Source organism: Lolium rigidum, chromosome 7 (genome assembly GCF_022539505.1).
Source record: "Lolium rigidum isolate FL_2022 chromosome 7, APGP_CSIRO_Lrig_0.1, whole genome shotgun sequence".
Taxonomy (NCBI): domain Eukaryota; kingdom Viridiplantae; phylum Streptophyta; class Magnoliopsida; order Poales; family Poaceae; genus Lolium; species Lolium rigidum.
The window spans coordinates 222,056,471-222,125,996 of NC_061514.1; the positions used below are offsets into that span (position 1 = coordinate 222,056,471).

The 69,526-nt window shown below is 41.4% G+C and overlaps 2 protein-coding genes and 3 long non-coding RNA genes across 12 annotated transcripts; 3 read left to right on the forward strand and 2 right to left on the reverse strand.

Moving 5' to 3' along the window:
• Positions 1-41,477: 41,477 nt before the first annotated feature.
• Positions 41,478-42,272, reverse strand: LOC124672487. Its single transcript, XM_047208707.1, has 4 exons — positions 41,950-42,272; positions 41,802-41,861; positions 41,667-41,729; positions 41,478-41,579 (listed from the first exon to the last, which is right to left on the reverse strand). The coding sequence occupies exons 1-4, from the start codon at positions 42,157-42,159 to the stop codon at positions 41,478-41,480; spliced, it is 435 nt and encodes a 144-aa protein (XP_047064663.1). The 5' UTR covers positions 42,160-42,272.
• Positions 42,273-42,433: 161 nt separating this feature from the next.
• LOC124670560 lies at positions 42,434-43,101 on the reverse strand. The gene is made up of 3 exons (XR_006992566.1): positions 42,975-43,101; positions 42,804-42,896; positions 42,434-42,470 (listed from the first exon to the last, which is right to left on the reverse strand). It is a non-coding gene; the product is annotated as an uncharacterized LOC124670560 (long non-coding RNA).
• Positions 43,102-45,398: 2,297 nt separating this feature from the next.
• On the forward strand, positions 45,399-52,476 carry LOC124676393. 8 transcript variants are annotated; one of them, XR_006993608.1, is made up of 11 exons: positions 45,399-45,501; positions 45,828-46,577; positions 46,685-46,823; positions 47,742-47,783; positions 48,026-48,122; positions 48,303-48,410; positions 48,722-50,603; positions 51,421-51,506; positions 51,600-51,695; positions 51,783-52,073; positions 52,169-52,476. It is a non-coding gene; the product is annotated as an uncharacterized LOC124676393 (long non-coding RNA). The 8 variants fall into 8 exon arrangements; XR_006993604.1 differs by having other exon boundaries at positions 47,742-48,122; XR_006993605.1 differs by having other exon boundaries at positions 48,026-48,410.
• Positions 52,477-57,469: 4,993 nt separating this feature from the next.
• LOC124672488 lies at positions 57,470-58,444 on the forward strand. Its single transcript, XM_047208708.1, has 5 exons — positions 57,470-57,558; positions 57,650-57,970; positions 58,050-58,146; positions 58,214-58,330; positions 58,415-58,444. The coding sequence occupies exons 1-5, from the start codon at positions 57,476-57,478 to the stop codon at positions 58,442-58,444; spliced, it is 648 nt and encodes a 215-aa protein (XP_047064664.1). The 5' UTR covers positions 57,470-57,475.
• A 286-nt stretch (positions 58,445-58,730) lies between these two features.
• On the forward strand, positions 58,731-59,615 carry LOC124670041. Its single transcript, XR_006992375.1, has 2 exons — positions 58,731-58,907; positions 59,442-59,615. It is a non-coding gene; the product is annotated as an uncharacterized LOC124670041 (long non-coding RNA).
• Positions 59,616-69,526: the final 9,911 nt, after the last annotated feature.

Genomic DNA, 69,526 nt, shown 5'->3' on the forward strand with positions numbered 1-69,526 from the left:
AGGCCTCGCGATCCTCGTCATCCGGCTGCCTGCCGGAGCCGCTTCATCAACGCCGTCATCAACCGGACCGGATCATCCCCGCCGAACCTCGAAACCATATGCTCATCTAGCAGTCTACCGCAGTCGCTTCAGCTGCGGTATCGTCCACCCCACCGGAGCCGCTTCGCCGGATCCATCGTCCACCGCATCGGATCTTGCTCACCGACACCGTTGTGCATGAACCGGATCTGCTTCACCGGCGCCGTGCATGATCTAAACTCTTCTACTGTCGCTTTTCTATTGCTTGCCTGCAAGTTCTTGTTTAATCTTGCGGGAACCTGTTTGTGCTAACAACGCGTCGTTACGTTTTTGCAGATGAGATGAGTAACCATGAAGTGTAATGGCCGTCTCTCCAACCCCAAGTAGCACATGTAGCGTACTTCATCACCGGATCTATCAACCCCAGGAAGATCTGCTGTGACTCCCACAGAGTGCTTCTCCTAATGTAAGTCCCTTGTTTTAGCGCCATGTTCTGGGTTCAGATGCTTGTTTGTCTTAAGATATTTTAGTTCATCCCTAGCTATGACCGTAACACCTTTCTATTTTCTAGTTCATTTCTAACTTTAAGCGATTGAACATTTTGGTATGCATTCCCTGCTCTGTAGATGTAGCCATCATAACTTCTATCTTGCTCAGTCGTTGTTAAAAAAATTATAGGCTGCTACTATTTTGTTCATGCCAATATTGTTCTCCCTGAACATGTTGGTTTGCATTCCCTGTACTACAGGTGATGCCATTGTTATTTCTATCTAATTCGTCGTAAGCTAACAAAGTAACTGCTTGCTATTAGTTCCTACATGCTATCGCTCTGCCATCCTGCAGTACAAATTTATTTGAACTCGTCACGCAGCCTACTTCCGTCATAATTTTGTCTGCCATCTGATTCTTCGAAAGCTGCAATATTAACTTGTTTCTCTTAATTGGCATGGCGCTCACATATAGAATGGTGAACATATTGGTGTGCATTCCCTCTTCTACAAGTTCACAGGTGATCCCACTATATTCCGTTTCTGGTCCATCCTAAGCCGTAGCATTAACTATCGTCTATGTGTTGCTCATTACAACTTTATATCCCGAAACAAATTGATTTGTTTCCCTTATCTACAAGTTTATGAGTGATGCCATTATAACTCCTATCTGTTTTATTCCTAGCTATTATAGTAACATCCTGCTATTATTTAGTTCATGGCCAATTTTAAGTAATTGCACATGTTGGTTCGCATTCCTCGCTCTATAGCTTTTGGCATCGTAACTTCTATATTTGGTTTACATTCCCTCGCTCCGTAGATCTAGCCATCATAACTTTATCTTGCTCGGCCGTTGTTACAAAAATTATGGCCTCGCTACTATGTTGTTTGTGCCAATTTTTTACTCCATGAACATGTTGGCTTGCATTCCCCGTACTACAGTGTGATGCCATTGTTTTGTATCTAGTTCATTGTAAGCTAACAAAGTAAGGACTTAGTTTGGCATGTTATCACTCGCTTATCTAGCCTCGTAGTACAAATAAACTTGTCATACTACTAGATAATAATTTTGTGTGCCATCTTGTTCTTCAAAAGCTGCATTATTGACTTGTTTCTCTGACTTGGCATGACGCTCACATATGGAATGTTGAACATATTGGTTTGCATTCCCTCTTATACAAGTTCACAGGTGATCCCACTATATTCTGTATCTGGTCCATCATAAGCTCCAGCATTAACTATCCTCTATGTGTTGCTCATTACAAGTTTATATCCCGAAACATCGTGATTTGCATCCCCTTCACTATAAGTTCAGGAGTATTATTTAGTTCACGGCCAATATGAAGTAATTGCACTTGGCACATGTTGGTTCACATTCCCTCCTCTTTAGCTTTTGCCATCGTAACTTCTATTTTTGGTTTACATTCCCTGCTCTGTAGATGTAGCCATCATAACTTCATCTTGCTCAGTCGTTGTTACAAATTTTATAGCCTGCTACTATGTTGTTCATGCCAATTTTGTACTCCCTGAACATGTTGGTTTGCATGGGACTCGACAGTAGTAAGTCCGTTGTTTCATTCTAACATGCTCGTTATATTGGTCTGTTGGTATGCGGCATGCACTCTTTGTTTGCTTATTGTGCGCATTACAATGATCTTGTTATAACGACGAAATGATGAGTTCCAAATTCTTTGGCAAACAATATTGTAGTGTCTTTGCCTTTCCATTGTTGCTGTCTTAACTTGTAATGTCTTTATTTCAGATATAGGTGCTGCATGGACAACTTAAAAGATTGCCGGATCGCTTCATTGTATTGCTAGGTTTAATTACCATTCAATTTCTCTGGGTTTTGTAATATTTTTCAAAGCCTTGCAGCTGATGTAATATTTAGTTAGTTTTTATAGTTCTTTCGCGCATTTTTTCTATGGTGCTTGTGGTAAGTGAGGCTATCCGACAGAAATCATGTGCTACGTAAATATTCTCAGTATCTAAATCACAAATTCCCATCCCTTAAATGGCCCAATTAAGCGAAATCACATATGTGCCGGCCCGCAAAATCCTAAAGGGCCTATTATGTCGGCATATAAACAGCAACTAAACGGGCTGGCCCACTTACTTATTGGGCCAGCCCACTTGATTTACGGTGGACCCCACACTCTAATTGGGCCGGCCCACTTTCTTTAAGGTGGACCCCACACACTACTGGTCCGGCCCTGTAACAGAAAAGTGGGCCCCACAAGCTTATTGGGCCGGCCCGCTAACTCGTCGGGCCAGCCCACCTGATTTACCGTGGACCCCACATGCTAATTGGGCCGGCCCACTAACTTGGTGGGCCAGCCCAATTGCTTTTGTGGTGGACCCCACATACTAAATGGGCCGGCCCTTTAACAGGAAAGTGGGACCCACCTGTGTTTTTGGCCCGGCCCACTATCTTGTTGGGCCGGCCCACTAGCTATATGGTGGACCCCACATACTAAATGGGTCGGCCCTTTAATAGGAAAGTGGGACCCACCTTTGTTTTTGGCCCGGCCCACTTACTTGTTGGGCCAGCCCACTTGCTATATGATGGATGCATACTAAATGGGCCGGCCCTTTAACAGGAAAGTGGGACCCACCTGTGTTTTTGGCCCGGCCCACTATCTTGTTGGGCCGGCCCACTTGCTATATGGTGGACCCCACATACTAAATGGGCCGGCCCTTTAACAGAAAGTGGGACCCACCTGTGTTTTTGGCCCGGCCCACTGGCTTGTTGGGCCAGCCCATTTGATCTATTGTGGACCCCACGTACTAAATGGGCCGGCCCGATAGCAGGAAAGTGGGACCCACAGACTAATTGGGCCGGCCCAATAACTTCTTGGGCCGACCCACTTGCTTTAAGGTGGACCCCACTTGTTAAATGGGCCGGCCCGATAATAGGAAAGTGGGTCCCACATGTCTTGTGGGCCGGCCCTTTTACCTGTTGACCGGTCAAACGAGTGCATTCGGCTCGGCCCACATGCTTAATGGGCTGGCCCATTATAGTTTTGACAAGTCAAGCTTAGAGGTTAGGCCCGGCCCACGTAACTAATGGATCAGCCCAGCTATATAGTTGACCGGTCAAACTAAGTCAGCTGGCCCGGCCCGCAAACTTAATGGGCCGGCCCGCTTAAGATGTGGCAGGCCTCGTGTGGGCCTAACATCTACCACGGGGTTTTAGCTGGTTAACGCCGTTAACTGCCAGTTAACGGCGTCTGCCACGTGTCAGTTTGCATGACGTCAGCAGTCAACGGGCTCCCGGAAACACTTCTGCAACGGTCCGATTTTCCGTGGCGGAAGGGCGCCCAAGCGCGACTGACCGAAAAATAGTCGTAGGACTTTGCCTGACGCAGTTTCGACAACAGAACCCATATCGTCGGGTTAGGCCCATAGGCGACGAAAAATGGCCCTTAGCGGACGATTTTGGGACGTTGTCTATCAGAACTTTTCTTGTAGTGTTGGCCCTTGGCCAGAGGTTGAAGATGTACAGTACAAGTGTTGTTCTACACGCTACTCAATCGATCTCCCTCTGAACTCTATCTTTCTTTTTATCTGCCCGCGCATGGGTGTGCTCCCTCTCCTTATATAGGGGAGAGGGTGGCTTACAAGGGAAGAAACCCTAATGGAATATTGGATGAGCTAAGCTACTTTATAAAGCTACTTTGGCCCCACAGGCGCCGATTCTGTCTTTAATCAGGGAGCGATGATCTCGCCCGGTATCTTTTACGTCATCATCTGCTTTGGCGCCAGGGCTTCGATTAAAGCTGAAGTGCTTCGCTCATCCTTGTCCTCTAGTCCTTGGTAGAATCTTTGACCAAAGTGCCGACATGCTACAGTGACCCTGGTACCGGTTTCCGGGTACCTTTCATTCTGAACTCCGGTACCTTTGCACTTAGTGACACGAACCCTTAGAGCCACTACCTCGGTATGCCCCTCTTGGGATACCGGTTCGTACCAACTCCGGTTAGCTGAACTTAACTTTAGAATCCGGATCACTCTTTGATCCGGTTTACCACTACCATATCATGGCTTATTTTCCATAGCCTTGGCCTACCGGGGGCCATCCCCCCGACATTAGTCCCCGAAGCTGGTATAGTCCGGCGGATTCTATCTGACGGACCATGCCAGGTTCCTATTTCAAACGTACCGGATTAATCCTTCCGGTTTCCATTTAAACGCATCCGGCCTCTTGCCGGATCCACTTAGCCAACTGGCCCCCGTAGAATATCCCCGGCTTCTTTTGCCGGTTTCTTTGTCATCAAGGCTTACCTCGACGAGGTCAAGAATATCTCGAAGTCTGTGCTTGTCAGGGACATGCACACTGTGCCTGGCACGCCAGTGTCAAGCGTCAAATCCCTCGTCTCCCGCGCGCAGTTAAGGCGCCACACTGGATCCCTGTGGCCTTTCGTGTGGCAAACACCTGAAGCGCGTGTATTCCCGCGCCACGTGGCGGCCCACGAGGCGAAATGGTGCGCGCCGTGCGGCTTTCGGCCCACGAACCGCTCCTCTATTTAAGGAGGCAACGGTTCTTGTCCTCCTCACCTCGTCTTCCACCTTCCGCACTTCGCCAACCTCTCCGCGCCCTCTATCGCTCGAGCTCTCCGTGCCGCCGTTCGTCGCTCCACCCAAGCTCTCCGGCGAAGCTCCACGGAAGCACATCCAGCGGCGCTCGGGCCCTCTTCTTCGTCAAGATTGCGCTCCGCTGTTCTCCCTCTGCTCAGGGACGCACCATCTTTCTCGACTCTGCATCAGCGTTCGCTGCCGTCGACCTCCTCTTCGACGAACTCCGGCGAACCCTCGGTCTCGTCGGTCCAAAGGACTTCCGTCGCTGATCTCTGGTCAGTTCTCCTGATCTGACTCTCTCCCCTTCTTACTGTTCTTCTCAGGTGTGGTAGTGTATTTATTTCCTCTTTCTTTTCATTTTTTCTCTCTTGCGTAGACCTTCGCGAAGAGGTAGATTTGGGGAAATCTGTTTGTAGTTAGCTTCAACACTTAGGAAACGATGTCTTCCGAAGAAACCAACGGGCACCTTTCTGGCGGAACCCAGTTTAGCGAATCCCCCGAGATCTCCTTGGGGGAGGAGCAATCTCTGGCCCAAGAGTCCGACGGGCTCGAGGAAGAGCTTGCTCGGATGGATGAAGAATCCGGCGCCCCGGATGAAGATACCGAGCAGGGCCAAGAAGCCAGCAGCTCTGGCCAGGCTTCCGGCGTGAACCTAGCGGCTTACACCCGTGGGGCCTGGAAGGGCTCCGATGTTGCAAAACAGTTGCTATGTCTTAAAGCCATTCTGCATTCTTTTGCTGTTTCTACTGGACTCAAAGTAAACTACAAGAAATCAAGCTTGATGCCTATTAATATGTCTCCTGAAAGACTGGCACATTTTGCTGCAACTTTGAACTGTCAAATTGGATCTCTTCCATTTACATACTTGGGCCTTCCCCTTGGCATTACAAAACCTTCCCTTGAGTATTTCCTCCCAATGGTCCAAAGAGTACAATCAAGGCTTGGGGGTATTGCAGATTTCTTGAACTATGGAGGGAAATTACAGCTTGGTAAAATCTGTTTTGGCCTCCCTCCCAATTTTCTTTATGTGCTGCTTGGATGTACTGTCACAATCAAGAATCAGAGTTATTAAGTACATGAGACATTGCCTATGGAGAAAGAAAACTTTGGATGTGCAAGCAAAAGGGAGTGCTTTGGTTTCCCGGAAAAAAATCATGTCGACCAAAAGAGCAAGGAGGTTTGGGTGTGCTCAATCTGGATGTCCAAAATAAAACTCTGCTTCTAAAGAATCTTCATAAATTCTACAATAATATGGACATCCCTTGGGTAAACCTAATAAGAGATACTTACTATGATGAGAATGGACCACCAGGTATCAAAATGGAAGGCTCTTTCTGGTGGAAAGCACACTTAAAGCTTCTAGACTCCTACAAAGCTTTGGCAAGATGCAATGTGGGAAATGGAAAAACTGCTTTATTCTGGACTGATCTTTGGAGTGATAATTGTTTGCACTTGAAATTCCCACATCTTATTACTTTTGCTAAAAGGACTGACATATCTGTGAATAAAGTGATGCAAATGGAGTTTCTTCAGGATTTGTTTCATCTACCTCTTTCCCAACAAGCTTTTGCCGAGTTTGAACAGTTAGAAGATCTATGTGACCCTACTCAATTTCAAACTCTTTCTCATCAAGAAGATTCATGGAGTTACATTTGGGGATCTGATAAATTTTCTACCACCAAAGCCTACAAACTTTTGATTGGGGTGCAAGCAGGCACCTAAGTTCTTCACTTGGATTTGGGAATCCTCTTGTCGACCGAAGCATAAATTCTTTTTCTGGTTATTACTTCATGACGGACTAAACACAAGGAATTTGCTTCGGAGAAAAAAATTTCAATTACAAGCTTACAATTGTGCAACTCGCAATGCGATCAAGAAGAAACCTTAATGCACCCGTTTCCGAGCTGCCCTTTTGCACAACATGGTGTTGGTCATTCTTATGCCCTCAACTTCCAACCCAACACTCAATACTGGAGGCCTTTTATGGTATCAAAGAGATATTAAAACTGCCATTTGCGGTAGAAATAATCATGCTGGCATCTTGGTCCATTTGGATGGTTAGAAACAGAAAGATCTTTGAAGGGCAAGCACCCTCTTTTCTCGGCTTGGAAGACTTTGCTTAAGCAAGAGCTTCGATCATTATCTTATAGAATGAAGAAGAAATGGGAAGCACAGTTCAAAATTTGGCTCCAATCTTTCTTACTCTCTTAGTTTGCCTTTTAGTTCTCCTTTTCTTCTTTTTTAGTTTTGCACTTCTTGTGCTTTTGTAACTCTGTAACTCTTTTTATTTATTAATAAAAATTGCAGTGGGGATTTTCCCCACTGTTTCACCTTCAAAAAAAAAGGGCTCCGATGTAAACCAGGCTGAAATCAATTGGCTCTATCGGTCCAGGAGGATACCGGAAGAGGTGTCCTGCCGGATCCCCGAGGGAGAGCTGGAGCCAGTGCCTGAGCCGTGTGAATTTGTGGTCTTCGCCGCCCATTTTGAGCGCGGCTTCGGCCTTCCGGCGTCGGATTTTTCCGCCGGTTCCTTGACTTCTACAAGCTTCAACCGCACCATCTTCCCGGCAACGCTATTTTTTATCTTTCTTCTTACATTTCTTTTATGGAAGCCTTCGTCGGCCTCCTCCCTACTGTCGATACTTTTGCTCGCTTCTACAATCTTCGGATCAACTCAATCCAGGATAAGAAGCTTCCGAACCCCAAACCCATAGTTCAGTGCGGGGCGTGTATCCTTACGCCCCGCTAGGGGAGCCCCTTTTACAAATTCTCCGGCTTAGAATCTTGCCGTGCATGGCAACAAACTTTCTTCTATGTTAAGAACACCGGCTCCACCGACTTCATCAACCTATCGGCGTACGCCCCTAGTGCCCCTCCCGAACCAACTGGAAGTATAATCTGAGGGACACCCATGTGGAGACTAACCGGATTGTCCGGTTCATGAGGGAGCTTAACAAGACCACCCGCATCAGCTCTGACGACATAGTGCGCGCGTTCGTTTCGCGAAAATTGGGCCATGATTCAAAAGTTTGACATGGTTCTTGTGTAGTGGTACCAAGCTCACATGTGGGAGGAAATTGAGTTGGACGAAGTCCAACATGGTGCCAATCTACTGGAAGGGCTCTTCTCTAAAACACTGGTATGGCATGTCTGGTATTTTCCCTAGCTATATGTACAAAATGATGAACAACCCATGTTTTTGATTGCCTTTTTTGAATCACGTGTTCCTTGATTTAAAATCTAGGTCAAATCACTGGGGGAGGGGGACGAATGTGTTTCTTTTTGATGCATCGCTCGTATTTCCGAGTTTTTTCTGGGTCCCACAAATTCAGGGTAGCATCATCCCCACTCCCTCCCCGCAGAAAAAGTTTTAGGCGAGTAGTAGAATGGCATGACCAACTAGTTTCAAGTGAAAGTTTGAATATAACTAAAATATACAAATTGATAGATGAGTTAACTTGGCTTCATGGAAAAAATAATGTCATGTAAATGAGATAACTTGGCTTTCCTACCCTTTGATCCGTAGGAAACTATGGAGTACTAATACATTATAATAATCACCCGAGTACACCAACTGGTCTGTCACTTATGTGTGGTTCCCATGCGTGAGGTCTGATACGTCTCCGACGTATCGATAATTTCTTATGTTCCATGCCACATTATTGATGATATCTACATGTTTTATACATACTTTATGTCATATTTATGCGTTTTCCGGAACTAACCTATTAACGAGATGCCGAAGAGCCAGTTGCTATTTTCTGCTGTTTTTGGTTTCAGAAATCCTAGTAAGGAAATATTCTCGGAATTGGACAAAATCAACGCCCAGGGTCCTATTTTTCCACGAAGCTTCCAGAAGTCCGAAGGGGAAACGAAGTGGGGCCACGAGGTGGGGACACAGTAGGGCGGCGCGGCCCAAGCCCTGGCCGCGCCGGCCTAGTGTGTGGTCCCACTAGGACCCCTCCGAGGCTGCCCTTCCGCCTACTTAAGGTCTCCATCGCGAAAACCCTATTACGTTCGACGAAACCAGAGAAAACCTTCCAGAGCCGCCGCCATCGCGAAGCCAAGATCTGGGGGACAGGAGTCTCTGTTCCGGCACGCCGCCGGGACGGGGAAGTGCCCCCGGAAGGCTTCTCCATCGACACCACCGCCATCTTCATCAACGCTGCTGTCTCCCATGAGGAGGGAAGAGTTCTCCATCGAGGCTAAGGGCTGTACCGGTAGCTATGTGGTTCATCTCTCTCCTATGTACTTCAATACAATAATCTCATGAGCTGCCTTACATGATTGAGATTCATATGATGATGCTTGTAATCTGGATGTCATTATGCTAGTCAAGTGGGTTTTACTTATGTGATCTCCGGAGACTCCTTGTCCCACGTGTGTAAAGGTGACGAGTGTGTGCACCGTGTGGGTCTCTTAGGCTATATTTCACATAATACTTATTCACCGTTATGAATGGCATAGTGAAGTGCTTATTTATATCCCTTTATGATTGCAATGTGTTTTGTATCACAATTTATCTCGTGTGCTACTCTAGTGATGTTATTAAAGTAGTTTATTCCTCCCGCACGGTGTAATGGTGACAAGTGTGTGCATCGTGTAGTACTTGGCTTAGGCTATGATCGTGATCTCTTGTAGATTATGAAGTTAACTATTGCTATGATAGTATTGATGTGATCTATTCCTCCTTTCGTAGTGTGAAGGTGACAGTGTGCATGCTATGTTAGTACTTGGTTTGGTTATGTTGATCTGTCATGCACTCTAAGGTTATTTAAACATGAATATCGAATATTGTGGAGCTTGTTAACTCCGGCATTGAGGGTTCGTGTAATCCTACACAGTTAGTGGTGTTCATCATCCAACAAGAGGGTGTAGAGTCTAGCATCTATCTATTTATTCTGTTATGTGATCAATGTTGAATGTGTCCACTAGTGAAAGTATGATCCCTAGGCCTTGTTCCTAAATACTGCTATCGCTGCTTGTTTACTGTTTTACTGCATCTCTACTGTCCGCAATATTACCACCACCAACCACACGCTAGTCCTAGGCAAAGCACTTTTCTGGTGTCGTTGCTACTGCTTATATTTATTCATACCACTTGTATTTCACTATCTCTTCGCCGAACTAGTGCACCTTTTAGGTGTGTTGGGGACACAAGAGACTTCTTGCTTTGTGGTTGCAGTGGTTGCATGAGAGGGATATCTTTGACCTCTTCCTCCCCGAGTTCGATAAACCTTGGGTGATCCACTTAAGGGAAACTTGCTGCTGTTCTACAAACCTCTGCTCTTGGAGGCCCAACACTGTCTACAAGAATAGAAGCACCCGTAGACATCAAGTACTTTTCTGGCGCCGTTGCCGGGGAGGAAAGGTAAACGGCACTCACACACCGGACCCCGGCAACTAGCACTTTTCTGGCGCCGTTGCCGGGGAGGAAAGGTAAAAGGCTCTCATACTTCGGTCCCAGGTAAAAGTACTTTTCTGTTGCCGTTGTGTGTGTGCTCGAAGCTATTTCCTTTAGATCCTGCAATTGCATCTTTTTGTTTCTTGTTTACACTAGTTTGGCATAATGGACAACAATGAGCTTCTTATTCTATTTCCTGATTTAAGACATGGATGGTTTGATGCGAAAATTAAAAAACCCATGGAACATATTAGTATGAACACTTTGAATACCATTGTTGCTAATGATATAGAAAGTTCTAAGCTTGGGGAAGCTGGTTTTGATGAGCATGATCTTTTTAGTCCCCCAAGCATTGAGGAGAAAATTTACTTTGATGATACTTTGCCTCCTATTTATGATGATTATAATGATAGTAGTCTTTTAGTACCGCCTCGTTATGGAGGATAAATTTGATTATGATTACAATATGCCTCCTATATTTGATGATGAGAATAATAATGATAGCTACTTTGTCGAATTTGCTCCCACTATTACTAATAAAATTGACTATGCCTATGTGGAGAGTAATAATTTTATGCATGAGACTCATGATAAGAATGTTTTATGTGATACTTATATTGTTGAGTTTGTTCATGATGCTACTGGATATTATTATGAGAGAGGAAAATATGGTTGTAGAAATTTTCATGTTACTAAAACACCTCTCTTTTTGCTGAAAATTTTGAAGCTACACTTGTTCTATCTTCCTATGCTTGTTACTTTGCTCCTCATGAACTTGTTTATTTACAAGATTCCTTTTCATAGGAAGCATGTTAGACTTAAATGTGTTTTGAATTTGCCTCTTGATGCTCTCTTTTGCTTCAACTACTATTTCTTGCGAGTGCATCATAAAAACTGCTGAGCCCATCTTAATGGCTATAAAGAAAGAACTTCTTGGGAGATAACCCATGTGTTTATTTTGCTACAGTACTTTTATTTTGTATTTGAGTCTTGGAAGTTGTTACTACTGTAGAAACCTCTCCTTATCTTTATTTTATTGCATTGTTGTGCCAAGTAAAGTCTTTGATAGTAAAGTGAATACTAGATTTGGATTACTGCGCAGAAACAGATTTCTTGCTGTCACGAATCTGGGCCTAATTCTCTGTAGGTAACTCAGAAAATTATGCCAATTTACGTGAGTGATCCTCAGATATGTACGCAACTTTCATTCAATTTGAGCATTTTTATTTGAGCAAGTCTGGTGCCTCAATAAAATTCGTCTTTACGGACTGTTCTGTTTTGACAGATTCTGCCTTTTATTTCGCATTGCCTCTTTTGCTGAGTTGGATGGATTTCTTTGTTCCATTGACTTCCAGTAGCTTTGGGCAATGTCCAGAAGTGTTAAGAATGATTATGTCACCTCTGAACATGTGTAATTTTTATTATGCACTAACCCTCTAATGAGTTGTTTTGAGTTTGGTGTGGAGGAAGTTTTCAAGGATCAAGAGAGGAGGATGATATACTATGATCAAGAAGAGTGAAAGCTCTAAGCTTGGGGATGCCCCGGTGGTTCACCCCTGCATATTTTAAGAAGACTCAAGCGTCTAAGCTTGGGGATGCCCAAGGCATCCCCTTCTTCATCGACAACATTATCAGGTTCTTCTCTTGAAACTATATTTTTATTCGGTCACATCTTATGTACTTTACTTGGAGCGTCTGTGTGCTTTTATTTTCGTTTTGTTATTTATATTCTCTGAATAAATACATGCTTGTGTGGGAGAGAGACACGCTCCGCTGGTTCATATGAACACATGTGTTCTTAGCTTTTAATGTTCATGGCGAAGGTTGAAACTGCTTCGTTAATTGTTATATGGTTGGAAACGGGAAATGCTACATGTGGTAATTGATAAAAATGTCTTGGATAATTTGATACTTGGCAATTTTTGTGCTCATGTTTAAGCTCTTGCATCATATACTTTGCACCTATTAATGAAGAAATACATAGAGCTTGCTAAAATTTGGTTTGCATAATTGGTCTCTCTAAAGTCTAGATAATTCCTAGTATTGAGTTTTGAACAACAAGGAAGATGGTGTAGAGTCTTATAATGTTTACAATATGTCTTTTATGTGAGTTTTGCTGCACCGGTTCATCCTTGTGTTTGTTTCAAATAACCTTGCTAGCCTAAACCTTGTATCGAGAGGGAATACTTCTCATGCATCCAAAATCCTTGAGCAAACCACTATGCCATTTGTGTCCACCATACCTACCTACTACATGGTATTTCTCCGCCATTCCAAAGTAAATTGCTTGAGTGCTACCTTTAAATAATTCAAAATTTATCACATCTGATTTGTGTCAATATTTTATAGCTCATGAGGAAGTATGTGGTGTTTATCTTTCATTCTTGTTGGGCAACTTTCACCAATGGACTAGTGGCTTCATCCGCTTATCCAATAATTTTGCAAAAAGAGCTGGCAATGGGATTCCCAGTCCCAAATTAATTAACCTAAATAGACACTCCTCCATGGTATGTGATTGTTGGATGGCACCCGAAGGATTCGGTTAGCGATGGCTTGAGAAAGCAAAGGTGGGGAGGAGTGTCATCATAATAAAACTAAAATAAAAAGGCACTCCTTCATGGTATGAGATTGTTGGCAGGCACCCGAGGATTCGGTTAGCCATGGTTTGTGAAAGAAAGGCTGGAAGGGGTGCCACCCAAAAATAAAAATAATTCATGGGAGCCGCTCTTTGAAGGTTTGTCTGGCAAGGGGGTTAGAGTGCTCACTACCATTCGTTGACAACAATAAACACCTCTCAAAATTTTACTTTTATGCTCTCTTTATGTTTTCAAAACCAAAGCTCTAGCACAAATATAGCAATCAATGCTTCCCTCTGCGAAGGGCCATTCTTTTACTTTTATGTTGAGTCAGTTCACCTATCTCTCTCCACCTCAAGAAGCAAACACTTGTGTGAACTGTGCATTGATTCCTACATACTTGCATATTGCACTTGTTATATTGCTTTGCATTGACAATATCCATGAGATATACATGTTATAAGTTGAAAGCAACCGCTGAAACTTAATCTTCCTTTGTGTTGCTTCAATACCTTTACTTTGATTTATTGCTTTATGAGTTAACTCTTATGCAAGACTTATTGATGCTTGTCTTGAAAGTACTATTCATGAAAAGTCTTTGCTTTATGATTCATTTGTTTACTCATGTCATTTACCATTGTTTTGATCGCTGCATTCATTACATATGCTTACAATAGTATGATCAAGATTATGATGGCATGTCACTCCAGAAATTATCTTTGTTATCGTTTACTCGCTCGGGACGAGCGAAACTAAGCTTGGGGATGCTGATACGTCTCCGACGTATCGATAATTTCTTATGTTCCATGCCACATTATTGATGATATCTACATGTTTTATACATACTTTATGTCATATTTATGCGTTTTCCGGAACTAACCTATTAACGAGATGCCGAAGAGCCAGTTGTTGTTTTCTGCTGTTTTTGGTTTCAGAAATCCTAGTAAGGAAATATTCTCGGAATTGGACGAAATCAACGCCCAGGGTCCTATTTTTCCACGAAGCTTCCAGAAGTCCGAAGGGGAAACGAAGTGGGGCCACGAGGTGGGGACACGAGAGGGCGGCGCGGCCCAAGCCCTGGCCGCGCCGGCCTAGTGTGTGGTCCCACCAGGACCCCTCCGAGGCTGCCCTTCCGCCTACTTAAGGTCTCCATCGCGAAAACCCTATTACGTTCGACGAAACCAGAGAAAACCTTCCAGAGCCGCCGCCATCGCGAAGCCAAGATCTGGGGGACAGGAGTCTCTGTTCCGCACGCCGCCGGGACGGGGAAGTGCCCCCGAAGGCTTCTCCATCGACACCACCGCCATCTTCATCAACGCTGCTGTCTCCCATGAGGAGGGAGTAGTTCTCCATCGAGGCTAAGGGCTGTACCGGTAGCTATGTGGTTCATCTCTCTCCTATGTACTTCAATACAATAATCTCATGAGCTGCCTTACATGATTGAGATTCATATGATGATGCTTGTAATCTGGATGTCATTATGCTAGTCAAGTGAGTTTTACTTATGTGATCTCCGGAGACTCCTTGTCCCACGTGTGTAAAGGTGACAAGTGTGTGCACCGTGTGGGTCTCTTAGGCTATATTTCACAGAATACTTATTCACCGTTATGAATGGCATAGTGAAGTGCTTATTTATATCCCTTTATGATTGCAATGTGTTTTGTATCACAATTTATCTCGTGTGCTACTCTAGTGATGTTATTAAAGTAGTTTATTCCTCCTGCACGGTGTAATGGTGACAAGTGTGTGCATCGTGTAGTACTTGGCGTAGGCTATGATCGTGATCTCTTGTAGATTATGAAGTTAACTATTGCTATGATAGTATTGATGTGATCTATTCCTCCTTTCGTAGTGTGAAGGTGACAGGTGTGCATGCTATGTTAGTACTTGGTTTGGTTATGTTGATCTCGTCATGCACTCTAAGGTTATTTAAACATGAATATCGAATATTGTGGAGCTTGTTAACTCCGGCATTGAGGGTTCGTGTAATCCTACACAGTTAGTGGTGTTCATCATCCAACAAGAGGGTGTAGAGTCTAGCATCTATCTATTTATTCTGTTATGTGATCAATGTTGAGAGTGTCCACTAGTGAAAGTATGATCCCTAGGCCTTGTTCCTAAATATCGCTATCGCTGCTTGTTTACTGTTTTACTGCATCTCTACTGTCCACAATATTACCACCACCAACCACACGCCAGTCCTGGGCAAAGCACTTTTCTGGTGCCGTTGCTACTGCTTATATTTATTGATACCACTTGTATTTCACTATCTCTTCGCCGAACTAGTGCACCTATTAGGTGTGTTGGGGACACAAGAGACTTCTTGCTTTGTGGTTGCAGGGTTGCATGAGAGGGATATCTTTGACCTCTTCCTCCCTGAGTTCGATAAACCTTGGGTGATCCACTTAAGGGAAACTTGCTGCTGTTCTACAAACCTCTGCTCTTGGAGGCCCAACACTGTCTACAAGAATAGAAGCACCCGTAGACATCAAGGTCCCACACTTCAGTGAGCACAAGTCATGTGTCCACTAGTCTAGAGGCTCCAGTTAAAAGAAGAGCCCTCTATAAAGAAACATCAATCTCCCTAAACATCAATCTCCCTTCTCAGTTCTCACTGCTCCCCCTCGCTCGCGCCGCCGCCGCCACAACCCCCCGCGCCCCTTTCCGATCCCTCATCAGACCTTAGACTATGGAGTTTCATGTGCCGAAGAAGCAGCCTTTGAAGCCGACGATCCAGTGCATCAATGACTGGTGCGGGAGGGAGTTCCCTTACAACGAGGAAGACAAGCACATGATGGCGTGCCCGCACGGCTCTTGCTTCTGCATGCACCCCGGCTACGAATACGCTGATTCGCAGGTACCATTCATCCTACACCTCAGAGAAGCCCACTTGACCGTTGTGGATAGGTTCCCGTACGACGAGGACTTCGGATTGGTTCATCTGAAGGTGCCGGCACCGGGATGGCCAAAACGACAGTTCATCGGCTACGGGACGGATGGCGCAGTGTTCACCTTGCACATCCACCCTTGCGGCATGGACACCACAGTATCCTTCGTGTGCGTTAGGCCGGCGGCGTGCATCTTTCCCGGTATAGGGTGGCGGTGTGGGCAAATGGCCCGCCGATGCCAGGGCCGCGTAAGCTTACCGGGGAACACTTGTTTGACGTGGTGAAGGTGGTATTAGAGCCGACGAGCAGCTCGACTCCGGGCACAGTTTCTTTGGAAGATGTCACTTCGTTCCTCTCGGTGCCGCCGCGGTACCTGTGCGGCAATGAATCATCGAAGCATCTGACTATCTATTTGCGCATCGATAAGGAGTGAGTGAACATAACACTACACTCAATCTTATTGGGATGATGCTAATGCAGATTTAAGTAATGCTGAATTAATTTGTTTTTCCTGTGATAGGGCACCTTAGGAAGGGTGTGTCAGGGGCTTCTGGCTTCAAAGTACTCAGTACAAGGACTAAAAGAGACGTTTATTGAATGACTCTGAGAAAACATGTCACAGTCTTATGAAGTCAATGGCTCCTCACCCTCCCACCACCCCCGAGCCCTAGACACCTTCTTCGCCGGAGATCTCCTTGATCTCTGGTGATCTCTTCCTTCTGATCCATTCTTCTTCACCGGCGTCGTCTCCTCTTCAAGGTGATACTCAATGGCTCCTCCTCCTCTTGGCCGTTGGAAGGTTTCCTATGAAGTTCTCCTAGACTCTGGTAAGAGCAAGTCTTCCCCTGGTTTTCTTCTCCTTTGGCCGAGGAATTGGTTGGCTTTGGTTAATCACAAATATGCTCCCTTGGTTGGTGAACACCTCAATTATGGAGAAGTGTTTTATAGTGGATCCACAGTTAGATTTCAGTCCCATGTTGCTTTTGTTGAGGCTTGTCTGCTTTCACCACCTGGGTTTTCTTCGTTCCGTGAAGCGCTGCATGTTAGATGGAGAGTAACATATGCAGATTTGGCTCCTTCTTCTAATAACAATGATTCAAAGCCAGCTCTCACCAGATCTTCCTTCCTTATCCTAAAACCTCATGCTAAGAGGCTTGTTTTGTTAGATTCAAAAGAGCAAGTATTGGATGCTAGATTCTTGCTTCTTAATGAGAAAGTTCGGCCTGGGCAGCTCATAGATCTTATTGTGTTCACTGTCCTAGTAGGGGAACGTGTTGTCTCAGACTCTATCTTGCAAGCCTTGCAGATGAATAGGAATTCTTCTGCCACTAGATCTTTTGTGGATGTAGTGACCAATTCTTCTCCAAAGCAAGTTGTTAATTTTGTTCCGCAAGGTGATGTTTTTGTGGGATTAGATTTCAAGCAAGGGCAAGATTTTTCTATGGAGTGCTTAAGAAAGTTTGGCCATAAAGTGAATTTGGATAAATTATCTGCAAGGAAACCATTCTTTCTAGTTTGTTCTTTTGGTCGAGCATGCTTCAGATTGGATGTTCATACTGTGGCTCTAGCATTACAAGCTTGTTTTGGGGGTACTGCAGCTCTTTACAATGTCAAATATCTCAGAGATAGAAGTTTCAGGTTCTCAGTCTCCTCAAGCTCGGTTGGTTTTCAAATATACAATTTGGGTTCACAAGCTCAGTCTTCTTTCAAGGTCTTTTTTCATCTACAGGGTCAAGGTGGGCCTAATTGGATTGCTGAATAGAAGAAATTTTATAAAGAGCAAAAGGAAGAATGGACATAACTTAAGTCAAAACATTCAAAGGACATTTCAGTGTTCTCCAGGTTATCTTATTCCCAAAAGGTGGCAGAGCTTAATCCTAGGGTGTCGGTTTTTTGAAAGAATGACTCCTACAACGGCTGCTTCAACGGTCTTAATTTCTCAGTAGTTGAAGGGAGCAATCAAGGAAAATTATAATGGCCCTTTTAATGATAATTCTTCTATTGGTCAAAGGCGTGATCACTTGATTTCCAATCAACAGACATATCTTAATTTGGGCGCCAATTTGTCGGGCTTTCTTTCCTCTTTTAAATTCCCGAGCTTTCCTTCTTTGGTATGGCCCGACACGACTTATCTTTCTTGGTTTAAGGTCCATGGGCTGGCGCCCCAAATTCAGCTAGTTTCCTCTTTCGGTGACTTCTCCTTTTTCCAGCCACAGGTGGCAGAGCATCCCTTACACCTCGCCTCCTCGGCTTCTTTGTCACTCTCTCTTCACCGTAAAAATCCTCTGCCAAACTCTGCTCCAAGGTCATCGGGGTCCTCGCCGGCGGCAATGGCAAATATTCCCATCGATCCCCAGCCGTTTGTGCCGCATGTTTTTGAGATTCAACACATTGAAGGAAGGGTCGGAGTTAAGCGGGTCGTCATCGCGAGGAAACCTCGTCTGCATGAACAGTACGCCATCGCCACCATTGCTCCTTCCCCCAAGGCCAGGTACACTTTGGTAATGTTAGAGATGTGCTCGAAGAGTATTTGAATGAAGTGGCAGAAGTAGGTTTCCAAAGTATTCAAGAATGTCCGTTTGGAGCTGCTTATGTTCAATTGTCTAATATCAGTGGTAGAGAAAGGTTAATTCACTCTAGCCCTAATGCTTTTGGGGATGTGAACATCTCCTTCTGCAAGCATGATGAAAGTTTAAATTGGCGTGCCACTAATTTTAATAGAGATGCTTGGGTGCTGATGGTTGGTCCACCTTTGGATCATTTGAACACTGAGGATATTTCTGCTTGTTTTCATGACATTGGCACCTTACTTCTCTGGGAAAGAGATCCCAATAAAAAAGGAAGAGTTGTGGCTAATGTTAGAGTCACTAACCTAGAGGATATTCCAAAAAGCATCAGACTTACTGAAGGGAACAAGCCAGATGCAGAGTCTTGGACGTTTTTAGTTGAAGTGCTACAACAAAATTTACTTGGAGGGGGCCCACCTGATGAGGACCCACTTCCACCTGAGGGAGTTGACCCACATCCTTTACCCAACCATTTGGCTCCACCTGCTGCTCCTTTGCCTCCAGCTCTTCCTGCTATGGATGATGAGGAAGAAGAACAAGATGGATGGGGGCACTAGGCCATGGGAGATAATGTACAGCAACAAGAGAATAATGAGATGGAAGTTGAGCTGGCCCCCAATGCTGCCTTTCAAGGTTTACTAGATGCCATCCATGTTGTGGAAATGCACCTGGATAATCCTCCACCTGCTGATCAAATAGTGAGATCACTTTCTCCTCTCGCAGCTCCAGCTCTAACTCTTCAAATTCTGCTGCCAACATTCAGTTAATTGTACATGAAGGCCTTGCTCTCAATCTGTTGCCAGTTAATCAGATAGGGGAAGGGCTTCTGAATATTGCATAGGCTTATCTAGAAGAATAGGAAGATGAGCTGGTACAAAATGATGTACTTGGCAATAATGTTCAGCAGGTGCAGGAGAAGGAATAGTTTGGTGACAATAATATCAATGAGTTTCAGTTGATGGAAGATGTCAATATGGTCCCTCCACAAGAGGCTCACCTAGTTATAGGGAAAGTGGAGACACATTTCTTTGCTATACCTGAAGAACATGATCTGACAAAAAGATTCTCCAATCAAGGAATGCAGATTTTGGAAAATTTCTTCGCTCCTTGATGACCCACAAGTATAGGGGGTGTATCGTAGTATTTTCGATAAGTAAGAATGTCGATCCCAACGAGGAGGAGAAGGTGTTGACAAGCAGTTTCGATGAAGGATTCACTGTAAATGCTCACAGACAAGTATTCAGGGGATTTTGATGTAGCGGATGAATAAAGTACAAGTAAATAAAGTGCGAGAGAAATAATTGCAGCGAGTGGCCCAATCCTTTTTAGCACAAAGGACAAGCCGGTTTGTTTACTTATAATGACCAAACGTTCTTGAGGACACACGGGAATTTAGTCTAGTGCTTTCGCTTCATATAGCTGATTAATCTTCATTGTTTTGATAAGTGTTGTGTGGGTGAACCTATGCTAATGTACCGCCCTTCCTAGGACTAATACATACTTGTGATTATACCCCTTGCAAGCATCCGCAACTACAAGAAAGTAATTAAGATAAATCTAACCACAGCCTTAAACTCGAGATCCTCGCTATCCCTCCCGCATCGATATACCAACGGGGGTTTAGGTTTCTGTCACTCCGGCAACCCCGCAATTAGCAAACGAATACAAGATGCATTCCCCTAGGCCCATAAATGGTGAAGTGTCATGTAGTCGACGTTCACACGACACCACTAGAAGAATAACACCACAACTTAAATATCACAACATTGAATATTAACCAACATAATTCACTACTAACATTTAGACTTCACCCATGTCCTCAAGAACTAAACGAACTACTCACGAGACATCATATGGAACATGATCAGAGGTGATATGATGATGAATAACAATCTGAACATAAACCTTGGTTCAATAGTTTCACTCAATAGCATCAATAACAAGTAGAAATCAACACCGGGAGAGTTTCCCCTAGCAAACAATCAAGATCAAACCCACATTGTTACAGCGGTGACGAGGTGCAGCGGTGGAGATGGCGGTGATGATGATGATGATGATGGTGATGATGATGGAGATGATGTCCAGCTCGATGACGGTGACGATGGCGTCGATTTCCCCCTCCGGGAGGGAATTTCCCCGGCGGATTTCAGCCTGCCGGAGAGCTCTTTTCTCTCTGGTGTTTGATGTCTACGGGAGCTTCTATTCTTGTAGACAGTGTTGGGCCTCCAAGAGCAGAGGTTTGTAGAATAGCAGCAAGTTTCCCTTAAGTGGATTACCCAAGGTTTATCGATCTCAGGGAGGAAGAGGTCAAAGATATCCCTCTCATGCAACCCTGCAACCACAAAGCAAGAAGTCTCTTGTGTCCCCAACACACCTAATAGGTGCACTAGTTCGGCGAAGAGATAGTGAAATACAGGTGGTATGAATAAGTGGTAGCAACGGCACCAGAAAAGTGCTTTGCCCGTAACAGTAAACAAGCAGTAGTAACGCAGCAGTAGTAACGCAGTAAAACAGTAAACAAGCAGCGATAGCAGTATTTAGGAACAAGGCCTAGGGATAAGACTTTCACTAGTGGACACTCTCAACATTGATCACATAACAGAATAGATAAATGCATACTCTACACTTTTGTTGGATGATGAACACATTGCGTAGGATTACACGAACCCTCAATGCCGGAGTTAACAAGCTCCACAATAATGCTCATATTTTAGTAACCTTTAGTGTAAGATAGATCAAAAGACTAAACCAAGTACTAGCATAGCATGCACACTCGTCACCTTCATGCATATGTAGGAGGAATAGATCACATCAATATTGTCATAGCAATAGTTAACTTCATAATCTACAAGAGATCATAATCATAGCATAAACCAAGTACTAACACGGTGCACACACTCGTCACCTTTACACACGTGCAGGAGGAATAGAACTACTTTAATAACTTTGCTAGAGTAGCACATAGATAAATTGTGATACAAACACATTGCAATCATAAAGAGATATAAATAAGCACCTCACTATGCCATTCATCGGTGAATAAGTATTCCGTGAAATATAGCCTAAGAGACCCACACGGTGCACACACTCGTCACCTTTACACACGTGGGACAAGGAGTCTCCGGAGATCACATAAGTAAAACTCACTTGACTAGCATAGTGACATCTAGATTACAAGCATCATCATATGAATCTCAATCATGTAAGGCAGCTCATGAGATTATTGTATTGAAGTACATAGGAGAGAGATGAACCACATAGCTACCGGTACAGCCCCGAGCCTCGATGGAGAACTACTCCCTCCTCATGGGAGCAGCAGCGGTGATGAAGATGGCGATGGAGATGGCAGCGGTGTCGATGGAGAAGCCTTCCGGGGGCACTTCCCCGCTCCGGCAGGGTGCCGGAACAGAGACTCCTGTCCCCCAGATCTTGGCTTCGTGATGGCGGCGGCTCTGGAAGGTTTTCCGTATCGTGGTTTTTCGCATCAGGGTTTTCGCGACGGAGGCTTTATATAGGCGAAGAGGCGGCGCAGGAGGGCTGAAGGGGTGGCCACACCATATGGCGGCGCGGCCAGGGCCTGGCCGCGCCGGCCTATGGTCTGGGGGCCCAGTGCCCCCCCCCCTCTGGTCCTTCCCGGGTGTTCTGGATGCTTCCGGTGAAAATAGGAACCTGGGTCTTGATTTCGTCCGATTCCGAGAATATTTCGTTACTAGGATTTCTGAAACCAAAAACAGCAGAAAACAGGAAATGGCTCTTCGGCATCTTGTTAATAGGTTAGTTCCAGAAAATGCTCGAATATGACATAAAGTGTGCATAAAACATGTAGGTATCATCAATAATATGGCATAGAACATAAGAAATTATCGATACGTCGGAGACGTATCAAGCATCCCCAAGCTTAGTTCTGCTCGTCCCGAGCAGGTAAAACGATAACAAAGATAATTTCTGAAGTGACATGCCATCATAAACTTGATCATACTATTTGTAAACATATGTAGTGGATGCAGCGATCAAAACAATGGTAATGACATGAGTAAACAAGTGAATCATAAAGCAAATACTTTTCATGAATAGTACTTCAAGACAAGTATTAATAAGTCTTGCATAAGAGTTAACTCATAAAGCAATAAATCAAAGTAAAGGCATTGAAGCAACACAAAGGAAGATTAAGTTTCAACGGTTGCTTTCATCTTGTAACATGTATATCTCATGGATAATTGTCAACATAGAGTAATATAACAAGTACAATATGCAAGTATGTAGGAATCAATGCACGATTCACACAAGTGTTTGCTTCTTGAGGTGGAGAGAGATAGGTGAACTGACTCAACATAAAAGTAAAGAGAATGGTCCTTCAAAGAGGAAAGCATCGATTGCTATATTTGTGCTAGAGCTTTTATTTTGAAAACATGAAACAATTTTGTCAACGGTAGTAATAAAGCATATGAGTTATGTACATTATATCTTACAAGTTGCAAGTCTCATGCATAGTATACTAATAGTGCCCGCACCTTGTCCTAATTAACTTGGACTACCGGATCTTTGCAATGCACATGTTTTGACCAAGTGTCACAATGGGGTACCTCCATGCCGCCTGTACAAAGGTCTAAGGAGAAAGCCCGCATTTTGGATTTCTCGCTTTTGATTATTCTCAACTTAGACATCCATACCGGGACAGCATGGACAACAGATAATGGACTCCTCTTTAATGCATAAGCATGTGGCAACAATTATTATTCTCATATGAGATTGAGGATATATGTCCAAACTGAAACTTCCACCATGAATCATGGCTTTAGTTAGCGGCCCAAAGTTCTTCTCTAACAATATGCATGCTCCAACCATGAAGGTGGTAGATCTCTCTTGCTTCGGACAAGACGGACATGCATAGCAACTCACATGATATCCAACAAAGAATAGTTGATGGCGTCCCCGTAAACATGGTTATCGCACAACAAGCAACTTAATAAGAGATAAAGTGCATAAGTACATATTCAATACCACAATAGTTTTTAAGCTATTTGTCCCATGAGCTATATATTGCAAAGGTGAATGATGGAATTTTAAAGGTAGCACTCAAGCAATTTACTTTGGAATGGCGGATAAATACCATGTAGTAGGTAGGTATGGTGGACACAAATGGCATAGTGGTTGGCTCAAGTATTTTGGATGCATGAGAAGTATTCCCTCTCGATACAAGGTTTAGGCTAGCAAGGTTATTTGAAACAAACACAAGGATGAACGGTACAGAAAAACTCACATAAAATACATATGGTAAACATTATAAGACTCCATACCGTCTTCCTTGTTGTTCAAAACTCAATACTAGATATTATCTAGACTCTAGAGAAACCAAATATGCAAACCAAATTAGCAAGCTCTAAGTGTTTCTTCATTAATGGGTGCAAAGTATATGATGCAAGAGCTTAAACATGAGCACAACAATTGCCAAGTATCAAATTATCCAAGACATTTTAGAGTTACTACATGTATCATTTTCCAATTCCAACCATATAACAATTTAACGAAGAAGAAACTTCGCCATGAATACTATGAGTAGAGCCTAAGGACATATTTGTCCATATGCAACAGCGGAGCGTGTCTCTCTCCCATAAAGTGAATGCTAGGATCCATTTTATTCAAACAAAACAAAAACAAAAACAAACCGACGCTCCAAGCAAAGTACATAAGATGTGACGGAATAAAAATATAGTTTCGGGGAGGAACCCGATAATGTTGTCGATGAAGAAGGGGATGCCTTGGGCATCCCCAAGCTTAGACGCTTGAGTCTTCTTAGAATATGCAGGGGTGAACCACCGGGGCATCCCCAAGCTTAGAGCTTTCACTCTCCTTGATCATAGTATATCATCCTCCTCTCTTGACCCTTGAAAACTTCCTCCACACCAAACTCGAAACAAACTCATTAGAGGGTTAGTGCATAATCAAAAACTCACATGTTCAGAGGTGACACAATCATTCTTAACACTTATGTACATTGCTCAAAGCTACTGGAAGGTAATGGAACAAAGAAATCCACCCAACACAGCGAAAGAAGCAATGCGAAATAAAAGGCAGAATCTGTCAAAACAGAACAGTCCGTAAAGACGAATTTTAAAAGGGCACCAGACTTGCTCAAATGAAAATGCCCAAATTGAATGAAAGTTGCGTACATATCTGAGGATCACTCACGTAAATTGGCATAATTTTCTGAGTTACCTACATAGAATTAGACCCAGATTCGTGACAAGCAAAGAAATCTGGAACTCGCGCAGTAATCCAAATCTAGTATTTACTTTACTATCAAAGACTTTACTTGGCACAACAAAACATAAAACTAAGATAAGGAGAGGTTGCTACAGTAGTAAACAACTTCCAAGACACAAATATAAAACAAAGTACTCTAGCAAAATAACGCATGGGTTATCTCCCAAGAAGTTCTTTCTTTATAGCCATTAAGATGGGCTCAGCAGTTTTAATGATGCACTTGCAAGAAATAGTATTTGAAGCAAAAGAGAGCATCAAGAGGCAAATTCAAAACACATTTAAGTCTAACATGCTTCCTATGCATAGGAATCTTGTAAATAAACAAGTTCAAGAAGAGCAAAGTAACAAGCATAGGAAGATAAAACAAGAGTAACTTCAAGATTCTCAACATAAAGAGGGGAAACTTAATATTATTGAAATGCATATAACCATATTTCCCTCTCTCATAATAACTTTCAGTAGAATCATTGATGAAATCCACAATATACCCATCACTTAAAACATTCTTATCATGGTTCATATGCATAGAAGTATCATTAAATTTGGCATAAGAAGAGTTATTCTCATTAATAGTAATTGGAGTAAGATTATTATCAAGAATTTGAACATGGTAAACAAATTGCATATTAAGGGAATTGTTTTTAGTAATCCAATCATGACTATGACAAGTTTCATAAGGATATTTAGAACCTATATCATAGCATTCTTTATAATAATCATCGAGAGATCGGGGCACGGTGTCATCATAGGAAATAGAATAGTTATCTTCCACATTCGGTTTATCTGTGTCCACACCATCATTGTTATTAGAAGGAGATGTATCAAGAACATAATGACCAGTAGCTAAAGGAAACACCTCTTCCCCAAGCTTAGAGCTTTCTATATCATTATGGGAGGAAGCATGGATAGCACTGGACACTATGGCAATTATTATCATCATTTTCAGAATTAGTTTCCCAGAGATTTGTAATATCAAAAGTAGTGTGCTCATTCAAATCATGATCGCTAATGTATGTAAAGGGCATAGGAAGATCATCGTATTCAGATTCATTGTCACAATAATCATTAGGAGCAACATACTTACGGTTACCTAGCGTTATCTCATTCACGCGGGGATACGCCGTTACCTCTTTATTTTTATTCTCCTTCTTCTTCTTCTTCTTCGTTCCCTTCTTCTTCTTCTTCTCTTCCTTCTCCTCGTTCCCTTCTTTAGGAGGAAGAGGCTCGAAGGGTGGCTTGTCCGCATAACCTGATTTACTTTCAGAAACAATAGAAGAAACTTGGGAGGATCCCTCCTTTTCATTAATTAGTTGAAAACACACAGCGGTCCTATCATATTTTGGCAAGGTGTCATCTTCTAAAATATTTTGTATGTAAGTATTTGTATGGCTATTATCAATGCAATAAGAAAAACACCCATGCAGGACATCATCAATATCAAGATCACTCATATGTAACAAGGAGATTTTCCTCGACAGTTCTTCACACCCCAAAAATAAAGTAAGTTCATCATGCTGATTAGGAGTAATTTCATCATCACAATACAAATTTGCAGCACTTATTGGGTTCAAATTATCATTGGAGGAGCATTGAAAATTAAAATGACCCACTTCATGGCAAACTTCACAAATAAAAGGATAGAGGGAACAAACTTCTTTACCAAGATCATCTAGAGCCCTAAACCACTTTCTAGTTTTTTCATTAGCATGATGGATACAATATTCATCTTTGATTTGATTAATTCCACAAGGTCTATGTATTCCACAAAAATTAACATGCTTATAGGAAATAACATTCTTAGGAGTTTGAGCATGCTCATTACAATAATTAACAACAATTTCATTCTTCATGCAAGCCTCTTTAAAAGGTTCATGATACTTATCAAAATTCTTTTTAGGCAATTCAAAATGAGAAGCAAAGGCTTTATAAAGATTTGCAACAACTTGAGAGTCAAGACCATAAGTAGCACTAATATTTCGAAATTTATCGGTATCCATAAAAGTTTCAATGCATTCATAATCATAATTTATACCTGACTCTTTACCTTTGTCGTACTCCCAATCTTCAGCGTTCTCCTTAATCCGATCAAGAAGGTCCCTTTTAAACTCTTCTTTGTTGCGCGTGAATGATCCAGAACAAGTAGCATCCAAGCAAGGTCTTATCTTGAAAAGAAAGTCTTGCATAGAAATTATCAATGATGATATTACCTGGAAGCTCATGATTGGGGCATTTGAGCATTAAAGACTTCAATCTCTCCCATGCTTGGGCAATACTCTCTCCATCATGAGGCCAGAAATTATATATTCGGTTTCGGTCTTTGTGAATTTCACTTGGAGGATAGAATTTAGAATAAAATAGAGGCACAATATCCTTCCAATCAAGAGAATGCTCATCTTTTAGCAGTTTATGCCAATGCGCCGCTTTACCAGACAACGACATAGAGAATAATTTCTTCTTCACTTCATCCATAGAGATACCTGCACACTTGAATAACCCGCATAATTCATGCAAAAACAATAAATGATCTCCAGGATGCACAGTTCCATCCCCTTCATAGCGGTTATCCATAACACGTTCAATAATTTTCATAGGTATTTTATATGGAATACTTTTAGTAGGTGCATTTAAAATATCACAAGCATCATTGGAGTTATCGCATATGGGAGATAAAGTGTTATCAGAGCAAATTTTCTCCCCTAAAGATGGGAAGCTAAAAAGATCACAAAAACTAGCTTCCCCAAGCTTAGACTTCTCCATAGCATTAGTAGTAATTGCATTCATACTAATAACATCGCTACTAGCATGCAAATAAGGTTCCATTGGTTTTTTAATGTTCACACCAAACAATTCTAAATCAGGAAAAAGATTAAAAAGCTCACTAAATTTTTTGTTGTTTTCCATTATGCCTAACTAGTGAAAATAAAAACAAGAAACAAAAAGATGCAATTGCGGGATCTAAAGGAAATAGCTTCGAGCACAAACACAATGGCGCTAGAAAAGTATCGTTACACTGGAACCGGAGTATGAGTGCCTTTTTACCTTTCCTCCCCGGCAACGGCGCCGGAAAAGTGCTTGATGTCTACGGGAGCTTCTATTCTTGTAGACAGTGTTGGGCCTCCAAGAGCGAGAGGTTTGTAGAACAGCGAAGCAAGTTTCCCTTAAGTGGATTACCCAAGGTTTATCGATCTCGGGGAGGAAGAGGTCAAAGATATCCCTCTCATGCAACCCCGCAACCACAAAGCAAGAAGTCTCTTGTGTCCCCAACACACCTAATAGGTGCACTAGTTCGGCGAAGAGATAGTGAAATACGGGTGGTATGAATAAGTGGTAGCAACGGCACCGGAAAAGTGCTTTGCCCGAACAGTAAACAAGCGGTAGTAACGCAGCAGTAGTAACGCGATAAAACAAGTAAACAAGCAGCGATAGCGATATTTAGGAACAAGGCCTAGGGATAAGACTTTCACTAGTGGACACTCTCAACATTGATCACATAACAGAATAGATAAATGCATACTCTACACTTTTGTTGGATGATGAACACATTGCGTAGGATTACACGAACCCTCAATGCCGGAGTTAACAAGCTCCACAATAATGCTCATATTTTAGTAACCTTTAGTGTAAGATAGATCAAAAGACTAAACCAAGTACTAGCATAGCATGCACACTTGTCACCTTCATGCATATGTAGGAGGAATAGATCACATCATTATTATCATAGCAATAGTTAACTTCATAATCTACAAGAGATCATAATCATAGCATAAACCAAGTACTAACACGGTGCACACACTCGTCACCTTTACACACGTGCGGGAGGAATAGAACTACTTTAATAACTTTGCTAGAGTAGCACATAGATAAATTGTGATACAAACACATTGCAATCATAAAGAGATATAAATAAGCACCTCACTATGCCATTCATCGGTGAATAAGTATTCTGTGAAATATAGCCTAAGAGACCCACACGGTGCACACACTCGTCACCTTTACACACGTGGGACAAGGAGTCTCCGGAGATCACATAAGTAAAACTCACTTGACTAGCATAGTGACATCTAGATTACAAGCATCATCATATGAATCTCAATCATGTAAGGCAGCTCATGAGATTATTGTATTGAAGTACATAGGAGAGAGATGAACCACATAGCAACCGGTACAGCCCCGAGCCTCGATGGAGAACTACTCCCTCCTCATGGGAGCAGCAGCGGTGATGAAGATGGCGGTGGAGATGGCAGCGGTGTCGATGGAGAAGCCTTCCGGGGCACTTCCCCGCTCCGGCAGGGTGCCGGAACGGAGACTCCTGTCCCCCGGATCTTGGCTTCGCGATGGCGGCGGCTGCGGAAGGTTTTCCGTATCGTGGTTTTTCGCATCGGGGTTTTCGCGACGGAGGCTTTATATAGGCGAAGAGGCGGCGCGGAGAGGGCTGAAGGGGTGGCCACACCATATGGCGGCGCGGACGGGGCCCGGGCTGCGCCGGCCTATGGTCCGGGGGCCCGGTGCCCCCCTCCGGTCCTTCCCGGGTGTTCCGGATGCTTCCGGTGAAAATAGGAACCCGGGTCTTGATTTCGTCCGATTCCGAGAATATTTCGTTACTAGGATTTCTGAAACCAAAAACAGCAGAAAACAGGAACTGGCTCTTCGGCATCTTGTTAATAGGTTAGTTCCAGAAAATGCTCGAATATGACATAAAGTGTGCATAAAACATGTAGGTATCATCAATAATATGGCATAGAACATAAGAAATTATCGATACGTCGGAGACGTATCAGTGTTCTCCGCCCCGCAGAGGCGGCTGTGACTCTTCACGACTATCCTATGGAGCTTAGGTTTTCGGGACGAAGATGTACGCGAAGAAAAGGAGGCTAGAGGGGACTGTGGGCCCCCTCCTCACAGGGCGGCGCGGCCAGGCCTTGGGCCGCGCTGGCCTATGAGGTGGGCCCACCTCGGCTCCCCTCGGCTCCCCCTTCTGGCTCCCTTCGTCTTCTGGACAAATAGGATTTTTCATATAACTTCTGTCAAGTGTTGATCTTCCGAAATATCGCATTCTGACATCGCTTTTTCCAGCAGAATCCTGACTCCGGTGCGCGATCCTCCAATAATCATGAAACATGCAAAATAGATGAAATAACATAAGTATCATCTCCAAATATGAAATATATCAATGAATAACAGCAAATTATGATATAAAATAGTGATGCAAAATGGATGTATCAACTCCCCCCAAGCTTAGACTTCGCTTGTCCCCAAGCGAAACAGAGCTCAGTAAACAAGACCACATGTTTATGGAGTGAAGAGTCGATAAATAAAATACGGACAAGAAGCATCATATTCATTCACACAAGACATTCTAATAAACAACTTCCTCTGATAATTCAACTTGAAACAAGTAGAAGGTAATCACAAATAAAGGTGCATAAGGAATCATAATTGGTGATGGCAAACTTTGTTCTTGGTCAGAGAACAGTTAACAGATTATACTCATCTATTGAGCAGCGCTCTCATATTAAAGCTTATGGTAAACTTGCATACTCAATCATCGTAATCTCCTCATAATCATTGATAACTTTCAAAGCTATATTCATTCAGATAAAACTTATACTAAACAAGGAAGAATAGAAGACATGATGAAATAGATCACAATGTAGATGGTTTGAACACATCAACTCAAATGCTTTCTTGAGATGGAGGGAAATAGGTTTACTGACTCAACACAAAGTAAAAGACAGGCCCTTCGCAGAGGGAAGCAGGGATTAAATCATGTGCTAGAGCTTTTTAAGTTTTGAAATCATATAGAGAGCATAAAAGTAAAGTTTTGAGAGTTGTTTGTTGTTGTCATTGAATGGTAGCGGGTACTCTAACCCCCTTGCCAAACAGACCTCCAAAGAGCGGCTCGCATGAAGGACGTTATCTCTACCAGCGAGGTAGATCATCCCTCTTCTCTTTTGTTTACACATGTACTTTAGTTTATTTAAGGATGACACTCCCCCAACCTATGCTTACACAAGCCATGGCTAACGAATCCTCGGGTGCCATCCAACAATCTCATACCATGGAGGAGTGTCTATTGCAAAATTAAGTTGCTTACTGATGAATCAGGGCAAAACATGTGAAGAGAGTTATTAATGAAAGTTGATTAATTGGGGCTGGGAACCCCGTTGCCAGCTCTTTTTGCAAAATTATAGGATAAGTGGATGAAGCCACTAGTCCATTAGTGGAAGCTGCCCAACAAGATTGAAACATAAAACACCACATACTTCCTCATGAGCTATAAAACATTGACACAAATAAGAAGTAATAAATTTTGAATTGTTTAAAGGTAGCACATGAAGTATTTACTTGGAGTGGTAGGGAAATACCACATAGTAGGTAGTTATGGTGGACAATGATGGCATAGGTTTGGTCTAAGGGTTTGGATGCACGAGAAGTATTCCCTCTCGGTACAGGTCTTTGGTTAGCAAGGTTAATTAGCAAGCATAAGAGTTGAGGGAAACAAACAAATATACATGTGATAGAAATAATCATGCATCTTCCTTGTAAGCACAAACAATTTTAACTTCAGAATACTAAGCTAGGAACTAACAAGAAAGATAATAACATATCTACATGTATTTCCTCTTTTCTACTTAAAACTCAAGGTGTTGTTGCTATTGACCAATGCTAAGTTTGCCAAAACCAAATAGATTTACTTAATACTCCCAAAGTGATACCCATACTAACAACAAGATCAATCATATAATAGAGATTGCAAACTAAAATAAGATGTGCAATATGTAAATGATAAGACTTCTCATTAATATTCCATAACGATAACTCACACCAAGGGATACATAGATAACCAACTAAAGAGAGATACTTCCATACCGCAACACATCTCATATGATAACTTCCCTACTCATGATATGACACTACTTGAAAGTAAAAAGGTAAAAGATAGTGATGATGTGATACCGCGGCACTCCCCAAGCTTGGAACATACCAAGGGGATGCCAATACCGATGATGAATTACTCCTCCGGCGGTGGTGAATTCTTCCCATCATCAGACTTCCAAGGAAGAGGCTCTCCATCAACAAACGACATATTGGTCTCAGGGATCCTGAAACTAGCAGCATAGCTTATGTGTTTAAACCTGTTTTCATACTCACTGCTTTGATTCTGAACATCATAGAGTTGAGCTTGGAGTTTGTTGGTGGTGTCGTGAAGTGAGAGGATGTCGTTCCACAGCTTTGCAGTCTCCTTCTCGTGTTCATCAATGAGTTCAGACACGATCTTGTGGAAGATGTCCACTTCACGCTCAGCCATCTTCTTGTAGTTAAAGACCTCTTGTTCTAGCTTCTCCATCCTGTCTTCCAAGCTTCCTTCTCCCTTAGGACCCCGGACATCTTCAATCTGCAACTCACCATTGACGAGCAATAATTCCTTGGGGTGCATCTTCAACTCGCTCATGTACGGGTTGACGACGTCTTCAAAGAAGCTGTCCTTCGGAGTTCCCGACGAAGACATGGTGGCTCTAGATCCGAAAACAGATCCTGGCAGAAACAGCTCGAAACAAAACACGTCGACAAAACGATATACGGACCTCCAGGGGTCCGGGGGATTATATAGCAAAAAAATTCGCGACAGAACGAAAGTACCAGGTCGAACCAGAGTCGGAAAGGGGAAACGAGGTGGCCTCCTCATAGGGCGGCGCGGCCAGGCTGGGGCCCGCGCCGGCCTGTGGGGGCACGCCCTCGTGCGTCTCCTCCACTCCGATTCGATCTCGTAATTTTTCATATTTTCCAAAAGTTGCAAAAACATTGTTCGGAAAGTTAAACGCAGACTTTTTCTTACCAGAACTGTTACCTATTCAAAGTCGGACTCCGCAGGACTGTCAACTTGGTCTTTGATGAAAGCTTCCGGAGTCACCACTTGAATAACATCAACATCTTCATTATAAGAATCACCCGAGATATAATGCTTGAGTCTTTGTCCATTCACCACTTGTGTGGCATTACCTTGCAGAGAGCTAATTTTAATTGCTCCTGATCGATACACCTCATCAATGACATATGGTCCTTCCCATTTTGAGAGTAATTTCCCCGCAAAAAATCCGAGACGAGACCGATACAATAGGACTTTATCTCCAACATTAAATTCTCTTTTGATAATTCTTCTATCATGCCATTTCTTAACTTTCTCTTTAAAGAGTTTAGCATTTTCATATACTTCACTTCTCCATTCATCTAGAGAACTCAATTGTAGCAATATTTTCTTACCGGCAAGTTTAGGATCTTTATTTAGTTCTCTCACGGCCCAGTAAGCTTTGTGCTCTAGTTCTAAAGGTAAATGACAAGCTTTCCCATAAACCATTTTATATGGTGACATACCCATGGGATTTTTATAAGCAGTTCTATAAGCCCATAGTGCTTCTTTCAATTTAATAGCCCAGTTCTTTCTAGATTTATTAACAGTCTTTTGCAAGATAGATTTAATCTCTCTATTTGATAATTCTACTTGCCCACTAGTTTGAGGATGATAAGCGGAAGCAATTCTATGATTAATACCATATTTAGCAAGAGTTTTTCTAAAACCACCATGAATAAAATGAGAACCTCCATCAGTCATAATATATCTAGGAACTCCAAATCTAGGAAAAATAATATCTAAAAGCATTCTTAAAGAGGTCTCACCATCAACACTTTTTGTAGGTATGGCTTCCACCCATTTAGTAACATAATCAACAGCAACAAGTATATGAGATGATCAACGAAACTAACCCGATACTCCATTGGAGGCTTGGGGTAGCTTTCTTCGCTGGGAAAGCGGATGGCGTCTTCCTTCTTCATCAGGCCGAGCCTCTTCAGCATATTGACATCTTGGTTGGAGATTTTCGATCTCTCCCACTCAAGATCTTCAGCGGCCATCTTGGACTCCGGAGTGCTGTGGCGAGTCAAACGCGCACGCGGTGGCATCAACGGCAATGGGTAGAGCAATGTATGCGAGTGCGGGAAATCAGCGAGAGTTGGGCGCAGGGGAAGATTTGCGAAGAGGAACAGGTGAGCGGCGCAAGCGAGGGGATGAACGGAGGTTGAAGACAGGTTTATATAAGAATTGGGTGAAGCGGTGTGCCGTTGGATGAGGAAATCGTGTGGTGAGAATAGATCTTCTAGATACAAGGGCAAAAAAGTATTTTTACTGGGATAGGCGTTACCGTACGTGCGCCAGAAAAAGCGGAGGACATGTGTCCCCCACTTGCAAGACGTGTCAACGTGGTGGAAACGATGGACCCACAAAGCAGAAAACTCTCGACCATTGATAGAGTTGAAGAAAATTTGACAAGGGAAAATATGTCGACAAGAAAAATAAAAGAAGAATGGCGACAGGATACGTTATTTGAATATTTCGGGAGCCTTTGGACAGAAACAAGTTTTTGCCCAAATGCTCGGGGGCTACTTTGACAAAAAGTCAAATTTCGAGTATGACAATATAGAAAATGTTGAGCCTACAGTCAAGCACAAGTTCTTGGCTGTAGCCTCGGGGGCTACTCCCATCGGGAGCGCTGTTCGCGCACCCGAGAGATAAAAAAAGAGAGAGAAGAAGAAGAAGAGAAAAGAGTTCATATTGAGAAGTAATGACAATATAGTGACAAGGTGGATTAAAATGTTGAGCCTACAACCAAGCACAAGTTCTTGGCTGTAGCCTCGGGGGCTACTCCCATCGGGAACGCTGTTCGCGTGCCCGATGAAATTAACAAAGGAAAAATAGAACAGCAAGAGAGTATATTTCGAGTTATAATTAACTCTACATATACTCCCATCGGGAGAGCAATATAAGTCATATTTGACTCGATAAAATGTGCCATTCCAACAGCTCGAAAAGCACTCGACAATATATTCTCAGAACGCCAAAGTTGCGATCAATTTCCGAATGCCGCAAATTTGCGAAGGTAAGACCCCGCATCCATTCTCGCTGGGCGTGGCATCGCCAAAGACTGCGCTCCGCTACTTTTATCCGTATCAACAGATACGAAGAAAAATCCTAACGGACGCGTTAGGTACTCGATAAATTTGACTGGGACTCGACGGAATGGTAAGACCTTAAGCGGCACTCGTCGAAGTTTACACCAGTATCCCGAGATCATGTCCAGGGACGTGATTTTGAAGTAGGTTTTTGCGGATTGCCACTAGAGCAGTTAACTAGTACCTGATCCGTCAGATGAACTAGCCCCAACTACCAATATCCCTGTACAATATAGAATTTTATGAGAACAAGTATAAAATTTAGAGCTTTCGAGTAAAAATAAACAGTGGAGATTTTCCCTGACTCTATGATTCAAGCAAAATCTCGGGGGCTACTGACATAGGCATCCCAAATGGGCCTGCCGAATATAGTACCCGGGGTTTATTGAAGGCCCACTACCCGAAGAATAAGAAGATTCGCAAGCCCAAGATGTATTTAAGGAAAAGATAGAGTTGTAATAGGAAGTGTTATTTGTAATCTAGCGGGATGAGTTAGAAACCGTCCCGGACTCTGTAACTTGTACAAAACGAAACCCTCGGCTCCACCTCTTATATAAAGGGGGAGTCGAGGGACGAGGAGATCATCGAATCATTGTTTGCAAACCCTAGTTTTCATAATCGTCGAGTACTTTTCGGCTGAAACCTTCGAGATCTACTTGCCCTCTACTTCTAACTAAACCCTAGCCTACAAACCATAGGCATTGATAAGTTAATCCCTTGTCAATGAGTGTTACCTTCTGAAGAAGGGAAAGGACCCATGAAGTCAAATCCCCAACAATCAAATGGTTCAATAACAAGAGTATAATTCATAGGCATTTCATTGCGTCTAGAGATATTACCAACCCTTTGACATTCATCACGGGATAAAATAAACTTTCTTCCATCTTTAAAGAGAGTTGGCCAATAAAAACCTGACTGTAGAACATTTTGTGCGGTTCTATCTCCGGCGTGATGTCCTCCATAAACACTTCCATGACACTTACTCAATATCTCTTGTTGTTCATGTTCGGGGACACAGCTTCGCATAACACCGTCCACTCCTTCTTTATATAAGTGTGGGTCATCCCAAAAATAATGCCTCAAGTCATAAAAGAATTTCCTCCTTTGCTGGGCTGAAAAGGTTGGAGGCAAATACTTGGAGACAATAAAGTTAGCATAATCAGCATACCAAGGACTATCTCGCGAGCTCACCTTTATTACATCCAATTGTTCATTTGGAAAACTATCATTAACAGGAACAGGATCATAAGCGATATTTTCCAATCTAGACAAATTATCAGCAATAGGATTATCGGCACCTTTCCTATCTACAATATGTAAATCAAATTCTTGTAAATGAAGCACCCATCTAATAAGCCTTGGCTTGGCATCTTTCTTTTCCATAAGGTACCTAATTGCAGCATGATCAGTATGAATTGTAACTTTTGAATCAACAATATAAGGTCTAAACTTATCACAAGCAAAAACTACAGCTAATAATTCTTTTTCAGTTGTAGCATAATTTCTTTGAGCGGCATCAAGAGTTTTACTAGCATAATGAATAACATTCAACTTTTTATCTACTCGCTGTCCAAGAACAACACAAACAACAAAATCACTAGCATCACACATAATTTCAAAAGGCAAATTCCAATCAGGAGGTTCAACTACAGGAGCAGTTGTTAAGGCTTTCTTTAGAGTTTCAAAAGCTTCCTTACAATCATCATCAAAAACAAAAGGTACATCTTTTTTAAGAAGATTAGTAAGTGGCTTTGAAATTTTAGAGAAATCTTTAATAAATCTCCGATAAAAACCAGCATGACCAAGAACACTACGAATACCTTTAACATCCCTCGGATAGGGCATCTTCTCAATCGCTTCAACTTTAGCTCTATCAACTTCAATACCTCTCTCAGAAATTTTATGTCCCAATACAATTCCTTCATTAACCATAAAGTGGCATTTCTCCCAATTAAGAACAAGGTTAGTTTCTTCACATCTCTGCAAAACTTTATCAAGGTTTCGCAAACAATTATCAAAACAATTCCCATAGATAGAAAAATCATCCATGAATACCTCCACAATCTTTTCACAAAAGCCATGAAAAATAGCAGACATGCATCTTTGAAAAGTAGAAGGAGCATTACATAAACCAAAAGGCATACGCCTATAAGCATAAGTTCCATAGGGACAAGTGAAAGTGGTTTTCTCTTGATCTTTAGTTCTAACAGCAATTTGTGAAAACCCAGAATAACCATCAAGAAAGCAGAAATGAGTATTTTTAGATAACCTTTCTAGCATTTGATCAATAAAAGGTAAAGGGTAATGATCCTTCTTAGTAACTTTATTAACTTTTCGATAATCAATGCACATCCTATACCCTATAACTACTCTTTGAGGGATGAGCTCATCATTATCATTAGGTACAACAGTTATTCCTCCTTTCTTAGGAACACAATGCACAGGACTAACCCATCTACTATCAGCAATAGGATATATAATACCAGCTTCAAGAAGTTTTAATACCTCATTCCTTACCACATCCTTCATCTTAGGAATTAGATGGCGCTGATGTTCAACAACAGGCTTTGCATCATCTTCCATGTTGATGGCATGTTGGCAAATAGCGGGAGAAATCTCCTTCAAGTCATCAAGAGTGTAGCCAATAGCTCCTCGGTGTTTCTTCAATATTTCCAATAACCTTTCTTCCTCAAAATTTGAAAGCTTAGCACTAATAATAACAGGATATGTTTTCTTATCATCAATATAAGCATACTTAAGATTATCAGGTAATGGTTTCAAATCAAAAACAGGATCTTCCTTTGGTGGTGGTGTTTTACCTAGATCTTCAACCGGTAAGTCATGTTTAAGAATAGGTTGACGAAGGAAAATTTCATCAAGCTCATTCATTTCTTCCCTAAAGACTTCACGCTCATGATCCTCCAAATGTTGCTGCAAAGGGTTATTACGAGCAAGAGCAATAGATGCACACTGTTCAACTCTAAAATCATTATTAGGCAATTCAGCTTCATAAGGAACTTTGGCAAATTTAGAGAAATTAAACTCATAAGTTTCACCAGCAAATTTTGTCACAATTTTCTCCTTCTTGCAATCTATAATAGCTCCACAAGTATTTAGAAAAGGTCTACCAAAAATGATAGGACAAGTATTACTAGCAGCAGAACCAAGTACCAAAAAGTCGAGCAGGATATTTAATCTTACCACATAGAACTTCCACATCTCGAACAATACCAATAGGAGAGATAGTTTCTCTATTAGCTAGCCGAATAACCACATCAATATCTTCAAGTTCACAAGAACCAATTTCATGCATGATTTCCTTGTAAAGCTCATAAGGAATGGCACTAATACTTGCACCAATATCACATAAACCATAATAACAATGATCACCAATTCTAACAGAGAGCATAGGAACACTGGCTTTCCTAGACTTACTAGGATGTGAAACAATATTAGAAGCATCTTCACAGAAAATGATGTGACTATCTTCTACATTTTCAGTCACAAGATCTTTAACTATTGCAATAGCAGGTTCAACATTTATTTGCTCCTCAGGTTCTATAGGTTTCTTTGCACTTTTATTAACCACACTAGTTATAACAGAATACTCCTTCATTTTAGCAGGGAAAGGAGTTTTTTCAATATAAGCTTCGGGAAGAATATGATCAACAGTTTTAATTTCAACACATTTACCTATAGGTGAATCAGTTTTATCTTTATAAGGTTCATGATACTTATCAAAATTCTTCCTAGGCAATTCAAAATGAGAGGCAAAGGCTTTATAAAAATTTGCAACAACTTGAGAATCAAGACCATAAGTAGCACTCATATTTCGAAATTTATCAGTATCCATAAAAGTTTCAATGAATTCATAATCATAATTTATACCTGACTCTCTACCTTTGTCGTTCTCCCATCCTTCAGTATTCTCCTGAATCCGATCAAGAAGGTCCCATTTAAACTCTTTTTTGTTGCGTGTGAATGATCCAAAACAAGAAGTATCCAGCAAGGTTTTATCTTGAAAAGAAAGTCTTGCATAGAAATTATCAATGATGATATTACCAGGAAGCTCATGAATGGGCCATTTGAGCATTAAAGACTTCAATCTCCCCCATGCTTGGGCAATACTCTCTCCATCATGAGGCCAGAAATTATATATGCAGTTTCGGTCTTTGTGAATTTCACTTGGAGGATAGAATTTACAATAAAATAGAGGCACAATATCCTTCCAATCGAGAGAATTCCCATTCTTCAGCAATTTATACCAATGCGCCGCTTTACCAGATAGCGACATAGAGAATAGTTTCTTCCTAACTTCATCCATTGAAATACCTGCACACTTGAATAACCCGCATAATTCATGTAGAAACAATAAATGATCTCCAGGATGAACAGTTCCATCCCCTTCATAGCGGTTATCCACAACACGTTCAATAATTTTCATAGGTATTTTATATGGAATCTCTTTCTCACCTAGCGCCTCATCCACTACCGTAGCAGTAGTAGTAGATTTCGCAAATAGGAATTCAAGAGAAGATCTCTCCATAATGAATTATAGCAGCATGCAGAAATAAAAACAGCACGTACAGTAAAAGTTTCCCTTACCGATTCCACTTACCAATAGTGCTTCACTCCCCGGCAACGGCGCCAGAAAATAGTCTTGATGACCCACAAGTATAGGGGGTGTATCGTAGTACTTTCGATAAATAAGAGTGTCGAACCCAACGAGGAGCAGAAGGTGTTGACAAGCAGTTTCGATGAAGGATTCACTGTAAATGCTCACAGACAAGTATTCAGGGGGTTTTGATATAGCTGATAAATAAAGTACAAGTAAGTAAAATGCGAGAGTAATAATTGCAGCGAGTGGCCCAATCCTTTTTAGCACAAAGGACAAGCCGGTTTGTTTACTTATGATGACCAAACGTTCTTGAGGACACACAGGAATTTAGTCTAGTGCTTTCGCTTCATATAGTTGATTAATCTTCATTGTTTTTATAAGTGTTGTGTGGGTGAACCTATGCTAATGCACCGCCCTTCCTAGGACTAATACATACTTGTGATTAAATCCCTTGCAAGCATCCGCAAATACTACGCCACGACAGAGATCTAGTAACACAGTCATGTGCTACTATAGCTTAGAAAAGGTGTTACTGACCCTCCTAGTAACACCTTTTTTATGTGTTCTTATATGTCGTGTTACTAGGTGTTGTCTTTGTAGCACATAAAAATTGTTCCTATAAGCACATAAAACTGTTACAAGCATACCGTAGTAACACAAGCTATATGTGTTACCTTAAGTTCTAGTAACATCTTTTTATGACTGTAGTAACACCCTTAGTAACATGTTTTTCTTGCTATAGTAACACGGTTGGTAACACATATTACCAACTACTGTGACACAGTTATTCAAGATTGGGTCGAGCCTATAGGGCCCTAGTAACACAGTTGTAACATTTTTCACTATTAATAGTAACATGTTTTTCTATATGTTGTAACATAGCTATTCTTGTTTGTCCCATACTTAGTAACATGTTTATCTAGTTGTAGTAACACCTCACGGTTAATAACAATGTTTAATATGAATTGATTTTCCTTATATGGTGCTTGTTTAATTTAGAATTCGTTACTTTCGTATTTTATTGATAAATTATTTCGTTAAACTTGTATGTGAAAACAACAAGCATATACCACCCTGTGTAATAACAAAAGGATCATACATACAATGAGCGACACGTGCATATGAACTGCATTATGGAGATAAAACCAACGTGTTTCATGTCATTTCATAGCATTCATAACAATGAACACATAGGCGATGCGTATTTAAGAAAAACTACTACATTTCTCAACATACTAAGCTAACCTATAATACATGAAATACTTAATATCATTGTGACTATGCAAAAACACCAATCATGGTTGCTCCAATCTGCCCTTCGATATTTCTCAGACCAATCCTACATATTTTCCATCTTCACTCCATCGTTAGACAAAGCATCAATATCAATTCTCAAGTCAACCAGTGAACTTCTCAATCTGGAAAGAAAGTTACAGTTATATATGAAAATTAAATATATCAAAATATTATAACAACAAAACACTTGAAGGAACATACACATGCTGAAGGCCAAGCAATTGTTACTCCAGACGAAAAAGCATCACCGATTGTCACACACTTCTCCCTTTCTCTTACCAAGCGCTCATCTTCGCCAATAGGTTCATCAATTTGCACATGTGTAAATTGTCGTCCCAGCTCAACACCACCAACCAATGTTTTTGAATTACTGTCCAAAATAGTTGCATATGCCACGCGCCTTTTATTTGGATATATTGAAGATTTCAAAATTACTGCATTACGAATCTACAGTAGGATCAAAGCAACCATTAATAAGAAAAATACAAATAACCTAAGACATGGATGCAACATGAACATACTGTTCATTTACCTCTTCCGAAGGACGACATCTCTTCTTTGAGGACATATGGCTTGGAGTCTTGTTTTGAGTCATTTGTTTGTGCACTCTTCTCGAATTTTCATCCACATTGTCACCGCTCTTTCTCATCTATGAAGAAATAAAAATAAAAAGGTTGTAATGTTGAGATTCAGGAAACTAAAGTTGACAATGCATTCTTTTAATTCCACAAACATTAGATATCATGATTTCTTAATAGATAACCAAGTAGATTTGTCAGCGAATAATCTTTACCTCCTGTTCTTCAGAAAAAGGAGTTGTTGGTGATGATTGTCCTTGATATGAGAATTCATTGCTACCCTGGCAGTCAGGATGATGCTTCCATACAATGATAAAGTTAATAAAATAAGTTGCTCAGTAAGCATACTTTCTCAGGTCCACCATAGATTGTAGTAATAAATGTACCTTTATTGTATCTTTTGGTCTGCTCACCAAGCGTACTTGCTCAGGTCCACTAGCATGAACTCTCTACAAAAGTGCAATATTAAGGAAGAGAATTCAAAAAGAAAACTAACACATGTCTGGTATATTAGCAAATACCTTTCTTCTATTTTGTGGTACTTCCGGCTGAGATTCATCATTGCCTTGGCGGAAATTGGCCTACAGAATTAAAAAGTAGTTTCAGTACATTATTTATGTTAATGTCCAAAAATAAAATTAGCATTGCAATTTTTATAAGACCACATACTTCATCCTGGTTTCTAAATCCTTCAATAATTTGGTCTTGCTCTTCTATGCGTTGGTCCTGCTCTTCTATACGCCGCTTGAGCTTTGCTATTTCCTCCATAACATCACTCTCTCCGGCATGTGATGACCCATTTGTTGTAGTCATATTGATGTTCTTGAGATAGCGTGGTAACCGACCATAAACTTGGTTAGGCACTGGAAGCAAACCCATGCCATGCACTTGTCCAGGCTTTTCTTCCCCCAAAATTGTATGTAAGGCATCACCTTTCCATGCAACTTTTCCATGGTCACTCTGTGCTAGCTCTGGTTCGTTATGTATTAGCTTTTCCAAGTTAGCCTGTAAAAGAAGAATAAGGCAAAGGCATACGCTACTTATTAGACTCAATGTTAACTTGATCTTGTGCAATAATTTAACTTATATTAGCCTACCACATGTTTATTTCTTTCTTCATCTTTTTTTCTATGAGTCGCTAAATAAACCTTCACTCTATGTGGTTGTTTCTTTTCAGGATCTTCTTGTCGCTGCAAAACAAGTAGAAAAATATTAAAAATGATGGGGAAAACTATTACACCATTAAAGAGACAGAATATAAGCTGTTCATATTGATCAATTGAGAAGAATGGCTGAGATCTGACATATGTTCAAATCTAACTAATATACATGGATACAAAAAGTTCTAAAGTCAACACAATTAGATTGATCACGGCTCATAACATTTTCTTGAGTTTAGCAAAGAATTGACAAAAAGACAGAAACGGCACTATCCAGTTTAACTTGTAAGTAGTGTGTCCCTTAGGCTTAATTGGCAAGGCATTGTCCCAGATGTATGACATGTAAAAAAAAAGATTACTCACAAGGTCCTCAGCCCAACGAGCATAACTCTTTGTACCAGCTGTATGAGATGTTTTCACAGATGCTCGGCTAATTTTGTTCTTCTCACTAACTGCCTGTTACGATAAAAACATTATGACAATGCAGTACTTAACAACACCACACAGTTCAATAAAAAATGATCGAAAGCTTACCCTTCCTTCTTTGGATTTCCAATAGTTGACAAGTTCACGCCATTGGTCGCTGTCCACATATTCTGGACAAAGCTTATACAGAGCTTTTCTTTTTTTCTTTGCATTAAAGAATTCCTTCTTAAGACCAGCCTTGAATTTTCTCCAATCTCGTCCGATAGTTTTTAGTATCCACTTATCACATTGAGCAGGATACAAGAACTTTGTCTGGATTTTAAGAAATAATGAACAAATGTAATCAGTTAGGTCACCATTGTATTTATACTAGAGCACACATAGGGAAGTAAAATAGTATGGTAGATAATATAACTCTATTTTTCTTCTCGTGTTATATTGGAATACCTGTACACACTGAAGTATTGTGTCAGCCCCACCATCCTTCTTGACATTACGCCAATCCTTTTTGTCAAGTGGGCAATAGCCCCCAAGTCTAGCTATTGTGCCAAGAAACTTCCCTAGGACTCCACCTTCATCCCCGATAGGCTGGCCAAGATTATTACATTTTACAACTATGCGTGCTCCATCTGGCATGTTCCAAACAGCTGGCAGGGAATGTGCTCCACGTTTGTCAACAGCTTTATCATCACCTAACATTTTGTTTACATTAGTATTAATTAAATTAAGGAAACAGATCACCCTAAGTACTTCAAAAGCATCGAACAAGTAAGGAAAGTTAGCCTACTAATGAATTGATCAAGAGCATGAATCTATGATGACAAATTCCATTCTCGGGTGTGATTGTGTGTATTCAGATTAATTAGAAAAAATGGATAAATGTATACAAAGCTAGGCAGTTTAAATAAGTGGAAGCCAACTTAGATTGTTGATACTTTGTAGTTAGTATCATACCAGTCATATTATCGAGGTTGTCATCTCGCTCGGTAAGATGATCCTCCTTATCTTCCAATTCATGTGTCTCAAGGAGCTCACGTGATGACCGAGATTTCTCACTATTGGCGAAGTCTCCATTGGCGTACTGAGCACGGCTCTGAACCACATTCAATCTTTTTGATTTATGCACCATTGCTGCAATTAATTCATACAACATTTACCCGTTAATTGCAAGTATAGAGACAAAAGTGATCTGGGCTAAACATGAAAATAGACTGCAAGCTAAACTCTACAGAAACAAAGTAGTAGTTGATCTTAAGTTTGTAATTACTTTGTGACTTGACCGTCCTAGTTTGTGTTGCTCCTTCAGGGAAGGCATCCTCCTCCTCAAAGCTTGTAATGGGTCCATCATCCTCACCATGAGGTTCTGATGGAGCAACATCAATGTTGGCCCTCTCCTTATATACATACAACTGTACCCTCTTCTCCTTATTGTGCTCAGTTATCATTTTCCTCACATGAGTGTCATTATCGATGTGAACTAGATGGCCCCTGCCACGCGGGTATTTCTTCCTGTAGTAGAGGTAATCAATCCCCGAGAAGCCAACACCTTCAATCAAGTTGACCAAGTCATAAAAGGAGATATTGGTCCTGTCCATTGATGCTTCAAGAACTTTATGGTTTTTATTCTCATCTTCATAGTACAAGTTAATGTTCCAAATTTCCATGGCCATCTACAGTAACATGGATGTAAGAAATATCAGCACCAAACAAATCTTAGAATGAATGGTATGAATGTGAAAAGCAAGAGAAACCATATACTGATTTAAGAATAGTTGAACAGTCATGATCATTGACACGTTGGGAACACATTCAACCATGCAATCATAAGAAACTATAACTAAGGGTGCTCAATTAGTTGATCTGGATTTGATGTGGGGTGCTACTGTATGTAAGAGAGAAATTATTGTGTCATATCTAGAGTTACACACATTATTATTTTTTAACAAAAACGGGAGGGAGAGTCCCATATATGCATTAATTTATCATTGATAAAAGATCGTTCGAATAAGAATTTGAGAGTACAGCCAGAGAATTATACAATGAAGGTGGGGGAGGACATCAACGATGCGTTTTGTAGTGGAGACGGAACAAAGTACAGAAAAGGAGGATATTCAGTCTGACCAATCTGTAATCCATTTCTAAACAAATAGTAAAAAAGAGGCATTCACATCTAACGTTGTATATGATGCCCCCCATAGGGGGCCTCACAGCGATTTGAGAACGTGAACCGTTGGATCTTTCCATCAGTGCATCTCAGCTGTCCATTTTTTTTCACCGCGTCCGTATAAAAGGAGCCCCCACGGTGAGAAACCCTAGCCGCCAGGCCCGCCATCCCTCGTCCCCAATCCCACTCGCTCGTCTCCCCCAATCCCCTCTTTGCTCGTCCCACTCATCTAGGCAGGCGGCGGCGGTTCCCCGCTCGCTCCTCTCCCGCGAGCCACGACGCCCTCCTGGGCGACGGCGGCGAGCGCGCGCCTGGGCGACTGCGGCGGGAGCGCGTGCCTGGAGACGACGGCGGCGAAGGCGGGAGCCCTGCAGATCCGCCATCGTCCGCGTCTTTCGCGCGCTCCGCCCGCGGCTATCTGCGGTTGCGGATCTTAGCCCATGGTTGTGCTCTGTTGTGGATTGGATTAAGGTGAGGTCCTGCTTCATCGAGGGGATTTCGTTGCCGGCATTATTTGGCCCTATTTTCCCCTTTTTCCAGTTTCTGGGGTGAGGGTGCTGCCTCTTTTTGGTTCCTATCTGTGTTCTCAGTGGTGGCCGGTGCTTGGATTTGGTTGAGGTCAGCGCGCATGTTTCTTTAGATTTTTTCGCTCGCAAACCCGCCCATGGCTGCCCTCATCCTTGGTTTGTTTTTTCCTAATTTAGTTCCTTTTCTCCTGTAGGTTAGGGGTACCGTCTCTATTTGTTTCTTTTGCTTCTTTGATTTTTCCCCTCTTCTTGATCGTGTCTCTGGATTAGGGTGCAAGACGCCACTGGCGATTGAGCGGGCGAGCAGCTGCAGGCGCCATGTGCGTGGCGGCTGATGCGGGAACATGAGCAGTCGAGCGAGGACGAGGATTTGCCAGCCAGCCGGAGGCCACGATCGACATGTACAACGGCGGAAAGGCGGCCATGGTCAGTTGGGTGGGATGCGCGAGAATCTGCAGCGCGACGGAAGTGCAGCGGCCAAGAATGGAAGCGCCTTTGGAGATGAAGGATTTACTCCATATCTTCGTTTCATCCACGTCAAGCTGACCCGTAAAGGAAACCCATGCTCTTACCTGAGGATTCAGTCCATATTCAGGTGCGCCCTTTCCTTAACGAACTATGGAAACTCACTGAGTCATTGTGAATAATCACAAAATCCAAAATCCTGATTTGGCATATTAAAACTTGTGTGCACATCCTTCTTATTTATGGGACTGTGAATATAGAACAACATTGGAGCTGATATAATCATGGCTCTTGACGATGTTGTGAAGACCACAATTACTGGCCTCCTGATCTGATCCCCTTGGCTGTGTCCACTGTTTGCCAAAGTAAATTTGTAGCGAGAAGCTGCTAAAGAAAGGAGAAAAGGAACATACCGGCCTCGATCTTTTATTTAGGTAGGCAGCTAGAGCCTAATGTATGAAAGAGGAATTAGCATGAGGCAGCGAAGGGCATAGCATCTCCGCAGATGGAGAGAGAACACAAAGATTTTTTTGGCGGCGCTATGCAAATTATCAGGTTGGAAGTACCCATTCGCGGAGTTTGTCTGAAAATTAAGATGAATGAGTACTGAGAAATGTACTGAATATTTTGCTGGCTCCCAATAATTTTTTTCCTTTTCTCAGGCAATATATTAACATATGATAATTTTTTTTCCACGAAGAGTGCTTGGACCTGGTCTTATGTTAGAAAATTCTTAGTTTTTGGTCAGATCTGGATCCAGTGGGCATGCCTATCAGCGTCATCGGTTCTCCTTGTCTTTAGGTCAGAAGTTCGGCTCTGAATCTTGATTACATTTTGATTATTTCTCTGTTTTCGCATTTGATTGCATGATATATATGTGTGTGATGACCTGAAGATTGGATCAGTTAGTAGCATATGAGTGCATTAAAAGGATCGAGAATTGGATCAGCCTAACTGATACTGAGAGTGACACCATTGTGGAAGATGATCCGTTGTGGTTGTTAAATTTTTTTCTTGAATGATTCATATAGGCTGCCATGTGAGAGATGATTCCCGTGATGTAGCTATCCAGCATAGAATAATTCTATTAGCATTTTGTATATTAAATCGTGGGAATTAAATTTTCAACCTACTGATATTTTCTTATTTCATTTTGAATATCTCAATTAATTTTCATATGAAACCCATTGTTTAACATTTTGAACTTTATTTATTGCTATTTTGAACAAATTGGTTCGGTATATAAATTTCATTTTTGTAGTTTGCAAGTACATAATTTTATTAGTGGAGCTTAGAAGTACTTTTGCCAGCTCTACGACCGTTTCCTTTCTTGAGAAATAAAAATAGGCATTATTAGTGCTCTGCACGGGTTTCAAGCATATTTGGAGTCCTGACGTGTGAATATATGGGTCAGGTGATTTGCAGTAGGTTATTCTATATTGCATTTTGGCAGATGCTACTTTAACATTCAGATTACCGTGTTCTCTCTTTTTCTTTCTCATTTCCTTCCGTGCAATACACATGAGAACTGTTGGTTCCTTTTTTTCTGAGGAGAACCACATGTTATAATATGTAAAGAGACAAAGCTAACTTGTTTGGTTCAATGCATGAAAGAAAAGCATTCATTTCATTGAAGTTCATTTTCTTATGCATTCTCTTCATAATTAACGGAGGGAGTATTTCTAAAGGACTCTCATTTTCTTATATATGAAAATGCAGACTTGCTTTCAAGATACTCGACTAGGATCTCTTGCTAATGAGGTGCAGCCTTTCCTCTCTGCCTGATCATGTACTTTGCATTTATGTGTGTTGCCAGGCTGTCCCTTTCTTGAGGCTTTACTATTGGATTTCAATATATGTCTCTTTTTCATTGATTAAGTTGATACAAATAACATTGATTTTGTGTCTACTTTTTTGAAGAAATACTCTCAGATTGCTTGAAATGATGGGGTGGCTGACCATTTGCATATTCTGCAATTTTCTTTTGATTTGGATATCTGCAGTACTTCTCATTGTCTTCTTATATCGTCACTGTGATGGAACTAAATACCACTCGCACCTGTGTGCACGTCTGATGTTTTTCTGCATATTATGTAGCTGGTAATACTGACCAAATTTAATCGATAGTTCTACTTGATATTATGGTGCATTCTCATTCATCTCAATATATATCATTAACTGATGTTATGACCCATCTTGTTTGATGGTCTGGGCTATTACCTTGCTTGCTCCAGACCCATTTGATTATTGTCTGACTCCTAATTTACTATTGTTTATCAGGGTTCAGGCAAGTACCTAGCAGATATGGGTCAAGTGATGATGATTATGCGGATTCGGATGACACTACACCTGAACACCAAATTATCGGTCACCTGTTCTGCATCTCCGGTATTCTAATAAAGCTACCAGTAATCCCTATATTGCATATATAGCGTGAGTACGAACTAGAAAGGAAACCTGGGTTCATTGACATCCGTGTCGGTATGGTAGTACATGCACTCAATTAGTGGATCCTAGGTTACAATGACATTTGACTGATAAACCTGTTGGATACTCGCTTACGAGTTTGTTGAAAATAGGAAACTGGAGAGTGCATCTTAATTGTGCTTTAGTTGGTTAATCTGTGAAATTAATTTGTTCCCCGATTCTTGCATTAGTTAATTGATCAACTTTTTAACTTGAGTGTGATTTAATATCAGGGTCACATATGGGCACAGGACCTGTTACAACAAATACTTCACCACCGGGCTGGAAAAATTTGGGTACATTCTGGACAATGTAAGATGTTGAATGACAATACACCCGTATTATTTTGGGTGTTATGTGGTGTCAGATTATGCGAGCATCGGAATTTTGAACAAAAATAGTGGCCTTAGGGTCCTCATAATGGAGATAATATCCAGTCAAGCCCGGTCGACTATGCGAGCCCTCGGTTCTGAGGTAGCTCCATTATTTGTGTGCCTTGCTTTTCTTGTCCATGTTGCCTTGCCTTGATGGTATGAACCCAGCCATATGGTATCAGGATGGTCTTAATTCTATTATGGGTTTGATTTTTGAGTATAATTTTATGATTAGACCTAGGCCTGAAACTATTAGAAGAGTTGTTCCAGATCTAAAACTATTAAAAGAGCTATATATGGTACCTATTTCTGGGAGCAGTGAGGTTCCTGTTTCTGTTCCAGGTATGAAACTATTGTCGTTGATGCCATTTATTTAAGAGCTAACCCCATACACAATACAATTTTAGATATGAAGTTTTAGTTTCAGTTTCAGGCTAAGAAAATGAACTTTTGTTCATAATATGTTAGCAACTCTAAAACATGGAGAGTTGTTCATCGTGAATTTATCTGAATAAAATGAGGCATCTAGCTTGGGTTCATCTAAAAAAGTACATTATGATGCTAATAACATAGTACAGTTTATACATTGTTTGGATGATGCTTGCATTAGAAAATTCATGTGCATCAAGGAGTTCATTTCTTGGATGATGTTTGTGCTGAATACCATGTCACACCACAAGAGCCTGAGGCCGTGCTGATTGTTTGCCTTTTTTGTTTCAGACAGCTAGGCATTACTAATTTTGGTTTATGAATCACTCCCTCATCTAATAAAAAATTCCTGGCTGTTTTGAGATAATTTACACATGCAAATTTCATGGACATGATCTGATAGAATCAAATAGCACTTCATGAAGACAGGCTTGTTTCATGTCCTAATGTACTTTCTATGCCAAGTATTTTACCCGCTGAATTCATTTTGAGTCTTTCTGTTGTAGTTGTAGCACTTCATGAAGACAGGCTTGTTTCATGTCCTAATGTACTTTCTATGCCAAGTATTTTATCTGATGAATACTTTTTGAGTCTTTCTGTTGTAGTTGTACCACTTCATGTTGTGCATGATACTACTGTAGGACAATGATGATATCTTCTTGGCCATGTGATCTTGACTTGCAAGGTTTAGGAAATTCACTGTGATATTTTTACGATTTTAGAACCTCGATACATCCCATCTCTCTCATGATATCTACACCTTCTCCTTCCATGAAATTTACTTAATTTGGAAGAGGACACATATAAAATCTGCTAATCGGTGAAATATTAGACACGCATGTCCAGAATTAAGCAGACAATTCTAGATATTCTTGGCTATTTTTGTTCTGGTAGAAATAGATAAGCCTATCCATTCTGAAATGTACTTGGCACAAGGAAATTCTTTTGATTAAAGAAAAGTTTCTGCCTTATCAGAGGTCTACTTAATTTTTATCTGTTAGTGGTAGTATTTTAAATGTAACCGAGTTACTGCTGAGTTCATAATATTTGGAAAAATGTTGAATGCTTATTTTATCAGCAACAACTTCTAATATGCACTCTTTGTAAGGTGTTCACGATATCTTGCATCGGCACTTGAGCCAGTACTGTTCCTTTGCTCTATGTATCATCACATTTGAGAAATTTTCCCGGTTGATGTCATGGTGTTACCTTATTGGTATGCCGACATGGGTTGTGATTTGCGAGGAGAGACCGAGACAGAAGGAGAGTTGGGTAGAGGAAGGGCAAGGGAGGACATACCACGATCTGCAAGGTAACGATTCCCATACAGTCGGACGATTTGTGTCATTTATTCTTTTGCAACATGCTTATTTTCAAGAATAACTAGGTATTTTTTCGCCTGCATGTATTGATTTGCCCCATCATTTGAAAATATTAGTTAAACTGGATGGTGTTGGCTGTTGATTGAGTATTAGATATAATTCGCTGTGATTCACTCGTTCAATGCTCTGCCCCATAGTATGTTGAGGCTAGATTTTCATTTAATATTCCCTCTTACACAGTTCGCTAAAATCAAATAAAGAATTTCCATCATCTTGGACTGCATCATTGAATTGGAGCTTACATGATGTAGTCTTTTCAGATGATTTTGATTTTTCCCCATGTTAGATTTTGGATTTATGTTACCCGTTCATGCTTTGACTATTCTATCATACTTTCATTTTTTACTTAACTGATTGTTCAAGGTATTTATCTTTATGAATCAAATTAGTTACTAAGATGGATACATCCTTTAGGTGTCATACCATAGTTGAAAAGGTGCATAAGTTCAGAAAACAAATAATAAAAAGGGTACATGTACAGTACCATGATTTGTGGCATATAACCATCAATTTCAGAAAGCGTCCATGGAACAAGGAAGCAAAGGATTTGTGGCATATAACTATCATGCTACTTGAAAACCTAATCATGGATCTTTTGATCCATGTAGTCGATGATGGGGCCCCCACTAATATGTAGTTGGTCTGTATAGTCTACTGATTTGGCACACCAAGGGGAAATGCTTTGATATTTATTGTTTTTCCACTCGGTATTACATTTTTTATCCATCATCCACTCTATGATTACAGTACCATGGAGGCTGATGATGAACATGCGTGTGGACCCCTCTTTGTACCTATGCAACATCCTAGGCTTCTTTGGCTTAGATGAAGGAGTATATCTCCTTGTACCCTTCCATATTATTTTTCGCTATCTTCGACTACTATTTTTTTACATGCCGTCCATTGTTGTGTTTGTTTCCGAGAAGGAAGACTTTTGTTGCCGCTCCTTTCCCCTGCCCACGCTGCAGCTAATCGAAAAGAACGCAGCCTGATCATTGGTTCAAACCGTTCAAGGTTTAAAGGTGGTGTTATCATCGCTTCCTAACACATTGCTTTTCATTCTTCTTGAGATGTTCTGATTAATTGTATTTATCTTCCTTTCTCTCCAGGTCATGTTCTACATGTTACGGTGCCTTCGGTTCGTAACGGTGAAGCCAATGGACATGCAGTTCAGCTGGCGGATAACATATTTGGCAAGGATACACCACTTGTCCCAGAAATAGTTGTCGAACATTTGCCTATATATGCTAAGTGATAAAAAGTGGGTCATTCTTCACTGATCACTTTTGCATATGTTCAACATGAATCGACAAAAGATATACATGCAGATATGGAACAAACCCTATGGAAGACGTGACCAATGCAGATGGCAAGAAAAACATCACTTAATTCCCTCTAAGGTGAGTTTCAGCCTTTCATGTGAAAATGATGTCAAGTCTGTGTTGCTTACCATTTGGTTGGACTTGACGTTGATTGTTCGTGATTTGCTTTTCAGGAGAGTTGCCTAATAGGTAGCACAGGTCACCAATAGCTGTTTTCTTCCTGCTATCTACGTGCCGTGGGATATTAGAGTTATGTTCCTCTCTTTTGCTATGGTATTGTGCTATGAATCAAGCGTCCGATGCAATGGTTGTCTTCTGCATCTCTTCTGGGTTGTGCAAAGAGACATGTGTATATTCATGGTTTACTACCTGTCTGCTCCGCTCTCATTTTTAGTTCTTTGTAGTTTGTACTACCTCTCATACTCTGTTTGGAGAAAAGACTTTCTAGGTGTGCTTAAAATTTATAAGAAATGGATTATCATATTGGCAGCTAATTTTATCATCATTATATACGAAATAGATATTGGCATGAGTTTCACGGGATCGTGCGCCAAGGCGCACATTTAAATCTAGTTTATTAGTGAGAGTACGCGATGCATTCACCTTAGAACTGGGACCTGAGATCTGGAGGCGAGTGCTGGATTGGAGAATCGGCAACACAACCTCTGCAGTTTTCTCGCGGGATGTAGTCCTGCACCTTTGCGCTTTGGCCGGCGGCGGCGAACCAGGCCGAGGCAGACGCGCTCCTATTGATCTGTACGTTGAGTGATTTGGTGAGTTAGGGGCAAGGGCGGGAGGTCAAGATCGACATTGCTGGAGATGTACGGAGTAGAATGGAGGGCGGCGTGGTTCTCAAGGGCGGTGAGGCCGGGGTAGCCTATAAATAAGGGATTTTTGTTAAGATAGTTGGAGGGAATATTTTAGCATTACCGCGCAGATAGAGTCAGCGGCAAAATTTAGATTTAGGCAATTTTTGTTGCCCAGCGGAAGGAGTTAGGCGGCAAAAAAATTTGTTAGCGCCAATTTTCTTGCCCGCGCATAATTTTCAGTCTAAGAGTATCTCTAGCCGATCTTCTAAAATTTAGAGAAGCAAACGGCCCCAAGATAATTCATAGAAATTAACTAAAACTTGCACATAATTCATACATTTCACACGTAGTTCATACAAACAAACTAAACTTAACCAAAAATTTAAACTAAAACTTAAACTTAGCGGCCGCCGTTGCCGCCACCTAGTTGTCGAAGACGGAGAAGTCGAGGCCGTCGTCGTCGCCGCCTCCTCGGCGACGAGCTCGGGGTTGTTGCGGCGGAGGTTCGCCATGTAATCCTTGCTCGCGCGGTCGACCTCGAGGCGTTCCCAGGCCTCGCGGTCCTCCCTGGTCGACGGGGGGGGGGGGGGGGGGTTCCCTCGGCCGGCGGCGGTGGTCCCTAGACGACGGTGGTTTACACGGCAGCGAAGCTTCTTGGGCAGCGAGCTGGTGATGGCGTGGTTGTTTGGCGGCGGGGCGGCGAGATGGGGCGTGGCGGTGGAGGCGATCCCCTCTTGCATGGCCACTATCTGGTTGTTCATCGGCTCCGGGATCATCATTGATCCTGCTGGCCTCAGTTCGTTGCCCACGGTAAGGCGGCGATAGTGTTCTTATGGATGTGGTGGCGCGCGTTGGTGGGCGGTGAGTTTGGTGGAGCACGATGCAACCCTCATCCTTGTACCTGTGCGTACCGGGGAAACCCTAGGACCAGTCCGGGCATCAGCGTCGTCGCGTCACATCCCTTATTGGAGGTGTTGCTTCGTACGCGGAGCATCAGAGTGCTAGGATCGCGGTGGGAATTCTACGGAGGGCGCAGGCGCGCAATGGCTACAAGACATCTTTGATTTCGTCGATCCGACCTTTTCGACTTGTTCCGGATATAGTGTAGCCAACGACGAAAGTGACGCCCGTGGGTGGCATGAACCTTATTGGGGGGTCATCGTGGAGTTTTGCTCCCGCATTTCGCAGTTTGCTCGGGGGAACCTCAAATCCTTAGTATCGGGTGATGGATGGGTTGTTCGCGTCCTCCTTGGCATGTTGTTGCTGCTGCCCGAGGGCGTTGCATGCAGTTTGGCAACGATGATGCGTCGAGCAAAGTTTGGATCACAGCTCAGGCTTCGGTAGTCGGTTGAGCATGTCCAGGTGGTGACGATGGCAACAAGTTGGCATGCTTTTTTAGAAGACTCAGTCGGCGCAAGCCCAACATATTTCCCTTGGAGAGCTTGTTGCCAAAGTCGGAGATGTCTCTTGTTCACCTGTGTGGCCGACTGTTGGCATGTGGCTAAGTCGATCAGTGGTTGTGCCCAATATTATTGTGTTCCATAACAATATTGGTGCATTTGTATCGCTTTTGGCCGGTTTGCTGCTAATTAACGGACCGCTATCTTCTTGTTTATCAACGACGGTGGGAGGGTTAGACACCTCTCATCAGCAAAGACAACTAGACCTAAAATTGTATTAACTTGCACTAACAAGTATTTTAAAACCTAAGAAACCATTATTTATAGAAAAATAATAAGAATATTGAATTTTGGAAACACATATGATAGTAATATGTATAAAATTGTATAGAAATACGATGTCATTGGGTGTTCATACAAGAAAATAAATAAAAATAAAAAGTCCACTACAACAAAATCCGTCCCCAAACTCATCTACTCAGGGCACCATCCCCACTGGCCGCCGCGTGAAATCTCCCCCGCCGCAGCGCATCTTCCAGCCGTGGATCGGTGGAGTACAACACCGCTCTGTCTACGGCTCCTGCCTCCGTCTACATCGCCACCGGCGGGATCCGAGGGCGCTTGCCGCCCGCTGTCGACGACGCCCCCGTTCACGTGATCTAGCGAAGGTTTCTACTATTCTGCATAATTTTTTTAATTCAGATTAATGCTGATTCGAACATTGTAGTTACGTATTAGAATCTGCACTTTGCCTGCCTCACGCAGGCGCGAATCCACTTGGGCAGAGCTGCCGGAACCGCTCTCCTCAGTCGCTATTCAGCAAGAAGCGCAAGTACAAGCTGGCTGCCTGATCTATTAGGTAATACATAATCACACGGGATATTAGATTTAGGATTGCCACAAGAACGTATTGCACCTGCTTGCTTTCTCTCTCAATGGATTTGCTGCAAAGATTATAGAGCAGATTATGAGTGCTATAAGTAGTCCAAGATTCTCCACGGTTCTTTTTTATTAACTTCTTGGAACAACACTGTTATTTCTATGTTAGTTAGAACTACACGTTTACAATTTCCATTGCAATAACTATTTTCACTATTTTAACACACAGTGAAATCTATGGATTTAGAAGCTATTAAGAGGTTGCTGCGATCACCTAGACCAAGTGATGAATACTTGGCTGGGGTAAAAGGTTTTCTTTATTTTGCATACATGGGGAAAAAAGCAGATTCCAAGATTCATTGCCCATGTGTTAAATGTGTCAATAGGCTTTTACTGAAACGGGATGATGTATATGCTCATTTGGTGTGTGATGGAATGCTACTTGGATATACTGTCTGGGGTTGTCATGGTGAAACTGCAGCATACATCAGCGCCTGCAAGCGGAAACGCTCAAAAGGAGAAAGAAAAAACTTAAACTCTAATATGCACCAGCTAGTTCATGATGCATTCGGGAACATAGATAATGGACCTCCAGTGAATGACCGCGATGACCCAAATCATCCAGAGCATGGACCAGATTCTGAAACCCAAGCTTTCTATGACTTGTTGGGAGGTGAAGATGTACCTTTGTGGAAAGGGTGTGAGCTATCAAAACTTTCTTTCCTTGTAATTCTGTTCCACATAAAATCGACTAACAAGTGGAGTAATAAATCTTTGAATGATTTGCTAGCAGTTCTGCAACAAGCAATTCCGGATGGTAAGAATTTACCTAAAACTTTTGCTGAGGCTAAGAAGATCATTGGGAAGCTTGGGCTTAGTTACGAAAGAATTCATGTTTGTTAACAAGATTGTCAGCTTTTTTGGAAAGAAAAGGAAAATGATGACTTCTGCTCTATATGTGGAAAATCAAGGTGGAAGAACAAACCAGATAAGACCACACTAACTAAGAAAGAAAGAAGAAAGGCAAGCCCTAAGAAGGTGTTACGGTACTTTCCAATTAAGCCACGGCTTAAGAGACTTTTTATGCACAAAGAAACCGCTACAGCATTAAGATGGCATGATGAGGAACGCACAAAGGATGGTGCATTGCGACATCCAGCTGATTCAAAGGCATGGAAAGACATTGACTCTAAGCATCCACACGTTGCGTCAGATCCTCGAAACATTAGATTTGCAATGGCGACTGATGGGTTCAATCCGTTTGGGATGATGAGTTCAAAACATAGTTGTTGGCCTGTAGTCCTTATACCCTATAACCTTCCACCATGGTTATGTATGAAGGCATCTTCAATTCTGCTTACCTTGCTCATTCCTGGTCCATCTTACCCTGGAAAGAACTTTCATATATTTATGAAGCCAGTTTATGAGGAACTAGTCGAGCTCTTTCTAGTAGGAACACGGACATATGATGCATCTCGAGATGAGATGTTTGATCTTTACGCTGTTTTATTGTATACTGTGAGCGACTACCCTGGGCTAGCGATTGTTGCAGGATATAGTATCAGTAGTGACTTTGGTTGTTTTCCGTGTCGTGATGAAACATGTTCTAAACGCCTCCAACATGGGCAGAAGTACTGTTACATGGGGAATCGCCGGTTTCTACCTCCAGATCACGAGTTTCGCTTTGATGCTAAGTCATTTGATGGGTCTGAAGAACATAGAGTACTGCCTATTGCTTATACACAAACTGCAGTTCTGGACCAGATAAAATCAATTAAGGACTTTGAGAAATCCAAAACCTGGAAGTGTGAAAGTGGCTTATTCTCTTTGCCCTATTGGGACACCAATTTACTCCGTCACAATCTAGATATCATGCACATTGAGAAGAATGTATGTGAGAATATATATGGTACACTTCTAGGCATAGATGGCAAGTCTAAGGATAATTTGAAGGCACGTCTGGACCTACAACAAATGAACATAAGGAAAGAGCTGCATCCACAAAAAAAGCCTAATAACAAATATTATTTGCCTGCTGCTTCTTATAACATGTCTAAAAAAGGGAAGCAACAATGTTGCAAGGTTCTGCATGATATAAGGGTTTCGGATGGGTTTTCCGGAAACATATCAAATTGTGTAAATGTTCCTCAAGGGAAAATTTCGGGCCTAAAAAGTCATGACTGTCATATTTTAATCCAACAACTTCTGCCACTTGCTCTACGATATCTACTCCCAGATAATGTTACATCTGTGTTGTTTGATCTATGTGGATATTTTAGAGAAGTGAGTGCAAAAGTTCTTTACATTGACGATCTCGAGAAGTTGGAGGAGAGAATCGTAATGACGTTATGTCGCATGGAGATGATATTCCCGCCAGGATTTTTTTACTGTTATGGTACATTTGGTTATGCATCTAGCAACTGAGGCAAAAATAGGGGGTCCCGTGTGCTACCGTTCGATGTGGTTTACAGAAAGGTATGCTAGCTTCTTACAGTGGGGATGCATGCTATCTTTGTAGAAAAAGATTGTTTAACAAATTTCGTCCTTCTCATTTTTGTTTATGCAGATATCTAGGTAGGCTGAAGTCAAATGTTCGCAATAAAGCTCACCCTGAAGGATCTATAGCTGAAGCATATTTGGCAGATGAGTGCATGACATTCTGTTCAAGATATATTGTTGGTTTTGAGACCAAACATAACTTGCCTTCACGGAACGAAGATAGTGAGGAGTTGGTTGGGCGTTCTGATGTTCCACGAAGATCAACTTTATTTCCTCATGCTGGAAACCCAGTTGGAAATCCTGGGAATTATGTTTTAAGGGGTCTAGAGAAAGTACAAGCGCATAGATATGTATTGTTCAATTGTTCTGATGTGAACTCATACCTTAGGTAATTCCTTAAGCTTCTAGATTGTTTGATAAGTAACTTTTCCTACCTAATTAGACATTTTTTGCAAATTAAATTGCAGAGCACATGCTGATGAGATGACCCATAGACGCAATTTAAATGTAGATACTATCGAGAGGACCCAGAACGAGAAGTTCCATGAATGGTTTCGAGCTCATGTAAGTGCCATATTTTGCATGCTCTACATGTACCACTACATTGATTTTAATATGCTTCTGATTGCAGATCAAGAAACTGGAGAAGGAAAATGGTATCAATGGTATAAAAAATGATATTAGATGGCTGTCCCGGGCCCAGTTCATGCAGCAAGAAGATATCGCGCTTTCAACTCCAGAGGCTTTCGTTTTAGGCCTAAACGCTTGGATAAAAAAACACAAAATAGTGGAGTCATGGTAACCGCAAAAACATCTCGTTATGCGACAGCAGGAAATGCAAATCCAGTTTTACGTGATGTGACATACTATGGGAGGGTAATTGATATTGTCGAGCTGAACTATTCCGGGCAATTTTCCGTGGTGTTGTTTAAATGTGAATGGATTGATGTATTTTCTGAAAAAGGGATACGGAAAGACAAGTATGGTTACACACTTGTGAACTTCTCACATCTGATGCACAAAGGAGATAAAATTGAGCACGAGCCTTTTATTTTCCCTGACCAGGCGGATCAAGTGTTCTATGTGGAAGATGAACATAATCCAGGTTGGTCTGTGGTAATGAAGCAGCCCAGGGCCTAGAGATGTGTATGACATTGGCGTTGAAAGGGCAGTAGACACAGAAACGGAGCCATTCCATGTTTCACACCTGGGAGAGATGTTCAAAAGAAAAAACAACAACCAATATTGGGTTAGAACAGATGTCGAGGGGACATTAGTGGATGCTAATATTGCTTCAAGCAAGGAAGAAGGTCAGAACAATGAAGGTATGTGCCATGGTCATCTCTTCCCTGGACCATGAAGATCAAGATGTTAAATCTCTACAGTAGTATTATGTCCTTTTCCCTCCTTCCAACATAATATATGATCCCTTCAACAGGCATTCCATTTATACTAGCGCTATATCCAGTGTGTATCTTTTATCTTCAATATAATTTCGTTTTCCTTGAGTTTTCCACTATAACATGGTATGTACATGATATCTCAGCTGATCTGGGTTGTGCCATCACAATTAATTGCCGAGAGCTGCAATCTGTTATGTTATTTCCTCCTTCCCTTGAGTATTGTCTAACACAGTGACATACATGCATGATTCTTTTTTTTCCAAACTAGTAGGACTTGATTGGTTGGTAGCTACAGTGACTAGATACATATAAATGCCATTGACTTGCACATTGTTATGTTTGGGCTACACGGTAACAATAGTTGCCATTCTTGTAGTCACCGTTGTGCGAATTCACTTGGTGTAGAATTCAAATTGAATTTAAAAGTTCTAAATCCTTTTCATTTTTTCTACACAGGTTGTGGCGAAGAAGTAGAAACCTAATCCTAAAGTATCTGTTGTGAAGGCAGAGAGGAAAACTTGCAGCAGACATACCAAACCTCCACCTTCCATTGCATTAGTGCATATATTTGGAGTTAATGCTTAGTCTTTTTACCAGAATTTTCAGTTGGAATAAAATGAACATTTTCTATATGCTTCCTATTAAACATGAATCTACACAACATTATGCCTTATTCTTACTTTTTCTATTAAATATGATGGTCATTTTCTATACAACACCCTTAACACATTTATCTTACTGCAACTATCAGTATTGCCGAAACATGATTCCTGCAGCAACGTGCGGGGCATCATCTAGTTTAACTAGTACTTGGACCGGTCAGTTATCCCCTTTGAATTCATCTGATTATTTTTGTGGTGTCACGTAGCATTGTTGTTCAATTGCACTAAACTGGTTGGGTATGCCATACAATGAGATGTTTTTGTGCATATTTTGTTGTTTGTACCCGGTAACCATGTGTAGTGCATATATATTTTTTCGGATTCAGCACCTGCGAACAATATATTTTTTCTCACTTTTTTGAACAATAAAAGGCTATGGTTGTGTAGCGGACATAGCAACTTTCTGATTTAATTAGTTGCGGAGTGATCTACCGGACTATTCCCTAGATTGTAACAACGATTATCAAGTACCATTGCACTATTACTCTAGTGCATAAAAAGCTTTGTTTGACACTTGAACCAAAGACCAATATATATCAAGTAAGATATCAACGACCATGCACTATTACTATCTTTGCTGCAAGAAAGACACATATTGTCATTTTGGTGGTAACATTTATTTTGCACCTTATCCTATGTGTTACAAACTTGTTACACTATATTCCTCCTGAGCTATGTGTTACAACCTAGTCACACTTTTTCAATCTTCGCCAATTATATGTTACTACCTTGTAACACCTTGAATAATCTGTTACAATTTTGTAACACTCTTCACATCTCTCGTACTTTGTGTTACAAATTTATCGTGGACACAACTGGTGTGTTACTAGGATTTTATGGAGTAACACAAATTTTCTTGTGTTATAGGAATGTGTTACCAAACCTCTGTATTGTTGTAGTATACAAGAAAGTAATTAAGATAAATCTAACCACAACCTTAAACTCTGAGATCCTGCTATCCCTCCTGCATCGATATACCAACGGGGTTCGAGTGCTTGTCACTCCGGCAACCCCACAATTAGCAAACGAATACAAGATGCATTCCCCTAGGCCCATAAAGGTGAAGTATCATGTAGTCGACGTTCACATGACACCACTAGAAGAATAACACCACAACTTAAATATCAAACCATTAAATATTACTCAACATAGTTCACTACTAACATTTAGACTTCACCCATGTCCTCAAGAACTAAACGAACTACTCACAAAACATCATATGGAACATGATCAGAGGTGATATGATGATGAATAAAAATCTGAACTTAAACCTTGGTTCAATGGTTTCACTCAATAGCATCAATAACGAGGAGTAATCAATACCGGGAGAGTTTCCCCTATGAAATAATCAAGATTTAACCCTAGATGTTACAGCGGAGACGAGGTGCAGCGGTGGAGATGATGGTGTCGGCGGTGGAGATGATGGTGATGATGATCCCAATGAAGTCCATCTCGATGGCGGTGACGATGGCGTCGATTTCCCCCTCCGGGAGGGAATTTCCCCGGCAGATTTCAGCCTGCCGAAGAGCTCTTTTCTCTCTGGTGTTTTCCGCCCCGCAGAGGCGGTTCTTTCTATTCTCGATACCTCCCCACGCCTTAGAGTTTTCGGGAAATGAAATACGCGAAGGAGATATGGCCGAGGGGGGTCGTGGGCCCCCTCCCCACGTGGCGGCGCGGCCAGGGTGGACTACTCACACATCGATCTGGAGGCGATCATGGCGATGAAGAGCCCTCCGGAGATGATTCCCCTCTCCGGCAGGGTGCCGGAGGCGATCTCCTGAATCCCCGAGATGGGATTGGCGGCGGCGGCGTCTCCGGAAGGTTTTCCGTATCGTGGCTCTCGATGCGGGGGTTTCGCGACGAAGGCTTTAAGTAGGCGGAAGGGCGGAGTCGGAGGAGGCACGGGGGCCCCACACGCTAGGGCCGCGCGGGCCCCCCTTAGGCCACGCCGCCCTAGTGTGGCGGCGCCCCGTGGCCCCACTTCTTTTCTCCCTTGGTCTTCTGGAAGCTTCGTGCAAAAATAGGACCCTGGGCATCGATTTCGTCCAATTCCAAGAATATTTCCTTACTAGGATTTCTGAAACCAAAAACAGCAGAAAACAGCAACTGGCTCTTCGGCATCTCGTCAATAGGTTAGTGCCGGAAAATTCATAATAATGACATATAATGTGTATAAAACATGTGAGTATCATCATAAAAGTAGCATGGAACATAAGAAATTATAGATACGTTTGAGACGTATCAAGCATCCCCAAGCTTAGTTCCTACTCGCCCTCGAGTAGGTAAACGATAACAAAGATAATTTCTGAAGTGACATGCTATCATAATCTTGATCATACTATTGTAAAGCATATGAGATGAATTCAGTGATTCGAAGCAATGGCAAAGATAATGAGTAAACAAATGAATCATATAGCAAAGACTTTTCATGAATAATACTTTCAAGACAAGCATCAATAAGACTTGCATAAGAGTTACTCATAAAGCAATAAATTCAAAGTAAAGGCATTGAAGCAACACAAAGGAAGATATAAATTTCAGCAGTTGCTTTCAACTTCAACATATATATCTCATGGATAATTGTCAACACAAAGTAATATAACAAGTGCAATAAGTAAACATGTAAGAATCAATGCACACAGTTGATACAAGTGTTTGCTTCTGAGATAGAAAGTATAGGTAAACTGACTCAACAGTAAAGTAAAAGATTGGCCCTTCGCAGAGGGAAGCATGGATTACTATATTTGTGCTAGAGCTTTTCATTTTGAAAACAAGAAACAATTTTGTCAACGGTAGTAATAAATCATATGTGTTATGTATAATATATCCTATAAGTTGCAAGCCTCATGCATAGTATACCAATAGTGCTCGCACCTTGTCCTAATTAGCTTGGATTAACATGGATTATCATAGCATAGCATATGTTTCAACCAAGTGTCACAAAGGGGTACCTCTATGCCGCCTGTACAAAGGTCTAAGGAGAAAGCTCGCATTGGATTTCTCGCTTTTGATAATTCTCAACTTAGACATCCATACCGGGACAACATAGACAACAGATAATGGACTCCTCTTTAAAGCATAAGCATACAACAACAGTTGATCATGAAAATCGCCCTTACTTCAGACAAGACGAACATGCATAGCAACTCACATGATATTCAACAAGGGTAAAAGTTGATGGCGTCCCCAGAAGCATGGTTACCGCTCAACAAGCAACTTATTAAGAAATAAGACACATAAGTACCATATTCTTCACCACAATAGTTTTTAAGGCTATTTTCCCATGAGCTATATATTGCAGAGACAAAGGATAGAATTTTTAAAGGTAGCACTCAAGTAATTTACTTTGGAATGGCGGAGAAATACCATGTAGTAGGTACGTATGGTGGACACAAATGGCATGGTTATTGGCTCAAGGATTTGGATGCACGAGAAGAATTCCTCTCAATACAAGGCTAGGCTAGCAAGGTTGTTTGAAGCAAACTCAAGTATAAAATGGTGCAGCAAAACTCACATATGAACATATTGTAAGCATTATAAGACTTTACATCGTCTCCTTGTTGTTCAGACACCTTAACCAGAAAATATCTAGACTCTAGAGATCAATCATGCAAACCAAATTTTAACAAGCTCTATGTAGTTCTTCATTAATAGGTGCAACGTACATGATGCAAGAGCTTAAACATGATCTATATGAGCACAACAATTGCCAAGTATCAAATTATTCAAGACATTATACCATTTACCACATGCGGCATTTTCCGTTTCCAACCATATAACAATGAATGAAGTAGTTCAACTTTCGCAATGAACATTAAGAATAAAGCTAAGAACATATGTGTTCATACGAAACAGCGGAGCGTGTCTCTCTCCCAAACAAAGAATGCTAGGATCCGAATTTAGTCAAACAAAAACAAAAATAAAAACAAACAAACAGACGCTCCAATTAAAGCACATAAGATGTGACGGAATAAAAATATAGTTTCACTAGAGGTGACCTGATAAGTTGTCGATGAAGAAGGGATGCCTTGGGCATCCCCAAGCTTAGATGCTTGAGTCTTCTTAAAATATGAAGGGATGAACCACGGGGGCATCCCCAAGCTTAGACTTTTCACTCTTCTTGATCATATTGTATCATCCTCCTCTCTTGACCCTTGAAAACTTCCTCCACACCAAACTCGAAACAAACTCATTAGAGGGTTAGTGCATAATTGAAAATTCATATATTCAGAGGTGAAATAATCATTCTTAACACTTCTGGACATTGCACAAAGCTACCGAAAGTTAATGGAACAAAGAAATCCATCAAACATAGCAAAACAGGCAATGCGAAATAAAAGGCAGAATCTGTCAAAACAGAATAGTCCGTAAAGACGAATTTTTTAGAGGCACCAGACTTGCTCAAATGAAAATGCCCAAATTGAATGAAAGTTGCGTACATATCTGAGGATCACGCACGTAAATTGGAAGATTTTTATAAATTTTCTACAGCAGGGGCGGCTCAATTTCGTGACAGCAAGAAATCTGTTCCTGCGCAGCAATCCAAATCTAGTATTGACTTTACTATCAAAGACTTTACTTGGCACAACAATGCAATAAAATAAAGATAAGGAGAGGTTGCTACAGTAGTAACAACTTCCAAGACTCAAATATAAAATAAAGTGCAGAAGTAAAATAATGGGTTGTCTCCCATAAGCGCTTTTCTTTAACGCCTTTCAGCTAGGCGCATAAAGTGTGTATCAAGTATTATCGAGAGATGAAGCATCAACATCATAGTTTGTTCTAATAATAGAATCATAAGGTAACTTCATTCTCTTTCTAGGGAAGTGTTCCATACCTTTCTTGAGAGGAAATTGATATTTAATATTACCTTCCTTCATATCAATGGTAGCACCAACAGTTCAAGAAAAGGTCTTCCCAATATAATGGGACAAGATGCATTGCATTCAATATCCAAGACAACAAAATCAACGGGGACAAGGTTATTGTTAACCATAATACGAACATTATCAATCCTCCCCAAAGGTTTCTTTATAGCATGATCAGGAAGATTAACATCCAAATAACAATTTTTCAATGGTGGCAAGTCAAGCATATTATAGATTTTCTTAGGCATAACAGAAATACTTGCACCAAGATCACATAAAGCATTACAATCAAAATCATTGACCCTCATCTTAATGATGGGCTCCCAACCATCTTCTAACTTCCTAGGAATAGAAGTTTCAAGTTTTAGTTTCTCTTTTCTAGCTTTTATGAGAGCATTTGTAATATGTTTTGTAAAGGCCAAATTTATAGCACTAGCATTGGGGCTTTTAGCAAGTTTTTGTAAGAGCTTTATAACTTCAGAGATGTGACAATCATCAAAATCTATACCATTATGATCTACAGCAATGGGATCATTGTCCCCAATATTTTGAAAAATTTCAGCAGTTTTATCACAAGCAGTTTCAGCAGTTTTAGCAGTTTCAGGCAATTTTGCACGCTTTGCACTAGGAGTAGAAACATTGCCAACACCAATTATTTTACCATTGATAGTAGGGGGTGTAGCAACATGTGAAGCGTTATCATTACTAGTGGTGGTAATAGTCCAAACTTTAGCTACATTATTCTCTTTAGCTAGTTTTTCGTTTTCTTCTCTTTCCTACCTAGCATGCAATTCAGCCATCAATCTAATATTTTCATTAATTCGAACTTGGATGGCATTTGCTGTAGTAACAATTTTATTATCAATATCCTCATTAGGCATAACTTTCAATTTTAAAAGATCAACATCGGAGGCAAGACTATCAACCTTAGAAGCAAGAATATCAATTTTATCAAGCTTTTCCTCAACAGATTTGTTAAAAGCAGTTTGTGTACTAATAAATTCTTTAAGCATGGCTTCAAGACCAGGGGGTACACTCCTATTATTGTTGTAAGAATTCCCATAAGAATTACCATAACCATTACCATTAGCGTAAGGATATGGCCTATAGTTGTTACCAGAATTATTCCTATAAGCATTGTTGTTGAAATTATTACTTTTAATGAAATTCACATCAACATGTTCTTCTTGGGCAACCAATGAAGCTAAAGGAACATTATTAGGATCGACATTAGAACTACCATTCACAAGCAAAGACATAATAGCATCAATCTTATCACTCAAGGAGGAGGTTTCTTCAACAGAATTTACCTTCTTACCTTGTGGAGCTCTTTTCGTGTGCCATTCAGAGTAATTTGTCATCATATCATCAAGAAGCTTTGTTGCCGCCCCCAAAGTGATGGACATAAAGGTACCTCCAAGCAGCTGAATCCAATAGGTTCCGCGAAGAAAAATTCAATCCTCGCATAGAAGGTTTGGATGATCATCCAAGTAGTTAGTCCATGGGTAGGGCAATTCTTCACCAAAGATTTCATTCTCTCCCATGCTTGAGCAACATGTTCATTATCTAATTGCTTAAAATTCATTATGCTACTTCTCAAAGATATAATTTTAGCTGGAGGATAATATCTACCAATAAAAGCATCCTTACATTTAGTCCATGAATCAATACTATTTCTAGGCAGAGATAGCAACCAATCTTTAGCTCTTCCTCTTAAGGAGAAAGGAAACAATTTTAATTTTATAATGTCACCATCTACATCCTTATACTTTTGCATTTCACATAGTTCAACAAAATTATTAAGATGGGCAGCAGCATCATCGAACTAACACCGTAAAATTGCTCTCTCATAACAAGATTTAGTAAAGCAGGTTTAATTTCAAAGAATTCTGCTGTAGTAGCAGGTGGAGCAATAGGTGTGCATAAGAAATCATTATTATTTGTGCTAGTGAAGTCACACAACTTAGTATTATCAACAGTACCCATTTTAGCAGTAGTAAATAAAGTAAACTAAATAAAGTAAATGCACGTAACTAATTTTTTGTGTTCTTAGTATGGAGAACAAGACAGTAAATAAAGTAAAGCTAGCAACTAATTTTTTTGTGTTTTTGATATAAGAGCAAACAAAGCAGTAAATAAAGTAAAACAAAGCAAGACAAAAACAAAGTAAAGAGATTGGATGTGGGAGACTCCCCTTGCAGCGTGTCTTGATCTCCCCGGCAACGGCGCCAGAAAACAGTCTTGATGGCGCATAGTCGACACGTCCGTTGGGAACCCCAAGAGGAAGGTGTGATGCGCACAGCAGTAAGTTTTCCCTCAGTAAGAAACCAAGGTTATCGAACCAGTAGGAGTCAAGGAAGCACGTGAAGGTTGTTGGTGGCGGAGTGTAGTGCGGCGCAACACCAGGGATTCTGGCGCCAACGTGGAACCTGCACAACACACTCAAAGTACTTTTCCCCAACGTAACAGTGAGGTTGTCAATCTCACCGGCTTGCTGTAAACAAAGGATTAGATGTATAGTGTGGATGATGATGGTTGTTTGCGAAGAACAGTAAAGAACAATTGCAGTAGATTGTATTTCAGATGTAAAGAATTGGACCGGGGTCCACAGTTCACTAGTGGTGTCTCTCCGATAAGAAATAGCATGTTGGGTGAACAAATTACAGTTGGGCAATTGACAAATAAAGAAGGCATAACAATGCACATACATATATCATGATGAGTACTATGAGATTTAATCGGGCATTACGACAAAGTACATAGACCGCTATCCAAGCATGCATCTATGCCTAAAAAGTCCACCTTCAAGTTATCATCCGAACCCCTTCCAGTATTAAGTTGCAAACAACAGACAATTGCATTAAGTATGGTGCGTAATGTAATCAACACAAATATCCTTAGACAAAGCATTGATGTTTTATCCCTAGTGGCAACAACACATCCACAACCTTAGAACTTTCTGTCACTGTCCCAGATTCAATGGAGGCATGAACCCACTATCGAGCATAAATACTCCCTCTTGGAGTCACAAGTATCAACTTGGCCACAGCCTCTACTAGCAACGGAGAGCATGCAAGAACATAAACAACATATATGATAGATTGATAATCAACTTGACATAGTATTCAATATTCATCGGATCCCAACAAACACAACATGTAGGATTACAGATAGATGATCTTGATCATGATAGGCAGCCCTCAAGATCTAACATGATAGCACAATGAGGATAAGACAACCATCTAGCTACTGCTATGGACCCGTAGTCCAAGGGTGAACTACTCACACATCAATCCGTAGGCGATCATGGCGATGAAGAGCCCTCCGGGAGATGATTCCCCTCTCCGGCAGGGTGCCGGAGGCGATCTCCTGAATCCCCCGAGATGGGATTGGCGGCGGCGTCTCTGGAAGGTTTTCCGTATCGTGGCTCTCGGCATCGGGGTTTCGCGACGAAGGCTTTAAGTAGGCGGAAGGGCGGAGTCGGAGGAGGCACGGGGGCCCCACACGCTAGGGCCGCGCGGGCCCCCCTTAGGCCACGCCGCCCTAGTGTGGCGGCGCCCCGTGGCCCCACTTCTTTTCTCCCTCGGTCTTCTGGAAGCTTCGTGCAAAAATAGGACCCTGGGCGTTGATTTCGTCCAATTCCGAGAATATTTCCTTACTAGGATTTCTGAAACCAAAAACAGCAGAAAACAACAACTGGCTCTTCGGCATCTCGTCAATAGGTTAGTGCCGGAAAATGCATAATAATGACATATAATATGTATAAAACATGTGAGTATCATCATAAAAGTAGCATGGAACATAAGAAATTATAGATACGTTTGAGACGTATCAACCCCTAATTAATTTCTAGTTATTTCCTTTTTTCTTTTGATCCACTGCCGCCTTGGAATCGTTGAGGATGTTGCTGCCTCATGGGTCCCGCATGTCATCCTCTCAGAACGGTAAATATTTCTTTTCTTGGATTTTGTTTACCAACTGATTTTTGGCTTATTTTTTCTTTCGATCCCCTACCTCCTTTAAAACGTTGTCGACGTTGCTGGCTCACGGGTCCCACATGTCAGCCTGTATAAACAATAAATGTTGAGGATGCTGCTGCCTCATGGGTCCCACATGTCATCCTCTCAGAAAGATAAATGTTTTCTTTTCTTGGATTTTTCTACCAACTGATTTTTGATTTTTCTTGATCCCCTGCCGCCTTTAAAACGTTGACTACGCTGCTGGCTAATGGGTCCCCGATGTCAGCCTCCCCGTACAAGAAACATGTGATATCTTGATTAGTTTGCAGACAATAAACAGTGTATTTCGCTCTGAGCTATTGCAAACGGATAAATTAAATCTTTATTTTTACATAAACAAACTTATATGTTGAATCTCCTTGTTTTTTGTTTTTGCGAAGCATAGGACTTTCCTGTTTTTCATTTGAGAAAAATCCGAACTTTCCTGTTTTGGAGTGGGCTGAAATTGTACGAGTCAAAAGGCCCAGCAGGATAGTCCAGATGCAGCCCAATTAGAATCTTTCTTTTCTTGGATTTTTTTCACCCCCTGATTTCTGGCTACTTCATTTTTCTTTTGGTCCTGTGCCGCCTTGGAAACGTTGAGACTGCTGCTGCAAAATGGGACCCGCATGTCATCCTCTATGTACAATAAAATTTCTTTTCTTGGATTCTTTTTGGCTCCTGATATTTGGTCACTTGCCTTTCTCTTTCGATCTCATGCCGACTTTGAAACGTTGAGGAAGTTGCTGGCTCATGGGTCCCGCATGTCATCCTCTATGAACAATAAAAGTTTCCTTTGTTGGATTTATTTTTTACCGCTAATTTCTGGGTATTTGCCTTTTTCTTTTGATCCCCTGCCCCCTTTGAAACGATGATGATGCAGCTGGCAGGTCGGTCCCACATGTCATCCTCTATGAACAATAAAAGTTTCCTTCGATGGATTTATTTTTTACCCTAATTAATTATTTTTGGCTCCTGATATTTGATCCCCTCCGCCTTGGAATAATTGAGGA

Excerpts from the sequence above, each read along its gene's own strand:
- LOC124672487 (XM_047208707.1), bottom strand. The coding sequence starts at position 42,159 with ATGGGTTTGCTTCCAGTGCCTAACCAAGTTTATGGTCGGTTACCACGC. Across the intron at positions 41,862-41,949 it reads GATTTAGAAACCAGGATGAA|GCCAATTTCCGCCAAGGCAA; the intron begins GTATGTGGTCTT and ends TTAATTCTGTAG. Across the intron at positions 41,730-41,801 it reads TACCACAAAATAGAAGAAAG|AGAGTTCATGCTAGTGGACC; the intron begins GTATTTGCTAAT and ends GCACTTTTGTAG.
- LOC124672488 (XM_047208708.1), top strand. The coding sequence starts at position 57,476 with ATGGTACATTTGGTTATGCATCTAGCAACTGAGGCAAAAATAGGGGGT. Across the intron at positions 57,559-57,649 it reads TCGATGTGGTTTACAGAAAG|ATATCTAGGTAGGCTGAAGT; the intron begins GTATGCTAGCTT and ends TTGTTTATGCAG. Across the intron at positions 58,331-58,414 it reads TTTCAACTCCAGAGGCTTTC|GAAATGCAAATCCAGTTTTA; the intron begins GTTTTAGGCCTA and ends ATGCGACAGCAG.